Raw genomic sequence first — 71706 nt, forward strand, 5'->3', positions numbered from 1 at the left:
TTCTCCCTGAAAACAAAAAAAATAGTGGGAGATTAAGATTGGCATTTCTGCTTGAGTGCCGGTCCTGTGTGTGCCATCTGTCTCAAATTATTGGGGCACAGAAAACCTAGTGTGTCATACTGGGAATTTATTTCTTTTTTTTTTAATTCTCCCTGAAAACAAAAAAAAATAGTGGGAGATTAAGATTGGCATTTCTGCTTGAGTGCCAGTCCTGTGTGTTCCATCTGTCTCAAATTATTGGGGCACAGAAAACCTAGTGTGTCATACTGGGAATTTTTTTTTTTTTTATTCTCCCTGAAAACAAAAAAAAATAGTGGGAGATTAAGATTGGCATTTCTGCTTGAGTGCCAGTCCTGTGTGTGCCATCTGTCTCAAATTATTGGGGCACAGAAAACCTAGTGTGTCATACTGGGTTTTTTTTTTAAATTCTCCCTGAAAACAAAAAAATAGTGGGAGATTAAGATTGGCATTTCTGCTTGAGTGCTGGTCCTGTGTGTGCCATCTGTCTCAAAATATTGGGGCACAGAACACCTAGTGTGTCATACTGGGAATTTTTTTTTGTTTTAAATTCTCCCTGAAAACAAAAAAAAAGTGGGAGATTAAGATTGGCATTTCTGCTTGAGTGCCAGTCCTGTGTGTGCCATCTGTCTCAAAATATTGGGGCACAGAACACCTAGTGTGTCATACTGGGAATTTTTTTTTTTAATTCTCCCTGAAAACAAAAAAAAATAGTGGGAGATTAAGATTGGCATTTCTGCTTGAGTGCCAGTCCTGTGTGTGCCATCTGTCTCAAAATATTGGGGCACAGAACACCTAGTGTGTCATACTGGGAATTTTTTTTTTTTAATTCTCCCTGAAAACAAAAAAAAATAGTGGGAGATTAAGATTGGCATTTCTGCTTGAGTGCCGGTCCTGTGTGTGCCATCTGTCTCAAATTATTGGGGCACAGAAAACCTAGTGTGTCATACTGGGAATTTTTTTTTTTTTTTAATTCTCCCTGAAAACAAAAAAAAATAGTGGGAGATTAAGATTGGCATTTCTGCTTGAGTGCCAGACCTGTTTGTGCCATCTGTCTCAAATTATTGGGGCACAGAAAACCTAGTGTGTCATACTGGGAATTTTATTTTTTTTTTTAATTCTCCCTGAAAACAAAAAAAAAAATAGTGGGAGATTAAGATTGGCATTTCTGCTTGAGTGCCAGTCCTGTGTGTGCCATCTGTCTCAAATTATTGGGGCACAGAAAACCTAGTGTGTCATACTGGGATTTTTTTTTTTTTAATTCTCCCTGAAAACAAAAAAAATAGTGGGAGATTAAGATTGGCATTTCTGCTTGAGTGCCGGTCCTGTGTGTGCCATCTGTCTCAAATTATTGGGGCACAGAAAACCTAGTGTGTCATACTGGGAATTTTTTTTTTTTTTTTTTAATTCTCCCTGAAAACAAAAAAAAATAGTGGGAGATTAAGATTGGCATTTCTGCTTGAGTGCCAGTCCTGTGTGTGCCATCTGTCTCAAATTATTGGGGCACAGAAAACCTAGTGTGTCATACTGGGAATTTTTTTTTTTTTTAAATTCTCCCTGAAAACAAAAAAAAATAGTGGGAGATTAAGATTGACATTTCTGCTTGAGTGCCAGTCCTGTGTGTGCCATCTGTCTCAAATTATTGGGGCACAGAAAACCTAGTGTGTCATACTGGGATTTTTTTTTTTTAATTCTCCCTGAAAACAAAAAAAATAGTGAGAGATTAAGATTGGCATTTCTGCTTGAGTGCCGGTCCTGTGTGTGCCATCTGTCTCAAATTATTGGGGCACAGAAAACCTAGTGTGTCATACTGGGAATTTATTTTTTTTTTTTTTAATTCTCCCTGAAAACAAAAAAAAAGTGGGAGATTAAGATTGGCATTTCTGCTTGAGTGCCAGTCCTGTGTGTGCCATCTGTCTCAAAATATTGGGGCACAGAACACCTAGTGTGTCATACTGGGAATTTTTTTTTTTTAATTCTCCCTGAAAACAAAAAAAAATAGTGGGAGATTAAGATTGGCATTTCTGCTTGAGTGCCGGTCCTGTGTGTGCCATCTGTCTCAAATTATTGGGGCACAGAAAACCTAGTGTGTCATACTGGGAATTTATTTTTTTTTTTATTCTCCCTGAAAACAAAAAAAAATAGTGGGAGATTAAGATTGGCATTTCTGCTTGAGTGCCAGTCCTGTGTGTGCCATCTGTCTCAAATTATTGGGGCACAGAAAACCTAGTGTGTCATAATGGGTTTTTTTTTTAAATTCTCCCTGAAAACAAAAAAATAGTGGGAGATTAAGATTGGCATTTCTGCTTGAGTGCTGGTCCTGTGTGTGCCATCTGTCTCAAAATATTGGGGCACAGAACACCTAGTGTGTCATACTGGGAATTTTTTTTTGTTTTAAATTCTCCCTGAAAACAAAAAAAAAGTGGGAGATTAAGATTGGCATTTCTGCTTGAGTGCCAGTCCTGTGTGTGCCATCTGTCTCAAAATATTGGGGCACAGAACACCTAGTGTGTCATACTGGGAATTTTTTTTTTAATTCTCCCTGAAAACAAAAAAAAATAGTGGGAGATTAAGATTGGCATTTCTGCTTGAGTGCCAGTCCTGTGTGTGCCATCTGTCTCAAATTATTGGGGCACATAAAACCTAGTGTGTCATACTGGGAATTTATTTTATTTTTTTTTTAATTCTCCCTGAAAACAAAAAAAAATAGTGGGAGATTAAGATTGGCATTTCTGCTTGAGTGCCAGTCCTGTGTGTGCCATCTGTCTCAAATTATTGGGGCACATAAAACCTAGTGTGTCATACTGGGAATTTATTTTTTTTTTTTTTAATTCTCCCTGAAAACAAAAAAAAATAGTGGGAGATTAAGATTGGCATTTCTGCTTGAGTGCCAGTCCTGTGTGTTCCATCTGTCTCAAATTATTGGGGCACAGAAAACCTAGTGTGTCATACTGGGAATTTTTTTTTTTTTTTTTAAATTCCCTATGAAAAAAAAAAATAGTGGGAGATTAAGATTGGCATTTCTGCTTGAGTGCCGGTCCTGTGTGTGCCATCTGTCTCAAATTATTGGGGCACAGAAAACCTAGTGTGTCATACTGGGAATTTTTTTTTTTTTTTAAATTCCCTATGAAAAAAAAAAATAGTGGGAGATTAAGATTGGCATTTCTGCTTGAGTGCCGGTCCTGTGTGTGCCATCTGTCTCAAATTATTGGGGCACAGAAAACCTAGTGTGTCATACTGGGTTTTTTTTTTAAATTCTCCCTGAAAACAAAAAAAATAGTGGGAGATTAAGATTGGCATTTCTGCTTGAGTGCTGGTCCTGTGTGTGCCATCTGTCTCAAAATATTGGGGCACAGAACACCTAGTGTGTCATACTGGGAATTTTTTTTTGTTTTAAATTCTCCCTGAAAACAAAAAAAAAGTGGGAGATTAAGATTGGCATTTCTGCTTGAGTGCCAGTCCTGTGTGTGCCATCTGTCTCAAAATATTGGGGCACAGAACACCTAGTGTGTCATACTGGGAATTTTTTTTTTTAATTCTCCCTGAAAACAAAAAAAATAGTGGGAGATTAAGATTGGCATTTCTGCTTGAGTGCCAGTCCTGTGTGTGTCATCTGTCTCAAATTATTGGGGCACAGAAAACCTAGTGTGTCATACTGGGATTTTTTTTTTTTAATTCTCCATGAAAACAAAAAAAATAGTGGGAGATTAAGATTGGCATTTCTGCTTGAGTGCTGGTCCCGTGTGTGCCATCTGTCTCAAATTATTGGGGCACAGAAAACCTAGTGTGTCATACTGGGAATTTTTTTTTTTTTTTTAATTCTCCCTGAAAACAAAAAAAAATAGTGGGAGATTAAGATTGGCATTTCTGCTTGAGTGCCAGACCTGTTTGTGCCATCTGTCTCAAATTATTGGGGCACAGAAAACCTAGTGTGTCATACTGGGAATTTTTTTTTTTTTTTTAATTCTCCCTGAAAACAAAAAAAAAATAGTGGGAGATTAAGATTGGCATTTCTGCTTGAGTGCCGGTCCTGTGTGTGCCATCTGTCTCAAATTATTGGGGCACAGAAAACCTAGTGTGTCATACTGGGAATTTTTTTTTTTTTTTTAATTCTCCCTGAAAACAAAAAAAAATAGTCGGAGATTAAGATTGGCATTTCTGCTTGAGTGCCAGTCCTGTGTGTGCCATCTGTCTCAAATTATTGGGGCACATAAAACCTAGTGTGTCATACTGGGAATTTTTTTTTTTTTTTTTTTAATTCTCCCTGAAAACAAAAAAAAATAGTGGGAGATTAAGATTGGCATTTCTGCTTGAGTGCCAGACCTGTGTGTTCCATCTGTCTCAAATTATTGGGGCACAGAAAACCTAGTGTGTCATACTGGGAATTTTTTTTTTTTTTTTTAAATTCCCTATGAAAAAAAAAAAACTAGTGGGAGATTAAGATTGGCATTTCTGCTTGAGTGCCGGTCCTGTGTGTGCCATCTGTCTCAAATTATTGGGGCACAGAAAACCTAGTGTGTCATACTGGGAATTTTTTTTTTTTTTTAATTCTCCCTGAAAACAAAAAAAAATAGTGGGAGATTAAGATTGGCATTTCTGCTTGAGTGCCAGTCCTGTGTGTTCCATCTGTCTCAAATTATTGGGGCACAGAAAACCTAGTGTGTCATACTGGGAATTTTTTTTTTTTTTTTTTTAAATTCCCTATGAAAAAAAAAAATAGTGGGAGATTAAGATTGGCATTTCTGCTTGAGTGCCGGTCCTGTGTGTGCCATCTGTCTCAAATTATTGGGGCACAGAAAACCTAGTGTGTCATACTGGGAATTTTTTTTTTTTTTTATTCTCCCTGAAAACAAAAAAAAATAGTGGGAGATTAAGATTGGCATTTCTGCTTGAGTGCCAGTCCTGTGTGTGCCATCTGTCTCAAATTATTGGGGCACAGAAAACCTAGTGTGTCATACTGGGTTTTTTTTTTTAATTCTCCCTGAAAAGAAAAAAATAGTGGGAGATTAAGATTGGCATTTCTGCTTGAGTGCTGGTCCTGTGTGTGCCATCTGTCTCAAAATATTGGGGCACAGAACACCTAGTGTGTCATACTGGGAATTTTTTTTTGTTTTAAATTCTCCCTGAAAACAAAAAAAAAGTGGGAGATTAAGATTGGCATTTCTGCTTGAGTGCCAGTCCTGTGTGTGCCATCTGTCTCAAAATATTGGGGCACAGAACACCTAGTGTGTCATACTGGGAATTTTTTTTTTTTAATTCTCCCTGAAAACAAAAAAAATAGTGGGAGATTAAGATTGGCATTTCTGCTTGAGTGCCGGTCCTGTGTGTGCCATCTGTCTCAAATTATTGGGGCACAGAAAACCTAGTGTGTCATACTGGGAATTTTTTTTTTTTTTTTTTTTAAATTCCCTATGAAAAAAAAAAAATAGTGGGAGATTAAGATTGGCATTTCTGCTTGAGTGCCGGTCCTGTGTGTGCCATCTGTCTCAAATTATTGGGGCACAGAAAACCTAGTGTGTCATACTGGGAATTTTTTTTTTTTTTTATTCTCCCTGAAAACAAAAAAAAATAGTGGGAGATTAAGATTGGCATTTCTGCTTGAGTGCCAGTCCTGTGTGTGCCATCTGTCTCAAATTATTGGGGCACAGAAAACCTAGTGTGTCATACTGGGTTTTTTTTTTTAATTCTCCCTGAAAAGAAAAAAATAGTGGGAGATTAAGATTGGCATTTCTGCTTGAGTGCTGGTCCTGTGTGTGCCATCTGTCTCAAAATATTGGGGCACAGAACACCTAGTGTGTCATACTGGGAATTTTTTTTTGTTTTAAATTCTCCCTGAAAACAAAAAAAAAGTGGGAGATTAAGATTGGCATTTCTGCTTGAGTGCCAGTCCTGTGTGTGCCATCTGTCTCAAAATATTGGGGCACAGAACACCTAGTGTGTCATACTGGGAATTTTTTTTTTTTAATTCTCCCTGAAAACAAAAAAAATAGTGGGAGATTAAGATTGTCATTTCTGCTTGAGTGCCGGTCCTGTGTGTGCCATCTGTCTCAAATTATTGGGGCACAGAAAACCTAGTGTGTCATACTGGGATTTTTTTTTTTTTTTTTTAATTCTCCCTGAAAACAAAAAAAATAGTGGGAGATTAAGATTGGCATTTCTGCTTGAGTGCCAGACCTGTTTGTGCCATCTGTCTCAAATTATTGGGGCACAGAAAACCTAGTGTGTCATACTGGGAATTTTTTTTTTTTTTTTAATTCTCCCTGAAAACAAAAAAAAAATAGTGGGAGATAAAGATTGGCATTTCTGCTTGAGTGCCGGTCCTGTGTGTGCCATCTGTCTCAAATTATTGGGGCACAGAAAACCTAGTGTGTCATACTGGGAATTTTTTTTTTTTTTTTAATTCTCCCTGAAAACAAAAAAAAATAGTCGGAGATTAAGATTGGCATTTCTGCTTGAGTGCCAGTCCTGTGTGTGCCATCTGTCTCAAATTATTGGGGCACATAAAACCTAGTGTGTCATACTGGGAATTTATTTATTTTTTTTTTTAATTCTCCCTGAAAACAAAAAAAAATAGTGGGAGATTAAGATTGGCATTTCTGCTTGAGTGCCAGTCCTGTGTGTTCCATCTGTCTCAAATTATTGGGGCACAGAAAACCTAGTGTGTCATACTGGGAATTTTTTTTTTTTTTTTTAAATTCCCTATGAAAAAAAAAAAATAGTGGGAGATTAAGATTGGCATTTCTGCTTGAGTGCCGGTCCTGTGTGTGCCATCTGTCTCAAATTATTGGGGCACAGAAAACCTAGTGTGTCATACTGGGAATTTTTTTTTTTTTTTAAATTCCCTATGAAAAAAAAAAAATAGTGGGAGATTAAGATTGGCATTTCTGCTTGAGTGCCGGTCCTGTGTGTGCCATCTGTCTCAAATTATTGGGGCACAGAAAACCTAGTGTGTCATACTGGGAATTTATTTTTTTTTTTATTCTCCCTGAAAACAAAAAAAAATAGTGGGAGATTAAGATTGGCATTTCTGCTTGAGTGCCAGTCCTGTGTGTGCCATCTGTCTCAAATTATTGGGGCACAGAAAACCTAGTGTGTCATACTGGGTTTTTTTTTAAATTCTCCCTGAAAACAAAAAAATAGTGGGAGATTAAGATTGGCATTTCTGCTTGAGTGCTGGTCCTGTGTGTGCCATCTGTCTCAAAATATTGGGGCACAGAACACCTAGTGTGTCATACTGGGAATTTTTTTTTGTTTTAAATTCTCCCTGAAAACAAAAAAAAAGTGGGAGATTAAGATTGGCATTTCTGCTTGAGTGCCAGTCCTGTGTGTGCCATCTGTCTCAAAATATTGGGGCACAGAACACCTAGTGTGTCATACTGGGAATTTTTTTTTTTTAATTCTCCCTGAAAACAAAAAAAAATAGTGGGAGATTAAGATTGGCATTTCTGCTTGAGTGCCAGTCCTGTGTGTGCCATCTGTCTCAAATTATTGGGGCACAGAAAACCTAGTGTGTCATACTGGGTTTTTTTTTTTAAATTCTCCCTGAAAACAAAAAAATAGTGGGAGATTAAGATTGGCATTTCTGCTTGAGTGCTGGTCCTGTGTGTGCCATCTGTCTCAAAATATTGGGGCACAGAACACCTAGTGTGTCATACTGGGAATTTTTTTTTGTTTTAAATTCTCCCTGAAAACAAAAAAAAGTGGGAGATTAAGATTGGCATTTCTGCTTGAGTGCCAGTCCTGTGTGTGCCATCTGTCTCAAAATATTGGGGCACAGAACACCTAGTGTGTCATACTGGGAATTTTTTTTTTTTAATTCTCCCTGAAAACAAAAAAAAATAGTGGGAGATTAAGATTGGCATTTCTGCTTGAGTGCCAGTCCTGTGTGTGCCATCTGTCTCACATTATTGGGGCACAGAAAACCTAGTGTGTCATACTGGGATTTTTTTTTTTTAATTCTCCCTGAAAACAAAAAAAATAGTGGGAGATTAAGATTGGCATTTCTGCTTGAGTGCCGGTCCTGTGTGTGCCATCTGTCTCAAATTATTGGGGCACAGAAAACCTAGTGTGTCATACTGGGAATTTATTATTTTTTTTTATTCTCCCTGAAAACAAAAAAAAATAGTGGGAGATTAAGATTGGCATTTCTGCTTGAGTGCCAGTCCTGTGTGTGCCATCTGTCTCAAATTATTGGGGCACAGAAAACCTAGTGTGTCATACTGGTTTTTTTTTTTAAATTCTCCCTGAAAAAAAAAAAATAGTGGGAGATTAAGATTGGCATTTCTGCTTGAGTGCTGGTCCTGTGTGTGCCATCTGTCTCAAAATATTGGGGCACAGAACACCTAGTGTGTCATACTGGGAATTTTTTTTTGTTTTAAATTCTCCCTGAAAACAAAAAAAAAGTGGGAGATTAAGATTGGCATTTCTGCTTGAGTGCCAGTCCTGTGTGTGCCATCTGTCTCAAAATATTGGGGCACAGAACACCTAGTGTGTCATACTGGGAATTTTTTTTTTTAATTCTCCCTGAAAACAAAAAAAAATAGTGGGAGATTAAGATTGGCATTTCTGCTTGAGTGCCAGTCCTGTGTGTTCCATCTGTCTCAAATTATTGGGGCACAGAAAACCTAGTGTGTCATACTGGGAATTTTTTTTTTTTTTTTTAAATTCCCTATGAAAAAAAAAAAATAGTGGGAGATTAAGATTGGCATTTCTGCTTGAGTGCGGGTCCTGTGTGTGCCATCTGTCTCAAATTATTGGGGCACAGAAAACCTAGTGTGTCATACTGGGAATTTTTTTTTTTTTTTAAATTCCCTATGAAAAAAAAAAAATAGTGGGAGATTAAGATTGGCATTTCTGCTTGAGTGCCGGTCCTGTGTGTGCCATCTGTCTCAAATTATTGGGGCACAGAAAACCTAGTGTGTCATACTGGGAATTTATTTTTTTTTTATTCTCCCTGAAAACAAAAAAAAATAGTGGGAGATTAAGATTGGCATTTCTGCTTGAGTGCCAATCCTGTGTGTGCCATCTGTCTCAAATTATTGGGGCACAGAAAACCTAGTGTGTCATACTGGGTTTTTTTTTTTAATTCTCCCTGAAAACAAAAAAATAGTGGGAGATTAAGATTGGCATTTCTGCTTGAGTGCTGGTCCTGTGTGTGCCATCTGTCTCAAAATATTGGGGCACAGAACACCTAGTGTGTCATACTGGGAATTTTTTTTTGTTTTAAATTCTCCCTGAAAACAAAAAAAAAGTGGGAGATTAAGATTGGCATTTCTGCTTGAGTGCCAGTCCTGTGTGTGCCATCTGTCTCAAAATATTGGGGCACAGAACACCTAGTGTGTCATACTGGGAATTTTTTTTTTTAATTCTCCCTGAAAACATAAAAAATAGTGGGAGATTAAGATTGGCATTTCTGCTTGAGTGCCGGTCCTGTGTGTGCCATCTGTCTCAAATTATTGGGGCACAGAAAACCTAGTGTGTCATACTGGGAATTTTTTTTTTTTTTTTAATTCTCCCTGAAAACAAAAAAAATAGTGGGAGATTAAGATTGGCATTTCTGCTTGAGTGCCAGACCTGTTTGTGCCATGTGTCTCAAATTATTGGGGCACAGAAAACCTAGTGTGTCATACTGGGAATTTTTTTTTTTTTTTTAATTCTCCCTGAAAACAAAAAAAAAATAGTGGGAGATAAAGATTGGCATTTCTGCTTGAGTGCCGGTCCTGTGTGTGCCATCTGTCTCAAATTATTGGGGCACAGAAAACCTAGTGTGTCATACTGGGAATTTTTTTTTTTTTTTTAATTCTCCCTGAAAACAAAAAAAAATAGTCGGAGATTAAGATTGGCATTTCTGCTTGAGTGCCAGTCCTGTGTGTGCCATCTGTCTCAAATTATTGGGGCACATAAAACCTAGTGTGTCATACTGGGAATTTATTTTTTATTTTTTTTAATTCTCCCTGAAAACAAAAAAAAATAGTGGGAGATTAAGATTGGCATTTCTGCTTGAGTGCCAGTCCTGTGTGTTCCATCTGTCTCAAATTATTGGGGCACAGAAAACCTAGTGTGTCATACTGGGAATTTTTTTTTTTTTTTTAAATTCCCTATGAAAAAAAAAAATAGTGGGAGATTAAGATTGGCATTTCTGCTTGAGTGCCGGTCCTGTGTGTGCCATCTGTCTCAAATTATTGGGGCACAGAAAACCTAGTGTGTCATACTGGGAATTTTTTTTTTTTTTTAAATTCCCTATGAAAAAAAAAAAATAGTGGGAGATTAAGATTGGCATTTCTGCTTGAGTGCCGGTCCTGTGTGTGCCATCTGTCTCAAATTATTGGGGCACAGAAAACCTAGTGTGTCATACTGGGTTTTTTTTTTAAATTCTCCCTGAAAACAAAAAAATAGTGGGAGATTAAGATTGGCATTTCTGCTTGAGTGCTGGTCCTGTGTGTGCCATCTGTCTCAAAATATTGGGGCACAGAACACCTAGTGTGTCATACTGGGAATTTTTTTTTGTTTTAAATTCTCCCTGAAAACAAAAAAAAAGTGGGAGATTAAGATTGGCATTTCTGCTTGAGTGCCAGTCCTGTGTGTGCCATCTGTCTCAAAATATTGGGGCACAGAACACCTAGTGTGTCATACTGGGAATTTTTTTTTTTAATTCTCCCTGAAAACAAAAAAAATAGTGGGAGATTAAGATTGGCATTTCTGCTTGAGTGCCAGTCCTGTGTGTGCCATCTGTCTCAAATTATTGGGGCACAGAAAACCTAGTGTGTCATACTGGGAATTTTTTTTTTTTTTTTAATTCTCCCTGAAAACAAAAAAAAATAGTCGGAGATTAAGATTGGCATTTCTGCTTGAGTGCCAGTCCTGTGTGTGCCATCTGTCTCAAATTATTGGGGCACATAAAACCTAGTGTGTCATACTGGGAATTTTATTTTTTTTTTTTTAATTCTCCCTGAAAACAAAAAAAAATAGTGGGAGATTAAGATTGGCATTTCTGCTTGAGTGCCAGACCTGTGTGTTCCATCTGTCTCAAATTATTGGGGCACAGAAAACCTAGTGTGTCATACTGGGAATTTTTTTTTTTTTTTTTAAATTCCCTATGAAAAAAAAAAAAATAGTGGGAGATTAAGATTGGCATTTCTGCTTGAGTGCCGGTCCTGTGTGTGCCATCTGTCTCAAATTATTGGGGCACAGAAAACCTAGTGTGTCATACTGGGAATTTTTTTTTTTTTTTAATTCTCCCTGAAAACAAAAAAAATAGTGGGAGATTAAGATTGGCATTTCTGCTTGAGTGCCAGTCCTGTGTGTTCCATCTGTCTCAAATTATTGGGGCACAGAAAACCTAGTGTGTCATACTGGGAATTTTTTTTTTTTTTTTTAAATTCCCTATGAAAAAAAAAAATAGTGGGAGATTAAGATTGGCATTTCTGCTTGAGTGCCGGTCCTGTGTGTGCCATCTGTCTCAAATTATTGGGGCACAGAAAACCTAGTGTGTCATACTGGGAATTTTTTTTTTTTTTTAAATTCCCTATGAAAAAAAAAAAATAGTGGGAGATTAAGATTGGCATTTCTGCTTGAGTGCCGGTCCTGTGTGTGCCATCTGTCTCAAATTATTGGGGCACATAAAACCTAGTGTGTCATACTGGGAATTTTTTTTTTTTTTTTTAATTCTCCCTGAAAACAAAAAAAAATAGTGGGAGATTAAGATTGGCATTTCTGCTTGAGTGCCAGACCTGTGTGTTCCATCTGTCTCAAATTATTGGGGCACAGAAAACCTAGTGTGTCATACTGGGAATTTTTTTTTTTTTTTTTAAATTCCCTATGAAAAAAAAAAAATAGTGGGAGATTAAGATTGGCATTTCTGCTTGAGTGCCGGTCCTGTGTGTGCCATCTGTCTCAAATTATTGGGGCACAGAAAACCTAGTGTGTCATACTGGGAATTTTTTTTTTTTTTTAATTCTCCCTGAAAACAAAAAAAATAGTGGGAGATTAAGATTGGCATTTCTGCTTGAGTGCCAGTCCTGTGTGTTCCATCTGTCTCAAATTATTGGGGCACAGAAAACCTAGTGTGTCATACTGGGAATTTTTATTTTTTTTTTTTAAATTCCCTATGAAAAAAAAAAATAGTGGGAGATTAAGATTGGCATTTCTGCTTGAGTGCCGGTCCTGTGTGTGCCATCTGTCTCAAATTATTGGGGCACAGAAAACCTAGTGTGTCATACTGGGAATTTTTTTTTTTTTTTATTCTCCCTGAAAACAAAAAAAAATAGTGGGAGATTAAGATTGGCATTTCTGCTTGAGTGCCAGTCCTGTGTGTGCCATCTGTCTCAAATTATTGGGGCACAGAAAACCTAGTGTGTCATACTGGGTTTTTTTTTTTAATTCTCCCTGAAAACAAAAAAATAGTGGGAGATTAAGATTGGCATTTCTGCTTGAGTGCTGGTCCTGTGTGTGCCATCTGTCTCAAAATATTGGGGCACAGAACACCTAGTGTGTCATACTGGGAATTTTTTTTTGTTTTAAATTCTCCCTGAAAACAAAAAAAAAGTGGGAGATTAAGATTGGCATTTCTGCTTGAGTGCCAGTCCTGTGTGTGCCATCTGTCTCAAAATATTGGGGCACAGAACACCTAGTGTGTCATACTGGGAATTTTTTTTTTTAATTCTCCCTGAAAACATAAAAAATAGTGGGAGATTAAGATTGGCATTTCTGCTTGAGTGCCGGTCCTGTGTGTGCCATCTGTCTCAAATTATTGGGGCACAGAAAACCTAGTGTGTCATACTGGGAATTTTTTTTTTTTTTTTAATTCTCCCTGAAAACAAAAAAAATAGTGGGAGATTAAGATTGGCATTTCTGCTTGAGTGCCAGACCTGTTTGTGCCATCTGTCTCAAATTATTGGGGCACAGAAAACCTAGTGTGTCATACTGGGAATTTTTTTTTTTTTTTTAATTCTCCCTGAAAACAAAAAAAAAATAGTGGGAGATAAAGATTGGCATTTCTGCTTGAGTGCCGGTCCTGTGTGTGCCATCTGTCTCAAATTATTGGGGCACAGAAAACCTAGTGTGTCATACTGGGAATTTTTTTTTTTTTTTAATTCTCCCTGAAAACAAAAAAAAATAGTCGGAGATTAAGATTGGCATTTCTGCTTGAGTGCCAGTCCTGTGTGTGCCATCTGTCTCAAATTATTGGGGCACATAAAACCTAGTGTGTCATACTGGGAATTTATTTTTTATTTTTTTTAATTCTCCCTGAAAACAAAAAAAAATAGTGGGAGATTAAGATTGGCATTTCTGCTTGAGTGCCAGTCCTGTGTGTTCCATCTGTCTCAAATTATTGGGGCACAGAAAACCTAGTGTGTCATACTGGGAATTTTTTTTTTTTTTTTAAATTCCCTATGAAAAAAAAAAATAGTGGGAGATTAAGATTGGCATTTCTGCTTGAGTGCCGGTCCTGTGTGTGCCATCTGTCTCAAATTATTGGGGCACAGAAAACCTAGTGTGTCATACTGGGAATTTTTTTTTTTTTTAAATTCCCTATGAAAAAAAAAAAATAGTGGGAGATTAAGATTGGCATTTCTGCTTGAGTGCCGGTCCTGTGTGTGCCATCTGTCTCAAATTATTGGGGCACAGAAAACCTAGTGTGTCATACTGGGTTTTTTTTTTAAATTCTCCCTGAAAACAAAAAAATAGTGGGAGATTAAGATTGGCATTTCTGCTTGAGTGCTGGTCCTGTGTGTGCCATCTGTCTCAAAATATTGGGGCACAGAACACCTAGTGTGTCATACTGGGAATTTTTTTTTGTTTTAAATTCTCCCTGAAAACAAAAAAAAAGTGGGAGATTAAGATTGGCATTTCTGCTTGAGTGCCAGTCCTGTGTGTGCCATCTGTCTCAAAATATTGGGGCACAGAACACCTAGTGTGTCATACTGGGAATTTTTTTTTTTAATTCTCCCTGAAAACAAAAAAAATAGTGGGAGATTAAGATTGGCATTTCTGCTTGAGTGCCAGTCCTGTGTGTGTCATCTGTCTCAAATTATTGGGGCACAGAAAACCTAGTGTGTCATACTGGGATTTTTTTTTTTTAATTCTCCATGAAAACAAAAAAAATAGTGGGAGATTAAGATTGGCATTTCTGCTTGAGTGCCGGTCCCGTGTGTGCCATCTGTCTCAAATTATTGGGGCACAGAAAACCTAGTGTGTCATACTGGGAATTTTTTTTTTTTTTTTAATTCTCCCTGAAAACAAAAAAAAATAATGGGAGATTAAGATTGGCATTTCTGCTTGAGTGCCAGACCTGTTTGTGCCATCTGTCTCAAATTATTGGGGCACAGAAAACCTAGTGTGTCGTACTGGGAATTTTTTTTTTTTTTTTAATTCTCCCTGAAAACAAAAAAAAAATAGTGGGAGATTAAGATTGGCATTTCTGCTTGAGTGCCGGTCCTGTGTGTGCCATCTGTCTCAAATTATTGGGGCACAGAAAACCTAGTGTGTCATACTGGGAATTTTTTTTTTTTTTTTAATTCTCCCTGAAAACAAAAAAAAATAGTCGGAGATTAAGATTGGCATTTCTGCTTGAGTGCCAGTCCTGTGTGTGCCATCTGTCTCAAATTATTGGGGCACATAAAACCTAGTGTGTCATACTGGGAATTTTTTTTTTTTTTTTTTAATTCTCCCTGAAAACAAAAAAAAATAGTGGGAGATTAAGATTGGCATTTCTGCTTGAGTGCCAGACCTGTGTGTTCCATCTGTCTCAAATTATTGGGGCACAGAAAACCTAGTGTGTCATACTGGGAATTTTTTTTTTTTTTTTTAAATTCCCTATGAAAAAAAAAAAATAGTGGGAGATTAAGATTGGCATTTCTGCTTGAGTGCCGGTCCTGTGTGTGCCATCTGTCTCAAATTATTGGGGCACAGAAAACCTAGTGTGTCATACTGGGATTTTTTTTTTTTTTTTAATTCTCCCTGAAAACAAAAAAAAATAGTGGGAGATTAAGATTGGCATTTCTGCTTGAGTGCCAGTCCTGTGTGTTCCATCTGTCTCAAATTATTGGGGCACAGAAAACCTAGTGTGTCATACTGGGAATTTTTTTTTTTTTTTTTTAAATTCCCTATGAAAAAAAAAAATAGTGGGAGATTAAGATTGGCATTTCTGCTTGAGTGCCGGTCCTGTGTGTGCCATCTGTCTCAAATTATTGGGGCACAGAAAACCTAGTGTGTCATACTGGGAATTTTTTTTTTTTTTTATTCTCCCTGAAAACAAAAAAAAATAGTGGGAGATTAAAATTGGCATTTCTGCTTGAGTGCCAGTCCTGTGTGTGCCATCTGTCTCAAATTATTGGGGCACAGAAAACCTAGTGTGTCATACTGGGTTTTTTTTTTTAATTCTCCCTGAAAAGAAAAAAATAGTGGGAGATTAAGATTGGCATTTCTGCTTGAGTGCTGGTCCTGTGTGTGCCATCTGTCTCAAAATATTGGGGCACAGAACACCTAGTGTGTCATACTGGGAATTTTTTTTTGTTTTAAATTCTCCCTGAAAACAAAAAAAAAGTGGGAGATTAAGATTGGCATTTCTGCTTGAGTGCCAGTCCTGTGTGTGCCATCTGTCTCAAAATATTGGGGCACAGAACACCTAGTGTGTCATACTGGGAATTTTTTTTTTAATTCTCCCTGAAAACAAAAAAAAATAGTGGGAGATTAAGATTGGCATTTCTGCTTGAGTGCCAGTCCTGTGTGTGCCATCTGTCTCAAATTATTGGGGCACATAAAACCTAGTGTGTCATACTGGGAATTTATTTTATTTTTTTTTTAATTCTCCCTGAAAACAAAAAAAAATAGTGGGAGATTAAGATTGGCATTTCTGCTTGAGTGCCAGTCCTGTGTGTGCCATCTGTCTCAAATTATTGGGGCACATAAAACCTAGTGTGTCATACTGGGAATTTATTTTTTTTTTTTTTAATTCTCCCTGAAAACAAAAAAAAATAGTGGGAGATTAAGATTGGCATTTCTGCTTGAGTGCCAGTCCTGTGTGTTCCATCTGTCTCAAATTATTGGGGCACAGAAAACCTAGTGTGTCATACTGGGAATTTTTTTTTTTTTTTTTAAATTCCCTATGAAAAAAAAAAATAGTGGGAGATTAAGATTGGCATTTCTGCTTGAGTGCCGGTCCTGTGTGTGCCATCTGTCTCAAATTATTGGGGCACAGAAAACCTAGTGTGTCATACTGGGAATTTTTTTTTTTTTTTAAATTCCCTATGAAAAAAAAAAATAGTGGGAGATTAAGATTGGCATTTCTGCTTGAGTGCCGGTCCTGTGTGTGCCATCTGTCTCAAATTATTGGGGCACAGAAAACCTAGTGTGTCATACTGGGTTTTTTTTTTAAATTCTCCCTGAAAACAAAAAAATAGTGGGAGATTAAGATTGGCATTTCTGCTTGAGTGCTGGTCCTGTGTGTGCCATCTGTCTCAAAATATTGGGGCACAGAACACCTAGTGTGTCATACTGGGAATTTTTTTTTGTTTTAAATTCTCCCTGAAAACAAAAAAAAAGTGGGAGATTAAGATTGGCATTTCTGCTTGAGTGCCAGTCCTGTGTGTGCCATCTGTCTCAAAATATTGGGGCACAGAACACCTAGTGTGTCATACTGGGAATTTTTTTTTTTAATTCTCCCTGAAAACAAAAAAAATAGTGGGAGATTAAGATTGGCATTTCTGCTTGAGTGCCAGTCCTGTGTGTGTCATCTGTCTCAAATTATTGGGGCACAGAAAACCTAGTGTGTCATACTGGGATTTTTTTTTTTTAATTCTCCATGAAAACAAAAAAAATAGTGGGAGATTAAGATTGGCATTTCTGCTTGAGTGCCGGTCCCGTGTGTGCCATCTGTCTCAAATTATTGGGGCACAGAAAACCTAGTGTGTCATACTGGGAATTTTTTTTTTTTTTTTTTTAATTCTCCCTGAAAACAAAAAAAAATAGTGGGAGATTAAGATTGGCATTTCTGCTTGAGTGCCAGACCTGTTTGTGCCATCTGTCTCAAATTATTGGGGCACAGAAAACCTAGTGTGTCATACTGGGAATTTTTTTTTTTTTTTTAATTCTCCCTGAAAACAAAAAAAAAATAGTGGGAGATTAAGATTGGCATTTCTGCTTGAGTGCCGGTCCTGTGTGTGCCATCTGTCTCAAATTATTGGGGCACAGAAAACCTAGTGTGTCATACTGGGAATTTTTTTTTTTTTTTTAATTCTCCCTGAAAACAAAAAAAAATAGTCGGAGATTAAGATTGGCATTTCTGCTTGAGTGCCAGTCCTGTGTGTGCCATCTGTCTCAAATTATTGGGGCACATAAAACCTAGTGTGTCATACTGGGAATTTTTTATTTTTTTTTTTAATTCTCCCTGAAAACAAAAAAAAATAGTGGGAGATTAAGATTGGCATTTCTGCTTGAGTGCCAGACCTGTGTGTTCCATCTGTCTCAAATTATTGGGGCACAGAAAACCTAGTGTGTCATACTGGGAATTTTTTTTTTTTTTTTTAAATTCCCTATGAAAAAAAAAAAACTAGTGGGAGATTAAGATTGGCATTTCTGCTTGAGTGCCGGTCCTGTGTGTGCCATCTGTCTCAAATTATTGGGGCACAGAAAACCTAGTGTGTCATACTGGGAATTTTTTTTTTTTTTTAATTCTCCCTGAAAACAAAAAAAAATAGTGGGAGATTAAGATTGGCATTTCTGCTTGAGTGCCAGTCCTGTGTGTTCCATCTGTCTCAAATTATTGGGGCACAGAAAACCTAGTGTGTCATACTGGGAATTTTTTTTTTTTTTTTTAAATTCCCTATGAAAAAAAAAAAATAGTGGGAGATTAAGATTGGCATTTCTGCTTGAGTGCCGGTCCTGTGTGTGCCATCTGTCTCAAATTATTGGGGCACAGAAAACCTAGTGTGTCATACTGGGAATTTTTTTTTTTTTTTATTCTCCCTGAAAACAAAAAAAAATAGTGGGAGATTAAGATTGGCATTTCTGCTTGAGTGCCAGTCCTGTGTGTGCCATCTGTCTCAAATTATTGGGGCACAGAAAACCTAGTGTGTCATACTGGGTTTTTTTTTTTAATTCTCCCTGAAAAGAAAAAAATAGTGGGAGATTAAGATTGGCATTTCTGCTTGAGTGCTGGTCCTGTGTGTGCCATCTGTCTCAAAATATTGGGGCACAGAACACCTAGTGTGTCATACTGGGAATTTTTTTTTGTTTTAAATTCTCCCTGAAAACAAAAAAAAAGTGGGAGATTAAGATTGGCATTTCTGCTTGAGTGCCAGTCCTGTGTGTGCCATCTGTCTCAAAATATTGGGGCACAGAACACCTAGTGTGTCATACTGGGAATTTTTTTTTTTTAATTCTCCCTGAAAACAAAAAAAATAGTGGGAGATTAAGATTGGCATTTCTGCTTGAGTGCCGGTCCTGTGTGTGCCATCTGTCTCAAATTATTGGGGCACAGAAAACCTAGTGTGTCATACTGGGAATTTTTTTTTTTTTTTTTTAAATTCCCTATGAAAAAAAAAAAATAGTGGGAGATTAAGATTGGCATTTCTGCTTGAGTGCCGGTCCTGTGTGTGCCATCTGTCTCAAATTATTGGGGCACAGAAAACCTAGTGTGTCATACTGGGAATTTTTTTTTTTTTTTATTCTCCCTGAAAACAAAAAAAAATAGTGGGAGATTAAGATTGGCATTTCTGCTTGAGTGCCAGTCCTGTGTGTGCCATCTGTCTCAAATTATTGGGGCACAGAAAACCTAGTGTGTCATACTGGGTTTTTTTTTTTAATTCTCCCTGAAAAGAAAAAAATAGTGGGAGATTAAGATTGGCATTTCTGCTTGAGTGCTGGTCCTGTGTGTGCCATCTGTCTCAAAATATTGGGGCACAGAACACCTAGTGTGTCATACTGGGAATTTTTTTTTGTTTTAAATTCTCCCTGAAAACAAAAAAAAAGTGGGAGATTAAGATTGGCATTTCTGCTTGAGTGCCAGTCCTGTGTGTGCCATCTGTCTCAAAATATTGGGGCACAGAACACCTAGTGTGTCATACTGGGAATTTTTTTTTTTTAATTCTCCCTGAAAACAAAAAAAATAGTGGGAGATTAAGATTGGCATTTCTGCTTGAGTGCCGGTCCTGTGTGTGCCATCTGTCTCAAATTATTGGGGCACAGAAAACCTAGTGTGTCATACTGGGAATTTTTTTTTTTTTTTTAATTCTCCCTGAAAACAAAAAAAATAGTGGGAGATTAAGATTGGCATTTCTGCTTGAGTGCCAGACCTGTTTGTGCCATCTGTCTCAAATTATTGGGGCACAGAAAACCTAGTGTGTCATACTGGGAATTTTTTTTTTTTTTTTAATTCTCCCTGAAAACAAAAAAAAAATAGTGGGAGATAAAGATTGGCATTTCTGCTTGAGTGCCGGTCCTGTGTGTGCCATCTGTCTCAAATTATTGGGGCACAGAAAACCTAGTGTGTCATACTGGGAATTTTTTTTTTTTTTTTAATTCTCCCTGAAAACAAAAAAAAATAGTCGGAGATTAAGATTGGCATTTCTGCTTGAGTGCCAGTCCTGTGTGTGCCATCTGTCTCAAATTATTGGGGCACATAAAACCTAGTGTGTCATACTGGGAATTTATTTATTTTTTTTTTTAATTCTCCCTGAAAACAAAAAAAAATAGTGGGAGATTAAGATTGGCATTTCTGCTTGAGTGCCAGTCCTGTGTGTTCCATCTGTCTCAAATTATTGGGGCACAGAAAACCTAGTGTGTCATACTGGGATTTTTTTTTTTTTTTTTTAAATTCCCTATGAAAAAAAAAAAATAGTGGGAGATTAAGATTGGCATTTCTGCTTGAGTGCCGGTCCTGTGTGTGCCATCTGTCTCAAATTATTGGGGCACAGAAAACCTAGTGTGTCATACTGGGAATTTTTTTTTTTTTTTTAAATTCCCTATGAAAAAAAAAAAATAGTGGGAGATTAAGATTGGCATTTCTGCTTGAGTGCCGGTCCTGTGTGTGCCATCTGTCTCAAATTATTGGGGCACAGAAAACCTAGTGTGTCATACTGGGAATTTATATTTTTTTTATTCTCCCTGAAAACAAAAAAAAATAGTGGGAGATTAAGATTGGCATTTCTGCTTGAGTGCCAGTCCTGTGTGTGCCATCTGTCTCAAATTATTGGGGCACAGAAAACCTAGTGTGTCATACTGGGTTTTTTTTTTAAATTCTCCCTGAAAACAAAAAAATAGTGGGAGATTAAGATTGGCATTTCTGCTTGAGTGCTGGTCCTGTGTGTGCCATCTGTCTCAAAATATTGGGGCACAGAACACCTAGTGTGTCATACTGGGAATTTTTTTTTGTTTTAAATTCTCCCTGAAAACAAAAAAAAAGTGGGAGATTAAGATTGGCATTTCTGCTTGAGTGCCAGTCCTGTGTGTGCCATCTGTCTCAAAATATTGGGGCACAGAACACCTAGTGTGTCATACTGGGAATTTTTTTTTTTAAATTCTCCCTGAAAACAAAAAAAAATAGTGGGAGATTAAGATTGGCATTTCTGCTTGAGTGCCAGTCCTGTGTGTGCCATCTGTCTCAAATTATTGGGGCACAGAAAACCTAGTGTGTCATACTGGGTTTTTTTTTTTAAATTCTCCCTGAAAACAAAAAAATAGTGGGAGATTAAGATTGGCATTTCTGCTTGAGTGCTGGTCCTGTGTGTGCCATCTGTCTCAAAATATTGGGGCACAGAACACCTAGTGTGTCATACTGGGAATTTTTTTTTGTTTTAAATTCTCCCTGAAAACAAAAAAAAGTGGGAGATTAAGATTGGCATTTCTGCTTGAGTGCCAGTCCTGTGTGTGCCATCTGTCTCAAAATATTGGGGCACAGAACACCTAGTGTGTCATACTGGGAATTTTTTTTTTTTAATTCTCCCTGAAAACAAAAAAAAATAGTGGGAGATTAAGATTGGCATTTCTGCTTGAGTGCCAGTCCTGTGTGTGCCATCTGTCTCAAATTATTGGGGCACAGAAAACCTAGTGTGTCATACTGGGTTTTTTTTTTTAAATTCTCCCTGAAAACAAAAAAATAGTGGGAGATTAAGATTGGCATTTCTGCTTGAGTGCTGGTCCTGTGTGTGCCATCTGTCTCAAAATATTGGGGCACAGAACACCTAGTGTGTCATACTGGGAATTTTTTTTTGTTTTAAATTCTCCCTGAAAACAAAAAAAAGTGGGAGATTAAGATTGGCATTTCTGCTTGAGTGCCAGTCCTGTGTGTGCCATCTGTCTCAAAATATTGGGGCACAGAACACCTAGTGTGTCATACTGGGAATTTTTTTTTTTTAATTCTCCCTGAAAACAAAAAAAAATAGTGGGAGATTAAGATTGGCATTTCTGCTTGAGTGCCAGTCCTGTGTGTGCCATCTGTCTCACATTATTGGGGCACAGAAAACCTAGTGTGTCATACTGGGATTTTTTTTTTTTAATTCTCCCTGAAAACAAAAAAAATAGTGGGAGATTAAGATTGGCATTTCTGCTTGAGTGCCAGTCCTGTGTGTGCCATCTGTCTCAAATTATTGGGGCACAGAAAACCTAGTGTGTCATACTGGGATTTTTTTTTTTTTTAATTCTCCCTGAAAACAAAAAAAATAGTGGGAGATTAAGATTGGCATTTCTGCTTGAGTGCCGGTCCTGTGTGTGCCATCTGTCTCAAATTATTGGGGCACAGAAAACCTAGTGTGTCATACTGGGAATTTTTTTTTTTTTTTATTCTCCCTGAAAACAAAAAAAAATAGTGGGAGATTAAGATTGGCATTTCTGCTTGAGTGCCAGTCCTGTGTGTGCCATCTGTCTCAAATTATTGGGGCACAGAAAACCTAGTGTGTCATACTGGGTTTTTTTTTTTAATTCTCCCTGAAAAGAAAAAAATAGTGGGAGATTAAGATTGGCATTTCTGCTTGAGTGCTGGTCCTGTGTGTGCCATCTGTCTCAAAATATTGGGGCACAGAACACCTAGTGTGTCATACTGGGAATTTTTTTTTGTTTTAAATTCTCCCTGAAAACAAAAAAAAAGTGGGAGATTAAGATTGGCATTTCTGCTTGAGTGCCAGTCCTGTGTGTGCCATCTGTCTCAAAATATTGGGGCACAGAACACCTAGTGTGTCATACTGGGAATTTTTTTTTTTTAATTCTCCCTGAAAACAAAAAAAATAGTGGGAGATTAAGATTGGCATTTCTGCTTGAGTGCCGGTCCTGTGTGTGCCATCTGTCTCAAATTATTGGGGCACAGAAAACCTAGTGTGTCATACTGGGAATTTTTTTTTTTTTTTTTTAAATTCCCTATGAAAAAAAAAAAATAGTGGGAGATTAAGATTGGCATTTCTGCTTGAGTGCCGGTCCTGTGTGTGCCATCTGTCTCAAATTATTGGGGCACAGAAAACCTAGTGTGTCATACTGGGAATTTTTTTTTTTTTTTATTCTCCCTGAAAACAAAAAAAAATAGTGGGAGATTAAGATTGGCATTTCTGCTTGAGTGCCAGTCCTGTGTGTGCCATCTGTCTCAAATTATTGGGGCACAGAAAACCTAGTGTGTCATACTGGGTTTTTTTTTTTAATTCTCCCTGAAAAGAAAAAAATAGTGGGAGATTAAGATTGGCATTTCTGCTTGAGTGCTGGTCCTGTGTGTGCCATCTGTCTCAAAATATTGGGGCACAGAACACCTAGTGTGTCATACTGGGAATTTTTTTTTGTTTTAAATTCTCCCTGAAAACAAAAAAAAAGTGGGAGATTAAGATTGGCATTTCTGCTTGAGTGCCAGTCCTGTGTGTGCCATCTGTCTCAAAATATTGGGGCACAGAACACCTAGTGTGTCATACTGGGAATTTTTTTTTTTTAATTCTCCCTGAAAACAAAAAAAATAGTGGGAGATTAAGATTGGCATTTCTGCTTGAGTGCCGGTCCTGTGTGTGCCATCTGTCTCAAATTATTGGGGCACAGAAAACCTAGTGTGTCATACTGGGAATTTTTTTTTTTTTTTTAATTCTCCCTGAAAACAAAAAAAATAGTGGGAGATTAAGATTGGCATTTCTGCTTGAGTGCCAGACCTGTTTGTGCCATCTGTCTCAAATTATTGGGGCACAGAAAACCTAGTGTGTCATACTGGGAATTTTTTTTTTTTTTTTAATTCTCCCTGAAAACAAAAAAAAAATAGTGGGAGATAAAGATTGGCATTTCTGCTTGAGTGCCGGTCCTGTGTGTGCCATCTGTCTCAAATTATTGGGGCACAGAAAACCTAGTGTGTCATACTGGGAATTTTTTTTTTTTTTTTAATTCTCCCTGAAAACAAAAAAAAATAGTCGGAGATTAAGATTGGCATTTCTGCTTGAGTGCCAGTCCTGTGTGTGCCATCTGTCTCAAATTATTGGGGCACATAAAACCTAGTGTGTCATACTGGGAATTTATTTATTTTTTTTTTTAATTCTCCCTGAAAACAAAAAAAAATAGTGGGAGATTAAGATTGGCATTTCTGCTTGAGTGCCAGTCCTGTGTGTTCCATCTGTCTCAAATTATTGGGGCACAGAAAACCTAGTGTGTCATACTGGGATTTTTTTTTTTTTTTTTTAAATTCCCTATGAAAAAAAAAAAATAGTGGGAGATTAAGATTGGCATTTCTGCTTGAGTGCCGGTCCTGTGTGTGCCATCTGTCTCAAATTATTGGGGCACAGAAAACCTAGTGTGTCATACTGGGAATTTTTTTTTTTTTTTATTCTCCCTGAAAACAAAAAAAAATAGTGGGAGATTAAGATTGGCATTTCTGCTTGAGTGCCAGTCCTGTGTGTGCCATCTGTCTCAAATTATTGGGGCACAGAAAACCTAGTGTGTCATACTGGGTTTTTTTTTTTAATTCTCCCTGAAAAGAAAAAAATAGTGGGAGATTAAGATTGGCATTTCTGCTTGAGTGCTGGTCCTGTGTGTGCCATCTGTCTCAAAATATTGGGGCACAGAACACCTAGTGTGTCATACTGGGAATTTTTTTTTGTTTTAAATTCTCCCTGAAAACAAAAAAAAAGTGGGAGATTAAGATTGGCATTTCTGCTTGAGTGCCAGTCCTGTGTGTGCCATCTGTCTCAAAATATTGGGGCACAGAACACCTAGTGTGTCATACTGGGAATTTTTTTTTTTTAATTCTCCCTGAAAACAAAAAAAATAGTGGGAGATTAAGATTGGCATTTCTGCTTGAGTGCCGGTCCTGTGTGTGCCATCTGTCTCAAATTATTGGGGCACAGAAAACCTAGTGTGTCATACTGGGAATTTTTTTTTTTTTTTTTTAAATTCCCTATGAAAAAAAAAAAATAGTGGGAGATTAAGATTGGCATTTCTGCTTGAGTGCCGGTCCTGTGTGTGCCATCTGTCTCAAATTATTGGGGCACAGAAAACCTAGTGTGTCATACTGGGAATTTTTTTTTTTTTTTATTCTCCCTGAAAACAAAAAAAAATAGTGGGAGATTAAGATTGGCATTTCTGCTTGAGTGCCAGTCCTGTGTGTGCCATCTGTCTCAAATTATTGGGGCACAGAAAACCTAGTGTGTCATACTGGGTTTTTTTTTTTAATTCTCCCTGAAAAGAAAAAAATAGTGGGAGATTAAGATTGGCATTTCTGCTTGAGTGCTGGTCCTGTGTGTGCCATCTGTCTCAAAATATTGGGGCACAGAACACCTAGTGTGTCATACTGGGAATTTTTTTTTGTTTTAAATTCTCCCTGAAAACAAAAAAAAAGTGGGAGATTAAGATTGGCATTTCTGCTTGAGTGCCAGTCCTGTGTGTGCCATCTGTCTCAAAATATTGGGGCACAGAACACCTAGTGTGTCATACTGGGAATTTTTTTTTTTTAATTCTCCCTGAAAACAAAAAAAATAGTGGGAGATTAAGATTGGCATTTCTGCTTGAGTGCCGGTCCTGTGTGTGCCATCTGTCTCAAATTATTGGGGCACAGAAAACCTAGTGTGTCATACTGGGAATTTTTTTTTTTTTTTTAATTCTCCCTGAAAACAAAAAAAATAGTGGGAGATTAAGATTGGCATTTCTGCTTGAGTGCCAGACCTGTTTGTGCCATCTGTCTCAAATTATTGGGGCACAGAAAACCTAGTGTGTCATACTGGGAATTTTTTTTTTTTTTTTAATTCTCCCTGAAAACAAAAAAAAAATAGTGGGAGATAAAGATTGGCATTTCTGCTTGAGTGCCGGTCCTGTGTGTGTCATCTGTCTCAAATTATTGGGGCACAGAAAACCTAGTGTGTCATACTGGGAATTTTTTTTTTTTTTTTAATTCTCCCTGAAAACAAAAAAAAATAGTCGGAGATTAAGATTGGCATTTCTGCTTGAGTGCCAGTCCTGTGTGTGCCATCTGTCTCAAATTATTGGGGCACATAAAACCTAGTGTGTCATACTGGGAATTTATTTATTTTTTTTTTTAATTCTCCCTGAAAACAAAAAAAAATAGTGGGAGATTAAGATTGGCATTTCTGCTTGAGTGCCAGTCCTGTGTGTTCCATCTGTCTCAAATTATTGGGGCACAGAAAACCTAGTGTGTCATACTGGGATTTTTTTTTTTTTTTTTTAAATTCCCTATGAAAAAAAAAAAATAGTGGGAGATTAAGATTGGCATTTCTGCTTGAGTGCCGGTCCTGTGTGTGCCATCTGTCTCAAATTATTGGGGCACAGAAAACCTAGTGTGTCATACTGGGAATTTTTTTTTTTTTTTTAAATTCCCTATGAAAAAAAAAAAATAGTGGGAGATTAAGATTGGCATTTCTGCTTGAGTGCCGGTCCTGTGTGTGCCATCTGTCTCAAATTATTGGGGCACAGAAAACCTAGTGTGTCATACTGGGAATTTATATTTTTTTTATTCTCCCTGAAAACAAAAAAAAATAGTGGGAGATTAAGATTGGCATTTCTGCTTGAGTGCCAGTCCTGTGTGTGCCATCTGTCTCAAATTATTGGGGCACAGAAAACCTAGTGTGTCATACTGGGTTTTTTTTTTAAATTCTCCCTGAAAACAAAAAAATAGTGGGAGATTAAGATTGGCATTTCTGCTTGAGTGCTGGTCCTGTGTGTGCCATCTGTCTCAAAATATTGGGGCACAGAACACCTAGTGTGTCATACTGGGAATTTTTTTTTGTTTTAAATTCTCCCTGAAAACAAAAAAAAAGTGGGAGATTAAGATTGGCATTTCTGCTTGAGTGCCAGTCCTGTGTGTGCCATCTGTCTCAAAATATTGGGGCACAGAACACCTAGTGTGTCATACTGGGAATTTTTTTTTTTAAATTCTCCCTGAAAACAAAAAAAAATAGTGGGAGATTAAGATTGGCATTTCTGCTTGAGTGCCAGTCCTGTGTGTGCCATCTGTCTCAAATTATTGGGGCACAGAAAACCTAGTGTGTCATACTGGGTTTTTTTTTTTAAATTCTCCCTGAAAACAAAAAAATAGTGGGAGATTAAGATTGGCATTTCTGCTTGAGTGCTGGTCCTGTGTGTGCCATCTGTCTCAAAATATTGGGGCACAGAACACCTAGTGTGTCATACTGGGAATTTTTTTTTGTTTTAAATTCTCCCTGAAAACAAAAAAAAGTGGGAGATTAAGATTGGCATTTCTGCTTGAGTGCCAGTCCTGTGTGTGCCATCTGTCTCAAAATATTGGGGCACAGAACACCTAGTGTGTCATACTGGGAATTTTTTTTTTTTAATTCTCCCTGAAAACAAAAAAAAATAGTGGGAGATTAAGATTGGCATTTCTGCTTGAGTGCCAGTCCTGTGTGTGCCATCTGTCTCAAATTATTGGGGCACAGAAAACCTAGTGTGTCATACTGGGTTTTTTTTTTTAAATTCTCCCTGAAAACAAAAAAATAGTGGGAGATTAAGATTGGCATTTCTGCTTGAGTGCTGGTCCTGTGTGTGCCATCTGTCTCAAAATATTGGGGCACAGAACACCTAGTGTGTCATACTGGGAATTTTTTTTTGTTTTAAATTCTCCCTGAAAACAAAAAAAAGTGGGAGATTAAGATTGGCATTTCTGCTTGAGTGCCAGTCCTGTGTGTGCCATCTGTCTCAAAATATTGGGGCACAGAACACCTAGTGTGTCATACTGGGAATTTTTTTTTTTTAATTCTCCCTGAAAACAAAAAAAAATAGTGGGAGATTAAGATTGGCATTTCTGCTTGAGTGCCAGTCCTGTGTGTGCCATCTGTCTCACATTATTGGGGCACAGAAAACCTAGTGTGTCATACTGGGATTTTTTTTTTTTAATTCTCCCTGAAAACAAAAAAAATAGTGGGAGATTAAGATTGGCATTTCTGCTTGAGTGCCAGTCCTGTGTGTGCCATCTGTCTCAAATTATTGGGGCACAGAAAACCTAGTGTGTCATACTGGGATTTTTTTTTTTTTTAATTCTCCCTGAAAACAAAAAAAATAGTGGGAGATTAAGATTGGCATTTCTGCTTGAGTGCCGGTCCTGTGTGTGCCATCTGTCTCAAATTATTGGGGCACAGAAAACCTAGTGTGTCATACTGGGAATTTATTATTTTTTTTTATTCTCCCTGAAAACAAAAAAAAATAGTGGGAGATTAAGATTGGCATTTCTGCTTGAGTGCCAGTCCTGTGTGTGCCATCTGTCTCAAATTATTGGGGCACAGAAAACCTAGTGTGTCATACTGGTTTTTTTTTTTAAATTCTCCCTGAAAAAAAAAAATAGTGGGAGATTAAGATTGGCATTTCTGCTTGAGTGCTGGTCCTGTGTGTGCCATCTGTCTCAAAATATTGGGGCACAGAACACCTAGTGTGTCATACTGGGAATTTTTTTTTGTTTTAAATTCTCCCTGAAAACAAAAAAAAAGTGGGAGATTAAGATTGGCATTTCTGCTTGAGTGCCAGTCCTGTGTGTGCCATCTGTCTCAAAATATTGGGGCACAGAACACCTAGTGTGTCATACTGGGAATTTTTTTTTTTAATTCTCCCTGAAAACAAAAAAAAATAGTGGGAGATTAAGATTGGCATTTCTGCTTGAGTGCCGGTCCTGTGTGTGCCATCTGTCTCAAATTATTGGGGCACAGAAAACCTAGTGTGTCATACTGGGAATTTTTTTTTTTTTTTTAATTCTCCCTGAAAACAAAAAAAAATAGTGGGAGATTAAGATTGGCATTTCTGCTTGAGTGCCAGACCTGTTTGTGCCATCTGTCTCAAATTATTGGGGCACAGAAAACCTAGTGTGTCATACTGGGAATTTTTTTTTTTTTTTAATTCTCCCTGAAAACAAAAAAAAAATAGTGGGAGATTAAGATTGGCATTTCTGCTTGAGTGCCAGTCCTGTGTGTGCCATCTGTCTCAAATTATTGGGGCACAGAAAACCTAGTGTGTCATACTGGGATTTTTTTTTTTTTAATTCTCCCTGAAAACAAAAAAAATAGTGGGAGATTAAGATTGGCATTTCTGCTTGAGTGCCGGTCCTGTGTGTGCCATCTGTCTCAAATTATTGGGGCACAGAAAACCTAGTGTGTCATACTGGGAATTTTTTTTTTTTTTTTTTAATTCTCCCTGAAAACAAAAAAAAATAGTGGGAGATTAAGATTGGCATTTCTGCTTGAGTGCTAGTCCTGTGTGTGCCATCTGTCTCAAATTATTGGGGCACAGAAAACCTAGTGTGTCATACTGGGAATTTTTTTTTTTTTTTAATTCTCCCTGAAAACAAAAAAAAATAGTGGGAGATTAAGATTGGCATTTCTGCTTGAGTGCCAGTCCTGTGTGTGCCATCTGTCTCAAATTATTGGGGCACAGAAAACCTAGTGTGTCATACTGGGTTTTTTTTTTTAAATTCTCCCTGAAAACAAAAAAATAGTGGGAGATTAAGATTGGCATTTCTGCTTGAGTGCTGGTCCTGTGTGTGCCATCTGTCTCAAAATATTGGGGCACAGAACACCTAGTGTGTCATACTGGGAATTTTTTTTTGTTTTAAATTCTCCCTGAAAACAAAAAAAAAGTGGGAGATTAAGATTGGCATTTCTGCTTGAGTGCCAGTCCTGTGTGTGCCATCTGTCTCAAAATATTGGGGCACAGAACACCTAGTGTGTCATACTGGGAATTTTTTTTTTTAAATTCTCCCTGAAAACAAAAAAAAATAGTGGGAGATTAAGATTGGCATTTCTGCTTGAGTGCCAGTCCTGTGTGTGCCATCTGTCTCAAATTATTGGGGCACAGAAAACCTAGTGTGTCATACTGGGTTTTTTTTTTTAAATTCTCCCTGAAAACAAAAAAATAGTGGGAGATTAAGATTGGCATTTCTGCTTGAGTGCTGGTCCTGTGTGTGCCATCTGTCTCAAAATATTGGGGCACAGAACACCTAGTGTGTCATACTGGGAATTTTTTTTTGTTTTAAATTCTCCCTGAAAACAAAAAAAAGTGGGAGATTAAGATTGGCATTTCTGCTTGAGTGCCAGTCCTGTGTGTGCCATCTGTCTCAAAATATTGGGGCACAGAACACCTAGTGTGTCATACTGGGAATTTTTTTTTTTTAATTCTCCCTGAAAACAAAAAAAAATAGTGGGAGATTAAGATTGGCATTTCTGCTTGAGTGCCAGTCCTGTGTGTGCCATCTGTCTCAAATTATTGGGGCACAGAAAACCTAGTGTGTCATACTGGGTTTTTTTTTTTAAATTCTCCCTGAAAACAAAAAAATAGTGGGAGATTAAGATTGGCATTTCTGCTTGAGTGCTGGTCCTGTGTGTGCCATCTGTCTCAAAATATTGGGGCACAGAACACCTAGTGTGTCATACTGGGAATTTTTTTTTGTTTTAAATTCTCCCTGAAAACAAAAAAAAGTGGGAGATTAAGATTGGCATTTCTGCTTGAGTGCCAGTCCTGTGTGTGCCATCTGTCTCAAAATATTGGGGCACAGAACACCTAGTGTGTCATACTGGGAATTTTTTTTTTTTAATTCTCCCTGAAAACAAAAAAAAATAGTGGGAGATTAAGATTGGCATTTCTGCTTGAGTGCCAGTCCTGTGTGTGCCATCTGTCTCACATTATTGGGGCACAGAAAACCTAGTGTGTCATACTGGGATTTTTTTTTTTTAATTCTCCCTGAAAACAAAAAAAATAGTGGGAGATTAAGATTGGCATTTCTGCTTGAGTGCCAGTCCTGTGTGTGCCATCTGTCTCAAATTATTGGGGCACAGAAAACCTAGTGTGTCATACTGGGATTTTTTTTTTTTTTAATTCTCCCTGAAAACAAAAAAAATAGTGGGAGATTAAGATTGGCATTTCTGCTTGAGTGCCGGTCCTGTGTGTGCCATCTGTCTCAAATTATTGGGGCACAGAAAACCTAGTGTGTCATACTGGGAATTTATTATTTTTTTTTATTCTCCCTGAAAACAAAAAAAAATAGTGGGAGATTAAGATTGGCATTTCTGCTTGAGTGCCAGTCCTGTGTGTGCCATCTGTCTCAAATTATTGGGGCACAGAAAACCTAGTGTGTCATACTGGTTTTTTTTTTTAAATTCTCCCTGAAAAAAAAAAAATAGTGGGAGATTAAGATTGGCATTTCTGCTTGAGTGCTGGTCCTGTGTGTGCCATCTGTCTCAAAATATTGGGGCACAGAACACCTAGTGTGTCATACTGGGAATTTTTTTTTGTTTTAAATTCTCCCTGAAAACAAAAAAAAAGTGGGAGATTAAGATTGGCATTTCTGCTTGAGTGCCAGTCCTGTGTGTGCCATCTGTCTCAAAATATTGGGGCACAGAACACCTAGTGTGTCATACTGGGAATTTTTTTTTTTAATTCTCCCTGAAAACAAAAAAAAATAGTGGGAGATTAAGATTGGCATTTCTGCTTGAGTGCCGGTCCTGTGTGTGCCATCTGTCTCAAATTATTGGGGCACAGAAAACCTAGTGTGTCATACTGGGAATTTTTTTTTTTTTTTTAATTCTCCCTGAAAACAAAAAAAAATAGTGGGAGATTAAGATTGGCATTTCTGCTTGAGTGCCAGACCTGTTTGTGCCATCTGTCTCAAATTATTGGGGCACAGAAAACCTAGTGTGTCATACTGGGAATTTTTTTTTTTTTTTAATTCTCCCTGAAAACAAAAAAAAAATAGTGGGAGATTAAGATTGGCATTTCTGCTTGAGTGCCAGTCCTGTGTGTGCCATCTGTCTCAAATTATTGGGGCACAGAAAACCTAGTGTGTCATACTGGGATTTTTTTTTTTTTAATTCTCCCTGAAAACAAAAAAAATAGTGGGAGATTAAGATTGGCATTTCTGCTTGAGTGCCGGTCCTGTGTGTGCCATCTGTCTCAAATTATTGGGGCACAGAAAACCTAGTGTGTCATACTGGGAATTTTTTTTTTTTTTTTTTAATTCTCCCTGAAAACAAAAAAAAATAGTGGGAGATTAAGATTGGCATTTCTGCTTGAGTGCTAGTCCTGTGTGTGCCATCTGTCTCAAATTATTGGGGCACAGAAAACCTAGTGTGTCATACTGGGAATTTTTTTTTTTTTTTAATTCTCCCTGAAAACAAAAAAAAATAGTGGGAGATTAAGATTGGCATTTCTGCTTGAGTGCCAGTCCTGTGTGTGCCATCTGTCTCAAATTATTGGGGCACAGAAAACCTAGTGTGTCATACTGGGTTTTTTTTTTTAAATTCTCCCTGAAAACAAAAAAATAGTGGGAGATTAAGATTGGCATTTCTGCTTGAGTGCTGGTCCTGTGTGTGCCATCTGTCTCAAAATATTGGGGCACAGAACACCTAGTGTGTCATACTGGGAATTTTTTTTTGTTTTAAATTCTCCCTGAAAACAAAAAAAAAGTGGGAGATTAAGATTGGCATTTCTGCTTGAGTGCCAGTCCTGTGTGTGCCATCTGTCTCAAAATATTGGGGCACAGAACACCTAGTGTGTCATACTGGGAATTTTTTTTTTTAATTCTCCCTGAAAACAAAAAAAAATAGTGGGAGATTAAGATTGGCATTTCTGCTTGAGTGCCAGTCCTGTGTGTGCCATCTGTCTCACATTATTGGGGCACAGAAAACCTAGTGTGTCATACTGGGATTTTTTTTTTTTAATTCTCCCTGAAAACAAAAAAAATAGTGGGAGATTAAGATTGGCATTTCTGCTTGAGTGCCGATCCTGTGTGTGCCATCTGTCTCAAATTATTGGGGCACAGAAAACCTAGTGTGTCATACTGGGAATTTTTTTTTTTTTTTAATTCTCCCTGAAAACAAAAAAAAATTGTGGGAGATTAAGATTGGCATTTCTGCTTGAGTGCCAGTCCTGTGTGTGCCATCTGTCTCAAATTATTGGGGCACAGAAAACCTAGTGTGTCATACTGGGATTTTTTTTTTTTTTTAATTCTCCCTGAAAACAAAAAAAATAGTGGGAGATTAAGATTGGCATTTCTGCTTGAGTGCCGGTCCTGTGTGTGCCATCTGTCTCAAATTATTGGGGCACAGAAAACCTAGTGTGTCATACTGGGAATTTATTATTTTTTTTTATTCTCCCTGAAAACAAAAAAAAATAGTGGGAGATTAAGATTGGCATTTCTGCTTGAGTGCCAGTCCTGTGTGTGCCATCTGTCTCAAATTATTGGGGCACAGAAAACCTAGTGTGTCATACTGGTTTTTTTTTTTAAATTCTCCCTGAAAAAAAAAAAATAGTGGGAGATTAAGATTGGCATTTCTGCTTGAGTGCTGGTCCTGTGTGTGCCATCTGTCTCAAAATATTGGGGCACAGAACACCTAGTGTGTCATACTGGGAATTTTTTTTTGTTTTAAATTCTCCCTGAAAACAAAAAAAAAGTGGGAGATTAAGATTGGCATTTCTGCTTGAGTGCCAGTCCTGTGTGTGCCATCTGTCTCAAAATATTGGGGCACAGAACACCTAGTGTGTCATACTGGGAATTTTTTTTTTTAATTCTCCCTGAAAACAAAAAAAAATAGTGGGAGATTAAGATTGGCATTTCTGCTTGAGTGCCGGTCCTGTGTGTGCCATCTGTCTCAAATTATTGGGGCACAGAAAACCTAGTGTGTCATACTGGGAATTTTTTTTTTTTTTAATTCTCCCTGAAAACAAAAAAAAATAGTGGGAGATTAAGATTGGCATTTCTGCTTGAGTGCCAGACCTGTTTGTGCCATCTGTCTCAAATTATTGGGGCACAGAAAACCTAGTGTGTCATACTGGGAATTTTTTTTTTTTTTTAATTCTCCCTGAAAACAAAAAAAAAATAGTGGGAGATTAAGATTGGCATTTCTGCTTGAGTGCCAGTCCTGTGTGTGCCATCTGTCTCAAATTATTGGGGCACAGAAAACCTAGTGTGTCATACTGGGATTTTTTTTTTTTTAATTCTCCCTGAAAACAAAAAAAATAGTGGGAGATTAAGATTGGCATTTCTGCTTGAGTGCCGGTCCTGTGTGTGCCATCTGTCTCAAATTATTGGGGCACAGAAAACCTAGTGTGTCATACTGGGAATTTTTTTTTTTTTTTTAATTCTCCCTGAAAACAAAAAAAAATAGTGGGAGATTAAGATTGGCATTTCTGCTTGAGTGCCAGACCTGTTTGTGCCATCTGTCTCAAATTATTGGGGCACAGAAAACCTAGTGTGTCATACTGGGAATTTTTTTTTTTTTTTAATTCTCCCTGAAAACAAAAAAAAAATAGTGGGAGATTAAGATTGGCATTTCTGCTTGAGTGCCAGTCCTGTGTGTGCCATCTGTCTCAAATTATTGGGGCACAGAAAACCTAGTGTGTCATACTGGGATTTTTTTTTTTTTAATTCTCCCTGAAAACAAAAAAAATAGTGGGAGATTAAGATTGGCATTTCTGCTTGAGTGCCGGTCCTGTGTGTGCCATCTGTCTCAAATTATTGGGGCACAGAAAACCTAGTGTGTCATACTGGGAATTTTTTTTTTTTTTTTTTAATTCTCCCTGAAAACAAAAAAAAATAGTGGGAGATTAAGATTGGCATTTCTGCTTGAGTGCTAGTCCTGTGTGTGCCATCTGTCTCAAATTATTGGGGCACAGAAAACCTAGTGTGTCATACTGGGAATTTTTTTTTTTTTTTAATTCTCCCTGAAAACAAAAAAAAATAGTGGGAGATTAAGATTGGCATTTCTGCTTGAGTGCCAGTCCTGTGTGTGCCATCTGTCTCAAATTATTGGGGCACAGAAAACCTAGTGTGTCATACTGGGTTTTTTTTTTTAAATTCTCCCTGAAAACAAAAAAATAGTGGGAGATTAAGATTGGCATTTCTGCTTGAGTGCTGGTCCTGTGTGTGCCATCTGTCTCAAAATATTGGGGCACAGAACACCTAGTGTGTCATACTGGGAATTTTTTTTTGTTTTAAATTCTCCCTGAAAACAAAAAAAAAGTGGGAGATTAAGATTGGCATTTCTGCTTGAGTGCCAGTCCTGTGTGTGCCATCTGTCTCAAAATATTGGGGCACAGAACACCTAGTGTGTCATACTGGGAATTTTTTTTTTTAAATTCTCCCTGAAAACAAAAAAAAATAGTGGGAGATTAAGATTGGCATTTCTGCTTGAGTGCCAGTCCTGTGTGTGCCATCTGTCTCAAATTATTGGGGCACAGAAAACCTAGTGTGTCATACTGGGTTTTTTTTTTTAAATTCTCCCTGAAAACAAAAAAATAGTGGGAGATTAAGATTGGCATTTCTGCTTGAGTGCTGGTCCTGTGTGTGCCATCTGTCTCAAAATATTGGGGCACAGAACACCTAGTGTGTCATACTGGGAATTTTTTTTTGTTTTAAATTCTCCCTGAAAACAAAAAAAAGTGGGAGATTAAGATTGGCATTTCTGCTTGAGTGCCAGTCCTGTGTGTGCCATCTGTCTCAAAATATTGGGGCACAGAACACCTAGTGTGTCATACTGGGAATTTTTTTTTTTTAATTCTCCCTGAAAACAAAAAAAAATAGTGGGAGATTAAGATTGGCATTTCTGCTTGAGTGCCAGTCCTGTGTGTGCCATCTGTCTCAAATTATTGGGGCACAGAAAACCTAGTGTGTCATACTGGTTTTTTTTTTTTAAATTCTCCCTGAAAACAAAAAAATAGTGGGAGATTAAGATTGGCATTTCTGCTTGAGTGCTGGTCCTGTGTGTGCCATCTGTCTCAAAATATTGGGGCACAGAACACCTAGTGTGTCATACTGGGAATTTTTTTTTGTTTTAAATTCTCCCTGAAAACAAAAAAAAGTGGGAGATTAAGATTGGCATTTCTGCTTGAGTGCCAGTCCTGTGTGTGCCATCTGTCTCAAAATATTGGGGCACAGAACACCTAGTGTGTCATACTGGGAATTTTTTTTTTTTAATTCTCCCTGAAAACAAAAAAAAATAGTGGGAGATTAAGATTGGCATTTCTGCTTGAGTGCCAGTCCTGTGTGTGCCATCTGTCTCACATTATTGGGGCACAGAAAACCTAGTGTGTCATACTGGGATTTTTTTTTTTTAATTCTCCCTGAAAACAAAAAAAATAGTGGGAGATTAAGATTGGCATTTCTGCTTGAGTGCCAGTCCTGTGTGTGCCATCTGTCTCAAATTATTGGGGCACAGAAAACCTAGTGTGTCATACTGGGATTTTTTTTTTTTTTAATTCTCCCTGAAAACAAAAAAAATAGTGGGAGATTAAGATTGGCATTTCTGCTTGAGTGCCGGTCCTGTGTGTGCCATCTGTCTCAAATTATTGGGGCACAGAAAACCTAGTGTGTCATACTGGGAATTTATTATTTTTTTTTATTCTCCCTGAAAACAAAAAAAAATAGTGGGAGATTAAGATTGGCATTTCTGCTTGAGTGCCAGTCCTGTGTGTGCCATCTGTCTCAAATTATTGGGGCACAGAAAACCTAGTGTGTCATACTGGTTTTTTTTTTTAAATTCTCCCTGAAAAAAAAAAAATAGTGGGAGATTAAGATTGGCATTTCTGCTTGAGTGCTGGTCCTGTGTGTGCCATCTGTCTCAAAATATTGGGGCACAGAACACCTAGTGTGTCATACTGGGAATTTTTTTTTGTTTTAAATTCTCCCTGAAAACAAAAAAAAAGTGGGAGATTAAGATTGGCATTTCTGCTTGAGTGCCAGTCCTGTGTGTGCCATCTGTCTCAAAATATTGGGGCACAGAACACCTAGTGTGTCATACTGGGAATTTTTTTTTTTAATTCTCCCTGAAAACAAAAAAAAATAGTGGGAGATTAAGATTGGCATTTCTGCTTGAGTGCCGGTCCTGTGTGTGCCATCTGTCTCAAATTATTGGGGCACAGAAAACCTAGTGTGTCATACTGGGAATTTTTTTTTTTTTTTTAATTCTCCCTGAAAACAAAAAAAAATAGTGGGAGATTAAGATTGGCATTTCTGCTTGAGTGCCAGACCTGTTTGTGCCATCTGTCTCAAATTATTGGGGCACAGAAAACCTAGTGTGTCATACTGGGAATTTTTTTTTTTTTTTAATTCTCCCTGAAAACAAAAAAAAAATAGTGGGAGATTAAGATTGGCATTTCTGCTTGAGTGCCAGTCCTGTGTGTGCCATCTGTCTCAAATTATTGGGGCACAGAAAACCTAGTGTGTCATACTGGGATTTTTTTTTTTTTAATTCTCCCTGAAAACAAAAAAAATAGTGGGAGATTAAGATTGGCATTTCTGCTTGAGTGCCGGTCCTGTGTGTGCCATCTGTCTCAAATTATTGGGGCACAGAAAACCTAGTGTGTCATACTGGGAATTTTTTTTTTTTTTTTTTAATTCTCCCTGAAAACAAAAAAAAATAGTGGGAGATTAAGATTGGCATTTCTGCTTGAGTGCTAGTCCTGTGTGTGCCATCTGTCTCAAATTATTGGGGCACAGAAAACCTAGTGTGTCATACTGGGAATTTTTTTTTTTTTTTAATTCTCCCTGAAAACAAAAAAAAATAGTGGGAGATTAAGATTGGCATTTCTGCTTGAGTGCCAGTCCTGTGTGTGCCATCTGTCTCAAATTATTGGGGCACAGAAAACCTAGTGTGTCATACTGGGTTTTTTTTTTTAAATTCTCCCTGAAAACAAAAAAATAGTGGGAGATTAAGATTGGCATTTCTGCTTGAGTGCTGGTCCTGTGTGTGCCATCTTTCTCAAAATATTGGGGCACAGAACACCTAGTGTGTCATACTGGGAATTTTTTTTTGTTTTAAATTCTCCCTGAAAACAAAAAAAAAGTGGGAGATTAAGATTGGCATTTCTGCTTGAGTGCCAGTCCTGTGTGTGCCATCTGTCTCAAAATATTGGGGCACAGAACACCTAGTGTGTCATACTGGGAATTTTTTTTTTTAATTCTCCCTGAAAACAAAAAAAAATAGTGGGAGATTAAGATTGGCATTTCTGCTTGAGTGCCAGTCCTGTGTGTGCCATCTGTCTCACATTATTGGGGCACAGAAAACCTAGTGTGTCATACTGGGATTTTTTTTTTTTAATTCTCCCTGAAAACAAAAAAAATAGTGGGAGATTAAGATTGGCATTTCTGCTTGAGTGCCGATCCTGTGTGTGCCATCTGTCTCAAATTATTGGGGCACAGAAAACCTAGTGTGTCATACTGGGAATTTTTTTTTTTTTTTAATTCTCCCTGAAAACAAAAAAAAATTGTGGGAGATTAAGATTGGCATTTCTGCTTGAGTGCCAGTCCTGTGTGTGCCATCTGTCTCAAATTATTGGGGCACAGAAAACCTAGTGTGTCATACTGGGATTTTTTTTTTTTTTAATTCTCCCTGAAAACAAAAAAAATAGTGGGAGATTAAGATTGGCATTTCTGCTTGAGTGCCGGTCCTGTGTGTGCCATCTGTCTCAAATTATTGGGGCACAGAAAACCTAGTGTGTCATACTGGGAATTTATTATTTTTTTTTATTCTCCCTGAAAACAAAAAAAAATAGTGGGAGATTAAGATTGGCATTTCTGCTTGAGTGCCAGTCCTGTGTGTGCCATCTGTCTCAAATTATTGGGGCACAGAAAACCTAGTGTGTCATACTGGTTTTTTTTTTTAAATTCTCCCTGAAAAAAAAAAAATAGTGGGAGATTAAGATTGGCATTTCTGCTTGAGTGCTGGTCCTGTGTGTGCCATCTGTCTCAAAATATTGGGGCACAGAACACCTAGTGTGTCATACTGGGAATTTTTTTTTGTTTTAAATTCTCCCTGAAAACAAAAAAAAAGTGGGAGATTAAGATTGGCATTTCTGCTTGAGTGCCAGTCCTGTGTGTGCCATCTGTCTCAAAATATTGGGGCACAGAACACCTAGTGTGTCATACTGGGAATTTTTTTTTTTAATTCTCCCTGAAAACAAAAAAAAATAGTGGGAGATTAAGATTGGCATTTCTGCTTGAGTGCCGGTCCTGTGTGTGCCATCTGTCTCAAATTATTGGGGCACAGAAAACCTAGTGTGTCATACTGGGAATTTTTTTTTTTTTTAATTCTCCCTGAAAACAAAAAAAAATAGTGGGAGATTAAGATTGGCATTTCTGCTTGAGTGCCAGACCTGTTTGTGCCATCTGTCTCAAATTATTGGGGCACAGAAAACCTAGTGTGTCATACTGGGAATTTTTTTTTTTTTTTAATTCTCCCTGAAAACAAAAAAAAAATAGTGGGAGATTAAGATTGGCATTTCTGCTTGAGTGCCAGTCCTGTGTGTGCCATCTGTCTCAAATTATTGGGGCACAGAAAACCTAGTGTGTCATACTGGGATTTTTTTTTTTTTAATTCTCCCTGAAAACAAAAAAAATAGTGGGAGATTAAGATTGGCATTTCTGCTTGAGTGCCGGTCCTGTGTGTGCCATCTGTCTCAAATTATTGGGGCACAGAAAACCTAGTGTGTCATACTGGGAATTTTTTTTTTTTTTTTTTAATTCTCCCTGAAAACAAAAAAAAATAGTGGGAGATTAAGATTGGCATTTCTGCTTGAGTGCTAGTCCTGTGTGTGCCATCTGTCTCAAATTATTGGGGCACAGAAAACCTAGTGTGTCATACTGGGAATTTTTTTTTTTTTTTAATTCTCCCTGAAAACAAAAAAAAAAATAGTGGGAGATTAAGATTGGCATTTCTGCTTGAGTGCCAGTCCTGTGTGTGCCATCTGTCTCAAATTATTGGGGCACAGAAAACCTAGTGTGTCATACTGGGATTTTTTTTTTTTTTTAATTCTCCCTGAAAACAAAAAAAATAGTGGGAGATTAAGATTGGCATTTCTGCTTGAGTGCCGGTCCTGTGTGTGCCATCTGTCTCAAATTATTGGGGCACAGAAAACCTAGTGTGTCATACTGGGAATTTATTTATTTTTTTAATTCTCCCTGAAAACAAAAAAAAATAGTGGGAGATTAAGATTGGCATTTCTGCTTGAGTGCCAGTCCTGTGTGTGCCATCTGTCTCAAATTATTGGGGCACAGAAAACCTAGTGTGTCATACTGGGAATTTATTTATTTTTTTTTTAATTCTCCCTGAAAACAAAAAAAAATAGTGGGAGATTAAGATTGGCATTTCTGCTTGAGTGCCAGTCCTGTGTGTGCCATCTGTCTCAAATTATTGGGGCACAGAAAACCTAGTGTGTCATACTGGGAATTTTTTTTTTTTTTTTAAAATTCCCTATGAAAAAAAAAATAGTGGGAGATTAAGATTGGCATTTCTGCTTGAGTGCCGGTCCTGTGTGTGCCATCTGTCTCAAATTATTGGGGCACAGAAAACCTAGTGTGTCATACTGGGAATTTTTTTTTTTTTTTATTCTCCCTGAAAACAAAAAAAAATAGTGGGAGATTAAGATTGGCATTTCTGCTTGAGTGCCAGTCCTGTGTGTGCCATCTGTCTCAAATTATTGGGGCACAGAAAACCTAGTGTGTCATACTGGGTTTTTTTTTTTAATTCTCCCTGAAAACAAAAAAATAGTGGGAGATTAAGATTGGCATTTCTGCTTGAGTGCTGGTCCTGTGTGTGCCATCTGTCTCAAAATATTGGGGCACAGAACACCTAGTGTGTCATACTGGGTTTTTTTTTTTTAATTCTCCCTGAAAACAAAAAAATAGTGGGAGATTAAGATTGGCATTTCTGCTTGAGTGCTGGTCCTGTGTGTGCCATCTGTCTCAAAATATTGGGGCACAGAACACCTAGTGTGTCATACTGGGAATTTTTTTTGTTTTAAATTCTCCCTGAAAACAAAAAAAAAGTGGGAGATTAAGATTGGCATTTCTGCTTGAGTGCCAGTCCTGTGTGTGCCATCTGTCTCAAAATATTGGGGCACAGAACACCTAGTGTGTCATACTGGGAATTTTTTTTTTTTAATTCTCCCTGAAAACAAAAAAAATAGTGGGAGATTAAGATTGGCATTTCTGCTTGAGTGCCGGTCCTGTGTGTGCCATCTGTCTCAAATTATTGGGGCACAGAAAACCTAGTGTGTCATACTGGGAATTTTTTTTTTTTTTTTAAATTCTCCCTGAAAACAAAAAAAATAGTGGGAGATTAAGATTGGCATTTCTGCTTGAGTGCCAGACCTGTTTGTGCCATCTGTCTCAAATTATTGGGGCACAGAAAACCTAGTGTGTCATACTGGGAATTTTTTTTTTTTTTTTAATTCTCCCTGAAAACAAAAAAAAAATAGTGGGAGATAAAGATTGGCATTTCTGCTTGAGTGCCGGTCCTGTGTGTGCCATCTGTCTCAAATTATTGGGGCACAGAAAACCTAGTGTGTCATACTGGGAATTTTTTTTTTTTTTTTTAATTCTCCCTGAAAACAAAAAAAAATAGTCGGAGATTAAGATTGGCATTTCTGCTTGAGTGCCAGTCCTGTGTGTGCCATCTGTCTCAAATTATTGGGGCACATGAAACCTAGTGTGTCATACTGGGAATTTATTTTTTTTTTTTTAATTCTCCCTGAAAACAAAAAAAAATAGTGGGAGATTAAGATTGGCATTTCTGCTTGAGTGCCAGTCCTGTGTGTTCCATCTGTCTCAAATTATTGGGGCACAGAAAACCTAGTGTGTCATACTGGGAATTTTTTTTTTTTTTTTAAATTCCCTATGAAAAAAAAAAAATAGTGGGAGATTAAGATTGGCATTTCTGCTTGAGTGCCGGTCCTGTGTGTGCCATCTGTCTCAAATTATTGGGGCACAGAAAACCTAGTGTGTCATACTGGGAATTTTTTTTTTTTTTAAATTCCCTATGAAAAAAAAAAAATAGTGGGAGATTAAGATTGGCATTTCTGCTTGAGTGCCGGTCCTGTGTGTGCCATCTGTCTCAAATTATTGGGGCACAGAAAACCTAGTGTGTCATACTGGGAATTTATTTTTTTTTTTATTCTCCCTGAAAACAAAAAAAAATAGTGGGAGATTAAGATTGGCATTTCTGCTTGAGTGCCAGTCCTGTGTGTGCCATCTGTCTCAAATTATTGGGGCACAGAAAACCTAGTGTGTCATAATGGGTTTTTTTTTTAAATTCTCCCTGAAAACAAAAAAATAGTGGGAGATTAAGATTGGCATTTCTGCTTGAGTGCTGGTCCTGTGTGTGCCATCTGTCTCAAAATATTGGGGCACAGAACACCTAGTGTGTCATACTGGGAATTTTTTTTTGTTTTAAATTCTCCCTGAAAACAAAAAAAAAGTGGGAGATTAAGATTGGCATTTCTGCTTGAGTGCCAGTCCTGTGTGTGCCATCTGTCTCAAAATATTGGGGCACAGAACACCTAGTGTGTCATACTGGGAATTTTTTTTTTTTAATTCTCCCTGAAAACAAAAAAAAATAGTGGGAGATTAAGATTGGCATTTCTGCTTGAGTGCCAGTCCTGTGTGTGCCATCTGTCTCAAATTATTGGGGCACAGAAAACCTAGTGTGTCATACTGGGGTTTTTTTTTTAAATTCTCCCTGAAAACAAAAAAATAGTGGGAGATTAAGATTGGCATTTCTGCTTGAGTGCTGGTCCTGTGTGTGCCATCTGTCTCAAAATATTGGGGCACAGAACACCTAGTGTGTCATACTGGGAATTTTTTTTGTTTTAAATTCTCCCTGAAAACAAAAAAAAAGTGGGAGATTAAGATTGGCATTTCTGCTTGAGTGCCAGTCCTGTGTGTGCCATCTGTCTCAAAATATTGGGGCACAGAACACCTAGTGTGTCATACTGGGAATTTTTTTTTTTTAATTCTCCCTGAAAACAAAAAAAAATAGTGGGAGATTAAGATTGGCATTTCTGCTTGAGTGCCAGTCCTGTGTGTGCCATCTGTCTCACATTATTGGGGCACAGAAAACCTAGTGTGTCATACTGGGATTTTTTTTTTTTCAATTCTCCCTGAAAACAAAAAAAATAGTGGGAGATTAAGATTGGCATTTCTGCTTGAGTGCCGATCCTGTGTGTGCCATCTGTCTCAAATTATTGGGGCACAGAAAACCTAGTGTGTCATACTGGGAATTTTTTTTTTTTTTTAATTCTCCCTGAAAACAAAAAAAAATTGTGGGAGATTAAGATTGGCATTTCTGCTTGAGTGCCAGACCTGTTTGTGCCATCTGTCTCAAATTATTGGGGCACAGAAAACCTAGTGTGTCATACTGGGAATTTTTTTTTTTTTTTAATTCTCCCTGAAAACAAAAAAAAAATAGTGGGAGATTAAGATTGGCATTTCTGCTTGAGTGCCAGTCCTGTGTGTGCCATCTGTCTCAAATTATTGGGGCACAGAAAACCTAGTGTGTCATACTGGGATTTTTTTTTTTTTTAAATTCTCCCTGAAAACAAAAAAAATAGTGGGAGATTAAGATTGGCATTTCTGCTTGAGTGCCGGTCCTGTGTGTGCCATCTGTCTCAAATTATTGGGGCACAGAAAACCTAGTGTGTCATACTGGGAATTTAATTTTTTTTTTTTTAATTCTCCCTGAAAACAAAAAAAAATAGTGGGAGATTAAGATTGGCATTTCTGCTTGAGTGCCAGTCCTGTGTGTGCCATCTGTCTCAAATTATTGGGGCACAGAAAACCTAGTGTGTCATACTGGTTTTTTTTTTTAAATTCTCCCTGAAAAAAAAAAAATAGTGGGAGATTAAGATTGGCATTTCTGCTTGAGTGCTGGTCCTGTGTGTGCCATCTGTCTCAAAATATTGGGGCACAGAACACCTAGTGTGTCATACTGGGAATTTTTTTTTGTTTTAAATTCTCCCTGAAAACAAAAAAAAAGTGGGAGATTAAGATTGGCATTTCTGCTTGAGTGCCAGTCCTGTGTGTGCCATCTGTCTCAAAATATTGGGGCACAGAACACCTAGTGTGTCATACTGGGAATTTTTTTTTTTAATTCTCCCTGAAAACAAAAAAAAATAGTGGGAGATTAAGATTGGCATTTCTGCTTGAGTGCCGGTCCTGTGTGTGCCATCTGTCTCAAATTATTGGGGCACAGAAAACCTAGTGTGTCATACTGGGAATTTTTTTTTTTTTTTTAATTCTCCCTGAAAACAAAAAAAAATAGTGGGAGATTAAGATTGGCATTTCTGCTTGAGTGCCAGACCTGTTTGTGCCATCTGTCTCAAATTATTGGGGCACAGAAAACCTAGTGTGTCATACTGGGAATTTTTTTTTTTTTTAATTCTCCCTGAAAACAAAAAAAAAATTGTGGGAGATTAAGATTGGCATTTCTGCTTGAGTGCCAGTCCTGTGTGTGCCATCTGTCTCAAATTATTGGGGCACAGAAAACCTAGTGTGTCATACTGGGATTTTTTTTTTTTTAATTCTCCCTGAAAACAAAAAAAATAGTGGGAGATTAAGATTGGCATTTCTGCTTGAGTGCCGGTCCTGTGTGTGCCATCAGTCTCAAATTATTGGGGCACAGAAAACCTAGTGTGTCATACTGGGAATTTTTTTTTTTTTTTTTTAATTCTCCCTGAAAACAAAAAAAAATAGTGGGAGATTAAGATTGGCATTTCTGCTTGAGTGCTAGTCCTGTGTGTGCCATCTGTCTCAAATTATTGGGGCACAGAAAACCTAGTGTGTCATACTGGGAATTTTTTTTTTTTTTTAATTCTCCCTGAAAACAAAAAAAAAATAGTGGGAGATTAAGATTGGCATTTCTGCTTGAGTGCCAGTCCTGTGTGTGCCATCTGTCTCAAATTATTGGGGCACAGAAAACCTAGTGTGTCATACTGGGATTTTTTTTTTTTTTTAATTCTCCCTGAAAACAAAAAAAATAGTGGGAGATTAAGATTGGCATTTCTGCTTGAGTGCCGGTCCTGTGTGTGCCATCTGTCTCAAATTATTGGGGCACAGAAAACCTAGTGTGTCATACTGGGAATTTATTTTTTTTTTTTAATTCTCCCTGAAAACAAAAAAAAATAGTGGGAGATTAAGATTGGCATTTCTGCTTGAGTGCCAGTCCTGTGTGTGCCATCTGTCTCAAATTATTGGGGCACAGAAAACCTAGTGTGTCATACTGGGAATTTATTTATTTTTTTTTTAATTCTCCCTGAAAACAAAAAAAAATAGTGGGAGATTAAGATTGGCATTTCTGCTTGAGTGCCAGTCCTGTGTGTGCCATCTGTCTCAAATTATTGGGGCACAGAAAACCTAGTGTGTCATACTGGGAATTTTTTTTTTTTTTTAATTCTCCCTGAAAACAAAAAAAAAATAGTGGGAGATTAAGATTGGCATTTCTGCTTGAGTGCCAGTCCTGTGTGTGCCATCTGTCTCAAATTATTGGGGCACAGAAAACCTAGTGTGTCATACTGGGATTTTTTTTTTTTTTAATTCTCCCTGAAAACAAAAAAAATAGTGGGAGATTAAGATTGGCATTTCTGCTTGAGTGCCGGTCCTGTGTGTGCCATCTGTCTCAAATATTGGGGCACAGAAAACCTAGTGTGTCATACTGGGAATTTATTTTTTTTTTTTTTAATTCTCCCTGAAAACAAAAAAAAATAGTGGGAGATTAAGATTGGCATTTCTGCTTGAGTGCCAGTCCTGTGTGTGCCATCTGTCTCAAATTATTGGGGCACAGAAAACCTAGTGTGTCATACTGGGAATTTATTTATTTTTTTTTTAATTCTCCCTGAAAACAAAAAAAAATAGTGGGAGATTAAGATTGGCATTTCTGCTTGAGTGCCAGTCCTGTGTGTGCCATCTGTCTCAAATTATTGGGGCACAGAAAACCTAGTGTGTCATACTGGGAATTTTTATTTATTTTTTTTAAATTCCCTATGAAAAAAAAAAATAGTGGGAGATTAAGATTGGCATTTCTGCTTGAGTGCCGGTCCTGTGTGTGCCATCTGTCTCAAATTATTGGGGCACAGAAAACCTAGTGTGTCATACTGGGTTTTTTTTTTAAATTCTCCCTGAAAAAAAAAATAGTGGGAGATTAAGATTGGCATTTCTGCTTGAGTGCTGGTCCTGTGTGTGCCATCTGTCTCAAATTATTGGGGCACAGAAAACCTAGTGTGTCATACTGGGATTTTTTTTTTTTTTAATTCTCCCTGAAAAAATAAAAAATAGTGGGAGATTAAGATTGGCATTTCTGCTTGAGTGCCAGTCCTGTGTGTTCCATCTGTCTCAAATTATTGGGGCACAGAAAACCTAGTGTGTCATACTGGGAATTTTTTTTTTTTTTAAATTCCCTATGAAAAAAAAAATAGTGGGAGATTAAGATTGGCATTTCTGCTTGAGTGCCAGTCCTGTGTGTGCCATCTGTCTCAAATTATTGGGGCACAGAAAACCTAGTGTGTCATACTGGGAATTTATTTCTTTTTTTTTTAATTCTCCCTGAAAACAAAAAAAAATAGTGGGAGATTAAGATTGGCATTTCTGCTTGAGTGCCAGTCCTGTGTGTTCCATCTGTCTCAAATTATTGGGGCACAGAAAACCTAGTGTGTCATACTGGGAATTTTTTTTTTTTTTAAATTCCCTATGACAAAAAAAATAGTGGGAGATTAAGATTGGCATTTCTGCTTGAGTGCCGGTCCTGTGTGTGCCATCTGTCTCAAATTATTGGGGCACAGAAAACCTAGTGTGTCATACTGGGAATTTATTTCTTTTTTTTTTAATTCTCCCTGAAAACAAAAAAAAATAGTGGGAGATTAAGATTGGCATTTCTGCTTGAGTGCCAGTCCTGTGTGTTCCATCTGTCTCAAATTTTTGGGGCACAGAAAACCTAGTGTGTCATACTGGGAATTTTTTTTTTTTTTAAATTCCCTATGAAAAAAAAAATAGTGGGAGATTAAGATTGGCATTTCTGCTTGAGTGCCAGTCCTGTGTGTGCCATCTGTCTCAAATTATTGGGGCACAGAAAACCTAGTGTGTCATACTGGGATTTTTTTTTTTTTTAATTCTCCCTGAAAACAAAAAAAATAGTGGGAGATTAAGATTGGCATTTCTGCTTGAGTGCCGGTCCTGTGTGTGCCATCTGTCTCAAATTATTGGGGCACAGAAAACCTAGTGTGTCATACTGGGAATTTATTTCTTTTTTTTTTAATTCTCCCTGAAAACAAAAAAAAATAGTGGGAGATTAAGATTGGCATTTCTGCTTGAGTGCCAGTCCTGTGTGTTCCATCTGTCTCAAATTATTGGGGCACAGAAAACCTAGTGTGTCATACTGGGAATTTTTTTTTTTTTTTATTCTCCCTGAAAACAAAAAAAAATAGTGGGAGATTAAGATTGGCATTTCTGCTTGAGTGCCAGTCCTGTGTGTGCCATCTGTCTCAAATTATTGGGGCACAGAAAACCTAGTGTGTCATACTGGGTTTTTTTTTTAAATTCTCCCTGAAAACAAAAAAATAGTGGGAGATTAAGATTGGCATTTCTGCTTGAGTGCTGGTCCTGTGTGTGCCATCTGTCTCAAAATATTGGGGCACAGAACACCTAGTGTGTCATACTGGGAATTTTTTTTTGTTTTAAATTCTCCCTGAAAACAAAAAAAAAGTGGGAGATTAAGATTGGCATTTCTGCTTGAGTGCCAGTCCTGTGTGTGCCATCTGTCTCAAAATATTGGGGCACAGAACACCTAGTGTGTCATACTGGGAATTTTTTTTTTTAATTCTCCCTGAAAACAAAAAAAAATAGTGGGAGATTAAGATTGGCATTTCTGCTTGAGTGCCAGTCCTGTGTGTGCCATCTGTCTCAAAATATTGGGGCACAGAACACCTAGTGTGTCATACTGGGAATTTTTTTTTTTTAATTCTCCCTGAAAACAAAAAAAAATAGTGGGAGATTAAGATTGGCATTTCTGCTTGAGTGCCGGTCCTGTGTGTGCCATCTGTCTCAAATTATTGGGGCACAGAAAACCTAGTGTGTCATACTGGGAATTTTTTTTTTTTTTTAATTCTCCCTGAAAACAAAAAAAAATAGTGGGAGATTAAGATTGGCATTTCTGCTTGAGTGCCAGACCTGTTTGTGCCATCTGTCTCAAATTATTGGGGCACAGAAAACCTAGTGTGTCATACTGGGAATTTTATTTTTTTTTTTAATTCTCCCTGAAAACAAAAAAAAAAATAGTGGGAGATTAAGATTGGCATTTCTGCTTGAGTGCCAGTCCTGTGTGTGCCATCTGTCTCAAATTATTGGGGCACAGAAAACCTAGTGTGTCATACTGGGATTTTTTTTTTTTTAATTCTCCCTGAAAACAAAAAAAATAGTGGGAGATTAAGATTGGCATTTCTGCTTGAGTGCCGGTCCTGTGTGTGCCATCTGTCTCAAATTATTGGGGCACAGAAAACCTAGTGTGTCATACTGGGAATTTTTTTTTTTTTTTTTTAATTCTCCCTGAAAACAAAAAAAAATAGTGGGAGATTAAGATTGGCATTTCTGCTTGAGTGCCAGTCCTGTGTGTGCCATCTGTCTCAAATTATTGGGGCACAGAAAACCTAGTGTGTCATACTGGGAATTTTTTTTTTTTTTTAATTCTCCCTGAAAACAAAAAAAAATAGTGGGAGATTAAGATTGACATTTCTGCTTGAGTGCCAGTCCTGTGTGTGCCATCTGTCTCAAATTATTGGGGCACAGAAAACCTAGTGTGTCATACTGGGATTTTTTTTTTTTAATTCTCCCTGAAAACAAAAAAAATAGTGAGAGATTAAGATTGGCATTTCTGCTTGAGTGCCGGTCCTGTGTGTGCCATCTGTCTCAAATTATTGGGGCACAGAAAACCTAGTGTGTCATACTGGGAATTTATTTATTTTTTTTTTAATTCTCCCTGAAAACAAAAAAAAATAGTGGGAGATTAAGATTGGCATTTCTGCTTGAGTGCCAGTCCTGTGTGTGCCATCTGTCTCAAATTATTGGGGCACAGAAAACCTAGTGTGTCATACTGGGAATTTATTTTTTTTTTTTTAATTCTCCCTGAAAACAAAAAAAAATAGTGGGAGATTAAGATTGGCATTTCTGCTTGAGTGCCAGTCCTGTGTGTGCCATCTGTCTCAAATTATTGGGGCACAGAAAACCTAGTGTGTCATACTGGGAATTTTTATTTATTTTTTTTAAATTCCCTATGAAAAAAAAAAATGGGAGATTAAGATTGGCATTTCTGCTTGAGTGCCGGTCATGTGTATGCCATCTGTCTCAAATTATTGGGGCACAGAAAACCTAGTGTGTCATACTGGGTTTTTTTTTTAAATTCTCCCTGAAAAAAAAAAATAGTGGGAGATTAAGATTGGCATTTCTGCTTGAGTGCTGGTCCCGTGTGTGCCATCTGTCTCAAATTATTGGGGCACAGAAAACCTAGTGTGTCATACTGGGATTTTTTTTTTTTTTAATTCTCCCTGAAAAAATAAAAAATAGTGGGAGATTAAGATTGGCATTTCTGCTTGAGTGCCAGTCCTGTGTGTGCCATCTGTCTCAAATTATTGGGGCACAGAAAACCTAGTGTGTCATACTGGGAATTTTTTTTTTTTTTTTTTAATTCTCCCTGAAAACAAAAAAAAATAGTCGGAGATTAAGATTGGCATTTCTGCTTGAGTGCCAGTCCTGTGTGTGCCATCTGTCTCAAATTATTGGGGCACAGAAAACCTAGTGTGTCATACTGGGATTTTTTTTTTTTTAATTCTCCCTGAAAACAAAAAAAATAGTGGGAGATTAAGATTGGCATTTCTGCTTGAGTGCCGGTCCTGTGTGTGCCATCTGTCTCAAATTATTGGGGCACAGAAAACCTAGTGTGTCATACTGGGAATTTATTTCTTTTTTTTTTAATTCTCCCTGAAAACAAAAAAAAATAGTGGGAGATTAAGATTGGCATTTCTAATTGAGTGCCAGTCCTGTGTGTTCCATCTGTCTCAAATTATTGGGGCACAGAAAGCCTAGTGTGTCATACTGGGAATTTTTTTTTTTTTTTAAATTCCCTATGAAAAAAAAAATAGTGGGAGATTAAGATTGGCATTTCTGCTTGAGTGCCGGTCCTGTGTGTGCCATCTGTCTCAAATTATTGGGGCACAGAAAACCTAGTGTGTCATACTGGGAATTTATTTTTTTTTTTTATTCTCCCTGAAAACAAAAAAAAATAGTGGGAGATTAAGATTGGCATTTCTGCTTGAGTGCCAGTCCTGTGTGTGCCATCTGTCTCAAATTATTGGGGCACAGAAAACCTAGTGTGTCATACTGGGAATTTATTTTTTTTTTTTTTAATTCTCCCTGAAAACAAAAAAAAATAGTGGGAGATTAAGATTGGCATTTCTGCTTGAGTGCCAGTCCTGTGTGTGCCATCTGTCTCAAATTATTGGGGCACAGAAAACCTAGTGTGTCATACTGGGAATTTTTTTTTTTTTTTTTAATTCTCCCTGAAAACAAAAAAAAATAGTGGGAGATTAAGATTGGCATTTCTGCTTGAGTGCCGGTCCTGTGTGTGCCATCTGTCTCAAATTATTGGGGCACAGAAAACCTAGTGTGACATACTGGGAATTTATTTATTTTTTTTATTCTCCCTGAAAACAAAAAAAAATAGTCGGAGATTAAGATTGGCATTTCTGCTTGAGTGCCAGTCCTGTGTGTGCCATCTGTCTCAAATTATTGGGGCACAGAAAACCTAGTGTGTCATACTGGGATTTTTTTTTTTTTTAATTCTCCCTGAAAACAAAAAAAATAGTGGGAGATTAAGATTGGCATTTCTGCTTGAGTGCCGGTCCTGTGTGTGCCATCTGTCTCAAATTATTGGGGCACAGAAAACCTAGTGTGTCATACTGGGAATTTATTTCTTTTTTTTTTAATTCTCCCTGAAAACAAAAAAAAATAGTGGGAGATTAAGATTGGCATTTCTGCTTGAGTGCCAGTCCTGTGTGTGCCATCTGTCTCAAATTATTGGGGCACAGAAAACCTAGTGTGTCATACTGGGATTTTTTTTTTTTTAATTCTCCCTGAAAACAAAAAAAATAGTGGGAGATTAAGATTGGCATTTCTGCTTGAGTGCCGGTCCTGTGTGTGCCATCTGTCTCAAATTATTGGGGCACAGAAAACCTAGTGTGTCATACTGGGAATTTATTTCTTTTTTTTTTAATTCTCCCTGAAAACAAAAAAAAATAGTGGGAGATTAAGATTGGCATTTCTGCTTGAGTGCCAGTCCTGTGTGTTCCATCTGTCTCAAATTATTGGGGCACAGAAAACCTAGTGTGTCATACTGGGAATTTTTTTTTTTTTTTAAATTCCCTATGAAAAAAAAAATAGTGGGAGATTAAGATTGGCATTTCTGCTTGAGTGCCGGTCCTGTGTGTGCCATCTGTCTCAAATTATTGGGGAAAGAAAACCTAGTGTGTCATACTGGGAATTTATTTTTTTTTTTTTATTCTCCCTGAAAACAAAAAAAAATAGTGGGAGATTAAGATTGGCATTTCTGCTTGAGTGCCAGTCCTGTGTGTGCCATCTGTCTCAAATTATTGGGGCACAGAAAACCTAGTGTGTCATACTGGGTTTTTTTTTTAAATTCTCCCTGAAAACAAAAAAATAGTGGGAGATTAAGATTGGCATTTCTGCTTGAGTGCTGGTCCTGTGTGTGCCATCTGTCTCAAAATATTGGGGCACAGAACACCTAGTGTGTCATACTGGGAATTTTTTTTTGTTTTAAATTCTCCCTGAAAACAAAAAAAAAGTGGGAGATTCAGATTGGCATTTGTGCTTGAGTGCCAGTCCTGTGTGTGCCATCTGTCTCAAAATATTGGGGCACAGAACACCTAGTGTGTCATACTGGGAATTTTTTTTTTTTAATTCTCCCTGAAAACAAAAAAAAATAGTGGGAGATTAAGATTGGCATTTCTGCTTGAGTGCCGGTCCTGTGTGTGCCATCTGTCTCAAATTATTGGGGCACAGAAAACCTAGTGTGTCATACTGGGAATTTTTTTTTTTTTTTTAATTCTCCCTGAAAACAAAAAAAAATAGTGGGAGATTAAGATTGGCATTTCTGCTTGAGTGCCAGTCCTGTGTGTGCCATCTGTCTCAAATTATTGGGGCACAGAAAACCTAGTGTGTCATACTGGGATTTTTTTTTTTTTTAATTCTCCCTGAAAACAAAAAAAAATAGTGGGAGATTAAGATTGGCATTTCTGCTTGAGTGCCGGTCCTGTGTGTGCCATCTGTCTCAAATTATTGGGGCACAGAAAACCTAGTGTGTCATACTGGGAATTTATTTTTTATTTTTTTAATTCTCCCTGAAAACAAAAAAAAATAGTGGGAGATTAAGATTGGCATTTCTGCTTGAGTGCCAGTCCTGTGTGTGCCATCTGTCTCAAATTATTGGGGCACAGAAAACCTAGTGTGTCATACTGGGAATTTATTTATTTTTTTTATTCTCCCTGAAAACAAAAAAAAATAGTGGGAGATTAAGATTGGCATTTCTGCTTGAGTGCCAGTCCTGTGTGTGCCATCTGTCTCAAATTATTGGGGCACAGAAAACCTAGTGTGTCATACTGGGATTTTTTTTTTTAATTCTCCCTGAAAACAAAAAAAATAGTGGGAGATTAAGATTGGCATTTCTGCTTGAGTGCCGATCCTGTGTGTGCCATCTGTCTCAAATTATTGGGGCACAGAAAACCTAGTGTGTCATACTGGGAATTTTTTTTTTTTTTTTAATTCTCCCTGAAAACAAAAAAAAATTGTGGGAGATTAAGATTGGCATTTCTGCTTGAGTGCCAGTCCTGTGTGTGCCATCTGTCTCAAATTATTGGGGCACAGAAAACCTAGTGTGTCATACTGGGATTTTTTTTTTTAATTCTCCCTGAAAACAAAAAAAATAGTGGGAGATTAAGATTGGCATTTCTGCTTGAGTGCCAGTCCTGTGTGTGCCATCTGTCTCAAATTATTGGGGCACAGAAAACCTAGTGTGTCATACTGGGATTTTTTTTTTTAATTCTCCCTGAAAACAAAAAAAATAGTGGGAGATTAAGATTGGCATTTCTGCTTGAGTGCCGATCCTGTGTGTGCCATCTGTCTCAAATTATTGGGGCACAGAAAACCTAGTGTGTCATACTGGGAATTTTTTTTTTTTTTTAATTCTCCCTGAAAACAAAAAAAAATTGTGGGAGATTAAGATTGGCATTTCTGCTTGAGTGCCAGACCTGTTTGTGCCATCTGTCTCAAATTATTGGGGCACAGAAAACCTAGTGTGTCATACTGGGAATTTTATTTTTTTTTAATTCTCCCTGAAAACAAAAAAAAAAATAGTGGGAGATTAAGATTGGCATTTCTGCTTGAGTGCCAGTCCTGTGTGTGCCATCTGTCTCAAATTATTGGGGCACAGAAAACCTAGTGTGTCATACTGGGATTTTTTTTTTTTTTAATTCTCCCTGAAAACAAAAAAAATAGTGGGAGATTAAGATTGGCATTTCTGCTTGAGTGCCGGTCCTGTGTGTGCCATCTGTCTCAAATTATTGGGGCACAGAAAACCTAGTGTGTCATACTGGGAATTTATTATTTTTTTTTATTCTCCCTGAAAACAAAAAAAAATAGTGGGAGATTAAGATTGGCATTTCTGCTTGAGTGCCAGTCCTGTGTGTGCCATCTGTCTCAAATTATTGGGGCACAGAAAACCTAGTGTGTCATACTGGTTTTTTTTTTTAAATTCTCCCTGAAAAAAAAAAAATAGTGGGAGATTAAGATTGGCATTTCTGCTTGAGTGCTGGTCCTGTGTGTGCCATCTGTCTCAAAATATTGGGGCACAGAACACCTAGTGTGTCATGCTGGGAATTTTTTTTTGTTTTAAATTCTCCCTGAAAACAAAAAAAAAGTGGGAGATTAAGATTGGCATTTCTGCTTGAGTGCCAGTCCTGTGTGTGCCATCTGTCTCAAAATATTGGGGCACAGAACACCTAGTGTGTCATACTGGGAATTTTTTTTTTAATTCTCCCTGAAAACAAAAAAAAATAGTGGGAGATTAAGATTGGCATTTCTGCTTGAGTGCCGGTCCTGTGTGTGCCATCTGTCTCAAATTATTGGGGCACAGAAAACCTAGTGTGTCATACTGGGAATTTTTTTTTTTTTTTAATTCTCCCTGAAAACAAAAAAAAATAGTGGGAGATTAAGATTGGCATTTCTGCTTGAGTGCCAGACCTGTTTGTGCCATCTGTCTCAAATTATTGGGGCACAGAAAACCTAGTGTGTCATACTGGGAATTTTTTTTTTTTTTTAATTCTCCCTGAAAACAAAAAAAAAATAGTGGGAGATTAAGATTGGCATTTCTGCTTGAGTGCCAGTCCTGTGTGTGCCATCTGTCTCAAATTATTGGGGCACAGAAAACCTAGTGTGTCATACTGGGAATTTTTTTTTTTTTTTTAATTCTCCCTGAAAACAAAAAAAAATAGTGGGAGATTAAGATTGGCATTTCTGCTTGAGTGCTAGTCCTGTGTGTGCCATCTGTCTCAAATTATTGGGGCACAGAAAACCTAGTGTGTCATACTGGGAATTTTTTTTTTTTTTTAATTCTCCCTGAAAACAAAAAAAAAATAGTGGGAGATTAAGATTGGCATTTCTGCTTGAGTGCCAGTCCTGTGTGTGCCATCTGTCTCAAATTATTGGGGCACAGAAAACCTAGTGTGTCATACTGGGATTTTTTTTTTTTTTTAATTCTCCCTGAAAACAAAAAAAATAGTGGGAGATTAAGATTGGCATTTCTGCTTGAGTGCCGGTCCTGTGTGTGCCATCTGTCTCAAATTATTGGGGCACAGAAAACCTAGTGTGTCATACTGGGAATTTATTTATTTTTTTTAATTCTCCCTGAAAACAAAAAAAAATAGTGGGAGATTAAGATTGGCATTTCTGCTTGAGTGCCAGTCCTGTGTGTGCCATCTGTCTCAAATTATTGGGGCACAGAAAACCTAGTGTGTCATACTGGGAATTTATTTTTTTTTTTTTTAATTCTCCCTGAAAACAAAAAAAAATAGTGGGAGATTAAGATTGGCATTTCTGCTTGAGTTCCAGTCCTGTGTGTGCCATCTGTCTCAAATTATTGGGGCACAGAAAACCTAGTGTGTCATACTGGGAATTTTTTTTTTTTTTTTTAAATTCCCTATGAAAAAAAAAAATAGTGGGAGATTAAGATTGGCATTTCTGCTTGAGTGCCGGTCCTGTGTGTGCCATCTGTCTCAAATTATTGGGGCACAGAAAACCTAGTGTGTCATACTGGGAATTTTTTTTTTTTTTTATTCTCCCTGAAAACAAAAAAAAATAGTGGGAGATTAAGATTGGCATTTCTGCTTGAGTGCCAGTCCTGTGTGTGCCATCTGTCTCAAATTATTGGGGCACAGAAAACCTAGAGTGTCATACTGGGTTTTTTTTTTTAATTCTCCCTGAAAACAAAAAAAAATAGTGGGAGATTAAGATTGGCATTTCTGCTTGAGTGCCAGTCCTGTGTGTGCCATCTGTCTCAAATTATTGGGGCACAGAAAACCTAGTGTGTCATACTGGTTTTTTTTTTTAAATTCTCCCTGAAAAAAAAAAAATAGTGGGAGATTAAGATTGGCATTTCTGCTTGAGTGCTGGTCCTGTGTGTGCCATCTGTCTCAAAATATTGGGGCACAGAACACCTAGTGTGTCATACTGGGAATTTTTTTTTGTTTTAAATTCTCCCTGAAAACAAAAAAAAAGTGGGAGATTAAGATTGGCATTTCTGCTTGAGTGCCAGTCCTGTGTGTGCCATCTGTCTCAAAATATTGGGGCACAGAACACCTAGTGTGTCATACTGGGAATTTTTTTTTTTAATTCTCCCTGAAAACAAAAAAAAATAGTGGGAGATTAAGATTGGCATTTCTGCTTGAGTGCCGGTCCTGTGTGTGCCATCTGTCTCAAATTATTGGGGCACAGAAAACCTAGTGTGTCATACTGGGAATTTTTTTTTTTTTTTTAATTCTCCCTGAAAACAAAAAAAAATAGTGGGAGATTAAGATTGGCATTTCTGCTTGAGTGCCAGACCTGTTTGTGCCATCTGTCTCAAATTATTGGGGCACAGAAAACCTAGTGTGTCATACTGGGAATTTTTTTTTTTTTTAATTCTCCCTGAAAACAAAAAAAAAATAGTGGAAGATTAAGATTGGCATTTCTGCTTGAGTGCCAGTCCTGTGTGTGCCATCTGTCTCAAATTATTGGGGCACAGAAAACCTAGTGTGTCATACTGGGAATTTTTTTTTTTTTTTAATTCTCCCTGAAAACAAAAAAAAATAGTGGGAGATTAAGATTGGCATTTCTGCTTGAGTGCTAGTCCTGTGTGTGCCATCTGTCTCAAATTATTGGGGCACAGAAAACCTAGTGTGTCATACTGGGAATTTTTTTTTTTTTTTAATTCTCCCTGAAAACAAAAAAAAAATAGTGGGAGATTAAGATTGGCATTTCTGCTTGAGTGCCAGTCCTGTGTGTGCCATCTGTCTCAAATTATTGGGGCACAGAAAACCTAGTGTGTCATACTGGGATTTTTTTTTTTTTTAATTCTCCCTGAAAACAAAAAAAATAGTGGGAGATTAAGATTGGCATTTCTGCTTGAGTGCCGGTCCTGTGTGTGCCATCTGTCTCAAATTATTGGGGCACAGAAAACCTAGTGTGTCATACTGGGAATTTATTTATTTTTTTTAATTCTCCCTGAAAACAAAAAAAAATAGTGGGAGATTAAGATTGGCATTTCTGCTTGAGTGCCAGTCCTGTGTGTGCCATCTGTCTCAAATTATTGGGGCACAGAAAACCTAGTGTGTCATACTGGGAATTTATTTTTATTTTTTTTAATTCTCCCTGAAAACAAAAAAAAATAGTGGGAGATTAAGATTGGCATTTCTGCTTGAGTGCCAGTCCTGTGTGTGCCATCTGTCTCAAATTATTGGGGCACAGAAAACCTAGTGTGTCATACTGGGAATTTTTTTTTTTTTTTTTAAATTCCCTATGAAAAAAAAAAATAGTGGGAGATTAAGATTGGCATTTCTGCTTGAGTGCCGGTCCTGTGTGTGCCATCTGTCTCAAATTATTGGGGCACAGAAAACCTAGTGTGTCATACTGGGAATTTTTTTTTTTTTTTATTCTCCCTGAAAACAAAAAAAAATAGTGGGAGATTAAGATTGGCATTTCTGCTTGAGTGCCAGTCCTGTGTGTGCCATCTGTCTCAAATTATTGGGGCACAGAAAACCTAGTGTGTCATACTGGGTTTTTTTTTTTAATTCTCCCTGAAAACAAAAAAATAGTGGGAGATTAAGATTGGCATTTCTGCTTGAGTGCTGGTCCTGTGTGTGCCATCTGTCTCAAAATATTGGGGCACAGAACACCTAGTGTGTCATACTGGGTTTTTTTTTTTAATTCTCCCTGAAAACAAAAAAATAGTGGGAGATTAAGATTGGCATTTCTGCTTGAGTGCTGGTCCTGTGTGTGCCATCTGTCTCAAAATATTGGGGCACAGAACACCTAGTGTGTCATACTGGGAATTTTTTTTTGTTTTAAATTCTCCCTGAAAACAAAAAAAAAGTGGGAGATTAAGATTGGCATTTCTGCTTGAGTGCCAGTCCTGTGTGTGCCATCTGTCTCAAAATATTGGGGCACAGAACACCTAGTGTGTCATACTGGGAATTTTTTTTTTTTAATTCTCCCTGAAAACAAAAAAAATAGTGGGAGATTAAGATTGGCATTTCTGCTTGAGTGCCGGTCCTGTGTGTGCCATCTGTCTCAAATTATTGGGGCACAGAAAACCTAGTGTGTCATACTGGGAATTTTTTTTTTTTTTTAATTCTCCCTGAAAACAAAAAAAATAGTGGGAGATTAAGATTGGCATTTCTGCTTGAGTGCCAGACCTGTTTGTGCCATCTGTCTCAAATTATTGGGGCACAGAAAACCTAGTGTGTCATACTGGGAATTTTTTTTTTTTTTTTAATTCTCCCTGAAAACAAAAAAAAAATAGTGGGAGATAAAGATTGGCATTTCTGCTTGAGTGCCGGTCCTGTGTGTGCCATCTGTCTCAAATTATTGGGGCACAGAAAACCTAGTGTGTCATACTGGGAATTTTTTTTTTTTTTTTTAATTCTCCCTGAAAACAAAAAAAAATAGTCGGAGATTAAGATTGGCATTTCTGCTTGAGTGCCAGTCCTGTGTGTGCCATCTGTCTCAAATTATTGGGGCATATAAAACCTAGTGTGTCATACTGGGAATTTATTTTTTTTTTTTTTTAATTCTCCCTGAAAACAAAAAAAAATAGTGGGAGATTAAGATTGGCATTTCTGCTTGAGTGCCAGTCCTGTGTGTTCCATCTGTCTCAAATTATTGGGGCACAGAAAACCTAGTGTGTCATACTGGGAATTTTTTTTTTTTTTTTTAAATTCCCTATGAAAAAAAAAAAATAGTGGGAGATTAAGATTGGCATTTCTGCTTGAGTGCCGGTCCTGTGTGTGCCATCTGTCTCAAATTATTGGGGCACAGAAAACCTAGTGTGTCATACTGGGAATTTTTTTTTTTTTTTAAATTCCCTATGAAAAAAAAAAAATAGTGGGAGATTAAGATTGGCATTTCTGCTTGAGTGCCGGTCCTGTGTGTGCCATCTGTCTCAAATTATTGGGGCACAGAAAACCTAGTGTGTCATACTGGGAATTTTTTTTTTTTTTTATTCTCCCTGAAAACAAAAAAAAATAGTGGGAGATTAAGATTGGCATTTCTGCTTGAGTGCCAGTCCTGTGTGTGCCATCTGTCTCAAATTATTGGGGCACAGAAAACCTAGTGTGTCATACTGGGTTTTTTTTTTAAATTCTCCCTGAAAACAAAAAAATAGTGGGAGATTAAGATTGGCATTTCTGCTTGAGTGCTGGTCCTGTGTGTGCCATCTGTCTCAAAATATTGGGGCACAGAACACCTAGTGTGTCATACTGGGAATTTTTTTTTGTTTTAAATTCTCCCTGAAAACAAAAAAAAAGTGGGAGATTAAGATTGGCATTTCTGCTTGAGTGCCAGTCCTGTGTGTGCCATCTGTCTCAAAATATTGGGGCACAGAACACCTAGTGTGTCATACTGGGAATTTTTTTTTTTTAATTCTCCCTGAAAACAAAAAAAAATAGTGGGAGATTAAGATTGGCATTTCTGCTTGAGTGCCAGTCCTGTGTGTGCCATCTGTCTCAAATTATTGGGGCACAGAAAACCTAGTGTGTCATACTGGGTTTTTTTTTTTAAATTCTCCCTGAAAACAAAAAAATAGTGGGAGATTAAGATTGGCATTTCTGCTTGAGTGCTGGTCCTGTGTGTGCCATCTGTCTCAAAATATTGGGGCACAGAACACCTAGTGTGTCATACTGGGAATTTTTTTTTGTTTTAAATTCTCCCTGAAAACAAAAAAAAAGTGGGAGATTAAGATTGGCATTTCTGCTTGAGTGCCAGTCCTGTGTGTGCCATCTGTCTCAAAATATTGGGGCACAGAACACCTAGTGTGTCATACTAGGAATTTTTTTTTTTAATTCTCCCTGAAAACAAAAAAAAATAGTGGAAGATTAAGATTGGCATTTCTGCTTGAGTGCCAGTCCTGTGTGTGCCATCTGTCTCACATTATTGGGGCACAGAAAACCTAGTGTGTCATACTGGGATTTTTTTTTTTTCAATTCTCCCTGAAAACAAAAAAAATAGTGGGAGATTAAGATTGGCATTTCTGCTTGAGTGCCGATCCTGTGTGTGCCATCTGTCTCAAATTATTGGGGCACAGAAAACCTAGTGTGTCATACTGGGAATTTTTTTTTTTTTTAATTCTCCCTGAAAACAAAAAAAAATAGTGGGAGATTAAGATTGGCATTTCTGCTTGAGTGCCAGACCTGTTTGTGCCATCTGTCTCAAATTATTAGGGCACAGAAAACCTAGTGTGTCATACTGGGAATTTTTTTTTTTTTTTAATTCTCCCTGAAAACAAAAAAAAAATAGTGGGAGATTAAGATTGGCATTTCTGCTTGAGTGCCAGTCCTGTGTGTGCCATCTGTCTCAAATTATTGGGGCACAGAAAACCTAGTGTGTCATACTGGGATTTTTTTTTTTTTAATTCTCCCTGAAAACAAAAAAAATAGTGGGAGATTAAGATTGGCATTTCTGCTTGAGTGCCGGTCCTGTGTGTGCCATCTGTCTCAAATTATTGGGGCACAGAAAACCTAGTGTGTCATTCTGGGAATTTTTTTTTTTTTTTTTTAATTCTCCCTGAAAACAAAAAAAATAGTGGGAGATTAAGATTGGCATTTCTGCTTGAGTGCCGGTCCTGTGTGTGCCATCTGTCTCAAATTATTGGGGCACAGAAAACCTAGTGTGTCATACTGGGATTTTTTTTTTTTCAATTCTCCCTGAAAACAAAAAAAATAGTGGGAGATTAAGATTGGCATTTCTGCTTGAGTGCCGATCCTGTGTGTGCCATCTGTCTCAAATTATTGGGGCACAGAAAACCTAGTGTGTCATACTGGGAATTTTTTTTTTTTTTTAAATTCCCTATGAAAAAAAAAAATAGTGGGAGATTAAGATTGGCATTTCTGCTTGAGTGCCGGTCCTGTGTGTGCCATCTGTCTCAAATTATTGGGGCACAGAAAACCTAGTGTGTCATACTGGGAATTTATTTTTTTTTTTATTCTCCCTGAAAACAAAAAAAAATAGTGGGAGATTAAGATTGGCATTTCTGCTTGAGTGCCAGTCCTGTGTGTGCCATCTGTCTCAAATTATTGGGGCACAGAAAACCTAGTGTGTCATACTGGGTTTTTTTTTTAAAATTCTCCCTGAAAACAAAAAAATAGTGGGAGATTAAGATTGGCATTTCTGCTTGAGTGCTGGTCCTGTGTGTGCCATCTGTCTCAAAATATTGGGGCACAGAACACCTAGTGTGTCATACTGGGAATTTTTTTTTGTTTTAAATTCTCCCTGAAAACAAAAAAAAAGTGGGAGATTAAGATTGGCATTTCTGCTTGAGTGCCAGTCCTGTGTGTGCCATCTGTCTCAAAATATTGGGGCACAGAACACCTAGTGTGTCATACTGGGAATTTTTTTTTTTTAATTCTCCCTGAAAACAAAAAAAAAGTGGGAGATTAAGATTGGCATTTCTGCTTGAGTGCCAGTCCTGTGTGTGCCATCTGTCTCAAATTATTGGGGCACAGAAAACCTAGTGTGTCATACTGGGTTTTTTTTTTTAAATTCTCCCTGAAAACAAAAAAATAGTGGGAGATTAAGATTGGCATTTCTGCTTGAGTGCTGGTCCTGTGTGTGCCATCTGTCTCAAAATATTGGGGCACAGAACACCTAGTGTGTCATACTGGGAATTTTTTTTTGTTTTAAATTCTCCCTGAAAACAAAAAAAAAGTGGGAGATTAAGATTGGCATTTCTGCTTGAGTGCCAGTCCTGTGTGTGCCATCTGTCTCAAAATATTGGGGCACAGAACACCTAGTGTGTCATACTGGGAATTTTTTTTTTTTAATTCTCCCTGAAAACAAAAAAAAATAGTGGGAGATTAAGATTGGCATTTCTGCTTGAGTGCCAGTCCTGTGTGTGCCATCTGTCTCAAATTATTGGGGCACAGAAAACCTAGTGTGTCATACTGGGAATTTTTTTTTTTTTTTTTAAATTCCCTATGAAAAAAAAAAATAGTGGGAGATTAAGATTGGCATTTCTGCTTGAGTGCCGGTCCTGTGTGTGCCATCTGTCTCAAATTATTGGGGCACAGAAAACCTAGTGTGTCATACTGGGAATTTTTTTTTTTTTTATTCTCCCTGAAAACAAAAAAAAATAGTGGGAGATTAAGATTGGCATTTCTGCTTGAGTGCCAGTCCTGTGTGTGCCATCTGTCTCAAAATATTGGGGCACAGAACACCTAGTGTGTCATACTGGGTTTTTTTTTTTAATTCTCCCTGAAAACAAAAAAATAGTGGGAGATTAAGATTGGCATTTCTGCTTGAGTGCTGGTCCTGTGTGTGCCATCTGTCTCAAAATATTGGGGCACAGAACACCTAGTGTGTCATACTGGGAATTTTTTTTTGTTTTAAATTCTCCCTGAAAACAAAAAAAAAGTGGGAGATTAAGATTGGCATTTCTGCTTGAGTGCCAGTCCTGTGTGTGCCATCTGTCTCAAAATATTGGGGCACAGAACACCTAGTGTGTCATACTGGGAATTTTTTTTTTTTAATTCTCCCTGAAAACAAAAAAAATAGTGGGAGATTAAGATTGGCATTTCTGCTTGAGTGCCGGTCCTGTGTGTGCCATCTGTCTCAAATTATTGGGGCACAGAAAACCTAGTGTGTCATACTGGGAATTTTTTTTTTTTTTTTAATTCTCCCTGAAAACAAAAAAAATAGTGGGAGATTAAGATTGGCATTTCTGCTTGAGTGCCAGACCTGTTTGTGCCATCTGTCTCAAATTATTGGGGCACAGAAAACCTAGTGTGTCATACTGGGAATTTTTTTTTTTTTTTAATTCTCCCTGAAAACAAAAAAAAATAGTGGGAGATTAAGATTGGCATTTCTGCTTGAGTGCCAGTCCTGTGTGTGCCATCTGTCTCAAATTATTGGGGCACAGAAAACCTAGTGTGTCATACTGGGTTTTTTTTTTTAAATTCTCCCTGAAAACAAAAAAATAGTGGGAGATTAAGATTGGCATTTCTGCTTGAGTGCTGGTCCTGTGTGTGCCATCTGTCTCAAAATATTGGGGCACAGAACACCTAGTGTGTCATACTGGGAATTTTTTTTTGTTTTAAATTCTCCCTGAAAACAAAAAAAAAGTGGGAGATTAAGATTGGCATTTCTGCTTGAGTGCCAGTCCTGTGTGTGCCATCTGTCTCAAAATATTGGGGCACAGAACACCTAGTGTGTCATACTGGGAATTTTTTTTTTTTAATTCTCCCTGAAAACAAAAAAAAATAGTGGGAGATTAAGATTGGCATTTCTGCTTGAGTGCCAGTCCTGTGTGTGCCATCTGTCTCAAATTATTGGGGCACAGAAAACCTAGTGTGTCATACTGGGAATTTTTTTTTTTTTTTTTAAATTCCCTATGAAAAAAAAAAATAGTGGGAGATTAAGATTGGCATTTCTGCTTGAGTGCCGGTCCTGTGTGTGCCATCTGTCTCAAATTATTGGGGCACAGAAAACCTAGTGTGTCATACTGGGAATTTTTTTTTTTTTTATTCTCCCTGAAAACAAAAAAAAATAGTGGGAGATTAAGATTGGCATTTCTGCTTGAGTGCCAGTCCTGTGTGTGCCATCTGTCTCAAAATATTGGGGCACAGAACACCTAGTGTGTCATACTGGGTTTTTTTTTTTAATTCTCCCTGAAAACAAAAAAATAGTGGGAGATTAAGATTGGCATTTCTGCTTGAGTGCTGGTCCTGTGTGTGCCATCTGTCTCAAAATATTGGGGCACAGAACACCTAGTGTGTCATACTGGGAATTTTTTTTTGTTTTAAATTCTCCCTGAAAACAAAAAAAAAGTGGGAGATTAAGATTGGCATTTCTGCTTGAGTGCCAGTCCTGTGTGTGCCATCTGTCTCAAAATATTGGGGCACAGAACACCTAGTGTGTCATACTGGGAATTTTTTTTTTTTAATTCTCCCTGAAAACAAAAAAAATAGTGGGAGATTAAGATTGGCATTTCTGCTTGAGTGCCAGACCTGTTTGTGCCATCTGTCTCAAATTATTGGGGCACAGAAAACCTAGTGTGTCATACTGGGAATTTTTTTTTTTTTTTAATTCTCCCTGAAAACAAAAAAAAAATAGTGGGAGATAAAGATTGGCATTTCTGCTTGAGTGCCGGTCCTGTGTGTGCCATCTGTCTCAAATTATTGGGGCACAGAAAACCTAGTGTGTCATACTGGGAATTTTTTTTTTTTTTTTTAATTCTCCCTGAAAACAAAAAAAAATAGTCGGAGATTAAGATTGGCATTTCTGCTTGAGTGCCAGTCCTGTGTGTGCCATCTGTCTCAAATTATTGGGGCATATAAAACCTAGTGTGTCATACTGGGAATTTATTTTTTTTTTTTTTTAATTCTCCCTGAAAACAAAAAAAAATAGTGGGAGATTAAGATTGGCATTTCTGCTTGAGTGCCAGTCCTGTGTGTTCCATCTGTCTCAAATTATTGGGGCACAGAAAACCTAGTGTGTCATACTGGGAATTTTTTTTTTTTTTTTTAAATTCCCTATGAAAAAAAAAAATAGTGGGAGATTAAGATTGGCATTTCTGCTTGAGTGCCGGTCCTGTGTGTGCCATCTGTCTCAAATTATTGGGGCACAGAAAACCTAGTGTGTCATACTGGGAATTTTTTTTTTTTTTTAAATTCCCTATGAAAAAAAAAAATAGTGGGAGATTAAGATTGGCATTTCTGCTTGAGTGCCGGTCCTGTGTGTGCCATCTGTCTCAAATTATTGGGGCACAGAAAACCTAGTGTGTCATACTGGGAATTTATTTTTTTTTTTATTCTCCCTGAAAACAAAAAAAAATAGTGGGAGATTAAGATTGGCATTTCTGCTTGAGTGCCAGTCCTGTGTGTGCCATCTGTCTCAAATTATTGGGGCACAGAAAACCTAGTGTGTCATACTGGGTTTTTTTTTTAAATTCTCCCTGAAAACAAAAAAATAGTGGGAGATTAAGATTGGCATTTCTGCTTGAGTGCTGGTCCTGTGTGTGCCATCTGTCTCAAAATATTGGGGCACAGAACACCTAGTGTGTCATACTGGGAATTTTTTTTTGTTTTAAATTCTCCCTGAAAACAAAAAAAAAGTGGGAGATTAAGATTGGCATTTCTGCTTGAGTGCCAGTCCTGTGTGTGCCATCTGTCTCAAAATATTGGGGCACAGAACACCTAGTGTGTCATACTGGGAATTTTTTTTTTTTAATTCTCCCTGAAAACAAAAAAAAATAGTGGGAGATTAAGATTGGCATTTCTGCTTGAGTGCCAGTCCTGTGTGTGCCATCTGTCTCAAATTATTGGGGCACAGAAAACCTAGTGTGTCATACTGGGTTTTTTTTTTAAATTCTCCCTGAAAACAAAAAAATAGTGGGAGATTAAGATTGGCATTTCTGCTTGAGTGCTGGTCCTGTGTGTGCCATCTGTCTCAAAATATTGGGGCACAGAACACCTAGTGTGTCATACTGGGAATTTTTTTTTGTTTTAAATTCTCCCTGAAAACAAAAAAAAAGTGGGAGATTAAGATTGGCATTTCTGCTTGAGTGCCAGTCCTGTGTGTGCCATCTGTCTCAAAATATTGGGGCACAGAACACCTAGTGTGTCATACTGGGAATTTTTTTTTTTTAATTCTCCCTGAAAACAAAAAAAAATAGTGGGAGATTAAGATTGGCATTTCTGCTTGAGTGCCAGTCCTGTGTGTGCCATCTGTCTCACATTATTGGGGCACAGAAAACCTAGTGTGTCATACTGGGATTTTTTTTTTTTCAATTCTCCCTGAAAACAAAAAAAATAGTGGGAGATTAAGATTGGCATTTCTGCTTGAGTGCCGATCCTGTGTGTGCCATCTGTCTCAAATTATTGGGGCACAGAAAACCTAGTGTGTCATACTGGGAATTTTTTTTTTTTTTTAATTCTCCCTGAAAACAAAAAAAAATAGTGGGAGATTAAGATTGGCATTTCTGCTTGAGTGCCAGACCTGTTTGTGCCATCTGTCTCAAATTATTAGGGCACAGAAAACCTAGTGTGTCATACTGGGAATTTTTTTTTTTTTTTAATTCTCCCTGAAAACAAAAAAAAAATAGTGGGAGATTAAGATTGGCATTTCTGCTTGAGTGCCAGTCCTGTGTGTGCCATCTGTCTCAAATTATTGGGGCACAGAAAACTTAGTGTGTCATACTGGGATTTTTTTTTATTTAATTCTCCCTGAAAACAAAAAAAATAGTGGGAGATTAAGATTGGCATTTCTGCTTGAGTGCCGGTCCTGTGTGTGCCATCTGTCTCAAATTATTGGGGCACAGAAAACCTAGTGTGTCATACTGGGAATTTTTTTTTTTTTTTTTAATTCTCCCTGAAAACAAAAAAAATAGTGGGAGATTAAGATTGGCATTTCTGCTTGAGTGCCGGTCCTGTGTGTGCCATCTGTCTCAAATTATTGGGGCACAGAAAACCTAGTGTGTCATACTGGGATTTTTTTTTTTTCAATTCTCCCTGAAAACAAAAAAAATAGTGGGAGATTAAGATTGGCATTTCTGCTTGAGTGCCGATCCTGTGTGTGCCATCTGTCTCAAATTATTGGGGCACAGAAAACCTAGTGTGTCATACTGGGAATTTTTTTTTTTTTTTAAATTCCCTATGAAAAAAAAAAAATAGTGGGAGATTAAGATTGGCATTTCTGCTTGAGTGCCGGTCCTGTGTGTGCCATCTGTCTCAAATTATTGGGGCACAGAAAACCTAGTGTGTCATACTGGGAATTTATTTTTTTTTTATTCTCCCTGAAAACAAAAAAAAATAGTGGGAGATTAAGATTGGCATTTCTGCTTGAGTGCCAGTCCTGTGTGTGCCATCTGTCTCAAATTATTGGGGCACAGAAAACCTAGTGTGTCATACTGGGTTTTTTTTTAAATTCTCCCTGAAAACAAAAAAATAGTGGGAGATTAAGATTGGCATTTCTGCTTGAGTGCTGGTCCTGTGTGTGCCATCTGTCTCAAAATATTGGGGCACAGAACACCTAGTGTGTCATACTGGGAATTTTTTTTTGTTTTAAATTCTCCCTGAAAACAAAAAAAAAGTGGGAGATTAAGATTGGCATTTCTGCTTGAGTGCCAGTCCTGTGTGTGCCATCTGTCTCAAAATATTGGGGCACAGAACACCTAGTGTGTCATACTGGGAATTTTTTTTTTTTAATTCTCCCTGAAAACAAAAAAAAATAGTGGGAGATTAAGATTGGCATTTCTGCTTGAGTGCCAGTCCTGTGTGTGCCATCTGTCTCAAATTATTGGGGCACAGAAAACCTAGTGTGTCATACTGGGTTTTTTTTTTTAAATTCTCCCTGAAAACAAAAAAATAGTGGGAGATTAAGATTGGCATTTCTGCTTGAGTGCTGGTCCTGTGTGTGCCATCTGTCTCAAAATATTGGGGCACAGAACACCTAGTGTGTCATACTGGGAATTTTTTTTTGTTTTAAATTCTCCCTGAAAACAAAAAAAAAGTGGGAGATTAAGATTGGCATTTCTGCTTGAGTGCCAGTCCTGTGTGTGCCATCTGTCTCAAAATATTGGGGCACAGAACACCTAGTGTGTCATACTGGGAATTTTTTTTTTTTAATTCTCCCTGAAAACAAAAAAAAATAGTGGGAGATTAAGATTGGCATTTCTGCTTGAGTGCCAGTCCTGTGTGTGCCATCTGTCTCACATTATTGGGGCACAGAAAACCTAGTGTGTCATACTGGGATTTTTTTTTTTCAATTCTCCCTGAAAACAAAAAAAATAGTGGGAGATTAAGATTGGCATTTCTGCTTGAGTGCCGATCCTGTGTGTGCCATCTGTCTCAAATTATTGGGGCACAGAAAACCTAGTGTGTCATACTGGGAATTTTTTTTTTTTTTTAATTCTCCCTGAAAACAAAAAAAAATAGTGGGAGATTAAGATTGGCATTTCTGCTTGAGTGCCAGACCTGTTTGTGCCATCTGTCTCAAATTATTAGGGCACAGAAAACCTAGTGTGTCATACTGGGAATTTTTTTTTTTTTTAATTCTCCCTGAAAACAAAAAAAAATAGTGGGAGATTAAGATTGGCATTTCTGCTTGAGTGCCAGTCCTGTGTGTGCCATCTGTCTCAATTTATTGGGGCACAGAAAACCTAGTGTGTCATACTGGGATTTTTTTTTTTTAATTCTCCCTGAAAACAAAAAAAATAGTGGGAGATTAAGATTGACATTTCTGCTTGAGTGCCGGTCCTGTGTGTGCCATCTGTCTCAAATTATTGGGGCACAGAAAACCTAGTGTGTCATACTGGGAATTTTTTTTTTTTTTTTTTAATTCTCCCTGAAAACAAAAAAAAATAGTGGGAGATTAAGATTGGCATTTCTGCTTGAGTGCTAGTCCTGTGTGTGCCATCTGTCTCAAATTATTGGGGCACAGAAAACCTAGTGTGTCATACTGGGAATTTTTTTTTTTTTTTTAATTCTCCCTGAAAACAAAAAAAAAATAGTGGGAGATTAAGATTGGCATTTCTGCTTGAGTGCCAGTCCTGTGTGTGCCATCTGTCTCAAATTATTGGGGCACAGAAAACCTAGTGTGTCATACTGGGATTTTTTTTTTTTTTTAATTCTCCCTGAAAACAAAAAAAATAGTGGGAGATTAAGATTGGCATTTCTGCTTGAGTGCCGGTCCTGTGTGTGCCATCTGTCTCAAATTATTGGGGCACAGAAAACCTAGTGTGTCATACTGGGAATTTATTTATTTTTTTTAATTCTCCCTGAAAACAAAAAAAAATAGTGGGAGATTAAGATTGGCATTTCTGCTTGAGTGCCAGTCCTGTGTGTGCCATCTGTCTCAAATTATTGGGGCACAGAAAACCTAGTGTGTCATACTGGGAATTTATTTATTTTTTTTTTAATTCTCCCTGAAAACAAAAAAAAATAGTGGGAGATTAAGATTGGCATTTCTGCTTGAGTGCCAGTCCTGTGTGTGCCATCTGTCTCAAATTATTGGGGCACAGAAAACCTAGTGTGTCATACTGGGAATTTTTTTTTTTTTTTTAATTCTCCCTGAAAACAAAAAAAAAAATAGTGGGAGATTAAGATTGGCATTTCTGCTTGAGTGCCAGTCCTGTGTGTGCCATCTGTCTCAAATTATTGGGGCACAGAAAACCTAGTGTGTCATACTGGGATTTATTTTTTTTTTAATTCTCCCTGAAAACAAAAAAAATAGTGGGAGATTAAGATTGGCATTTCTGCTTGAGTGCCGGTCCTGTGTGTGCCATCTGTCTCAAATTATTGGGGCACAGAAAACCTAGTGTGTCATACTGGGAATTTTTTTTTTTTTTTTTTAATTCTCCCTGAAAACAAAAAAAAATAGTGGGAGATTAAGATTGGCATTTCTGCTTGAGTGCCAGTCCTGTGTGTGCCATCTGTCTCAAATTATTGGGGCACAGAAAACCTAGTGTGTCATACTGGGAATTTATTTATTTTTTTTTTAATTCTCCCTGAAAACAAAAAAAAATAGTGGGAGATTAAGATTGGCATTTCTGCTTGAGTGCCAGTCCTGTGTGTGCCATCTGTCTCAAATTATTGGGGCACAGAAAACCTAGTGTGTCATACTGGGAATTTTTATTTATTTTTTTTAAATTCCCTATGAAAAAAAAAAATAGTGGGAGATTAAGATTGGCATTTCTGCTTGAGTGCCGGTCCTGTGTGTGCCATCTGTCTCAAATTATTGGGGCACAGAAAACCTAGTGTGTCATACTGGGTTTTTTTTTTAAATTCTCCCTGAAAAAAAAAAATAGTGGGAGATTAAGATTGGCATTTCTGCTTGAGTGCTGGTCCTGTGTGTGCCATCAGTCTCAAATTATTGGGGCACAGAAAACCTAGTGTGTCATACTGGGATTTTTTTTTTTTTTAATTCTCCCTGAAAACAAAAAAAATAGTGGGAGATTAAGATTGGCATTTCTGCTTGAGTGCCGGTCCTGTGTGTGCCATCTGTCTCAAATTATTGGGGCACAGAAAACCTAGTGTGTCATACTGGGAATTTATTTCTTTTTTTTTTAATTCTCCCTGAAAACAAAAAAAAATAGTGGGAGATTAAGATTGGCATTTCTGCTTGAGTGCCAGTCCTGTGTGTTCCATCTGTCTCAAATTATTGGGGCACAGAAAACCTAGTGTGTCATACTGGGTTTTTTTTTTAAATTCTCCCTGAAAACAAAAAAATAGTGGGAGATTAAGATTGGCATTTCTGCTTGAGTGCTGGTCCTGTGTGTGCCATCTGTCTCAAAATATTGGGGCACAGAACACCTAGTGTGTCATACTGGGAATTTTTTTTTGTTTTAAATTCTCCCTGAAAACAAAAAAAAAGTGGGAGATTAAGATTGGCATTTCTGCTTGAGTGCCAGTCCTGTGTGTGCCATCTGTCTCAAAATATTGGGGCACAGAACACCTAGTGTGTCATACTGGGAATTTTTTTTTTTAATTCTCCCTGAAAACAAAAAAAAATAGTGGGAGATTAAGATTGGCATTTCTGCTTGAGTGCCAGTCCTGTGTGTGCCATCTGTCTCAAATTATTGGGGCACAGAAAACCTAGTGTGTCATACTGGGTTTTTTTTTAAAATTCTCCCTGAAAACAAAAAAATAGTGGGAGATTAAGATTGGCATTTCTGCTTGAGTGCTGGTCCTGTGTGTGCCATCTGTCTCAAAATATTGGGGCACAGAACACCTAGTGTGTCATACTGGGAATTTTTTTTTATTTTAAATTCTCCCTGAAAACAAAAAAAAAGTGGGAGATTAAGATTGGCATTTGTGCTTGAGTGCCAGTCCTGTGTGTGCCATCTGTCTCAAAATATTGGGGCACAGAACACCTAGTGTGTCATACTGGGAATTTTTTTTTTTTAATTCTCCCTGAAAACAAAAAAAAATAGTGGGAGATTAAGATTGGCATTTCTGCTTGAGTGCCGGTCCTGTGTGTGCCATCTGTCTCAAATTATTGGGGCACAGAAAACCTAGTGTGTCATACTGGGAATTTTTTTTTTTTTTTTAATTCTCCCTGAAAACAAAAAAAAATAGTGGGAGATTAAGATTGGCATTTCTGCTTGAGTGCCAGACCTGTTTGTGCCATCTGTCTCAAATTATTGGGGCACAGAAAACCTAGTGTGTCATACTGGGAATTTTATTTTTTTTTTTAATTCTCCCTGAAAACAAAAAAAAAATAGTGGGAGATTAAGATTGGCATTTCTGCTTGAGTGCCAGTCCTGTGTGTGCCATCTGTCTCAAATTATTGGGGCACAGAAAACCTAGTGTGTCATACTGGGATTTTTTTTTTTTTAAATTCTCCCTGAAAACAAAAAAAATAGTGGGAGATTAAGATTGGCATTTCTGCTTGAGTGCCGGTCCTGTGTGTGCCATCTGTCTCAAATTATTGGGGCACAGAAAACCTAGTGTGTCATACTGGGAATTTATTTTTTTTTTTTTTAATTCTCCCTGAAAACAAAAAAAAATAGTGGGAGATTAAGATTGGCATTTCTGCTTGAGTGCCAGTCCTGTGTGTGCCATCTGTCTCAAATTATTGGGGCACAGAAAACCTAGTGTGTCATACTGGGAATTTTTTTTTTTTTTTAATTCTCCCTGAAAACAAAAAAAAATAGTGGGAGATTAAGATTGACATTTCTGCTTGAGTGCCAGTCCTGTGTGTGCCATCTGTCTCAAATTATTGGGGCACAGAAAACCTAGTGTGTCATACTGGGATTTTTTTTTTTTTAATTCTCCCTGAAAACAAAAAAAATAGTGAGAGATTAAGATTGGCATTTCTGCTTGAGTGCCGGTCCTGTGTGTGCCATCTGTCTCAAATTATTGGGGCACAGAAAACCTAGTGTGTCATACTGGGAATTTTTTTTTTTTTTTTTTAATTCTCCCTGAAAACAAAAAAAAATAGTGGGAGATTAAGATTGGCATTTCTGCTTGAGTGCCAGTCCTGTGTGTGCCATCTGTCTCAAATTATTGGGGCACAGAAAACCTAGTGTGTCATTCTGGGAATTTATTTTTTTTTTTTTAATTCTCCCTGAAAACAAAAAAAAATAGTGGGAGATTAAGATTGGCATTTCTGCTTGAGTGCCGGTCCTGTGTGTGCCATCTGTCTCAAATTATTGGGGCACAGAAAACCTAGTGTGTCATACTGGGAATTTATTTCTTTTTTTTTTAATTCTCCCTGAAAACAAAAAAAAATAGTGGGAGATTAAGATTGGCATTTCTGCTTGAGTGCCAGTCCTGTGTGTTCCATCTGTCTCAAATTATTGGGGCACAGAAAACCTAGTGTGTCATACTGGGTTTTTTTTTAAATTCTCCCTGAAAACAAAAAAATAGTGGGAGATTAAGATTGGCATTTCTGCTTGAGTGCTGGTCCTGTGTGTGCCATCTGTCTCAAAATATTGGGGCACAGAACACCTAGTGTGTCATACTGGGAATTTTTTTTTGTTTTAAATTCTCCCTGAAAACAAAAAAAAAGTGGGAGATTAAGATTGGCATTTCTGCTTGAGTGCCAGTCCTGTGTGTGCCATCTGTCTCAAAATATTGGGGCACAGAACACCTAGTGTGTCATACTGGGAATTTTTTTTTTTTATTCTCCCTGAAAACAAAAAAAAATAGTGGGAGATTAAGATTGGCATT

This window comes from Ranitomeya variabilis, chromosome 4 (genome assembly GCF_051348905.1).
Source record: "Ranitomeya variabilis isolate aRanVar5 chromosome 4, aRanVar5.hap1, whole genome shotgun sequence".
Taxonomy (NCBI): Eukaryota; Metazoa; Chordata; class Amphibia; order Anura; family Dendrobatidae; genus Ranitomeya; species Ranitomeya variabilis.